The following is a 72,089-nucleotide window of genomic DNA, read 5'->3' as shown; positions in this document are numbered from 1 at the left end:
GCTGGCAAAGTGAAAGAGAAGCCTGCTGATTATAAAGACAGCAAAAGAGAGGATTTTATTTAGTTTTATTTGCATCTGTATCTTTATCTGTAGACATATTTAGGACGCATTTACTTAAAGAATCAATTTAAATAAAAATATATGAATGCAAATAATGAGTATCTTCACTCATCTTGCATTGAATCGTTGCTACAGGGAAAATTTTCAATCACCATTTGGATGGATAACACACGGTTACTAGTTTTTTAAATTATATTCATTTTAACACTAAGATCCATTTCTCTAATTAAAATTTTAAGTAGAACTGCAATATATAAAACACTCAAAAGTAGTGTGATTCTACTTAAAGAAGGTAAGGAACTCTCTCCCCTAAGGCAGCCCAAATGTCTCCAGGAAACCCTAAGCTCCCAGACAGTTTGAAAATCACTGAGAAAGTTGCTTGACCTGGAAATCATGCTCTAGATCTTGTTCAGTCACCAGAGCTGTACAACTTTGGAAAAGTGATTTTGCCCATTTAGGCCTCAGTTTCCCCACTTATAGAATGAATGATCGCTAAGAATCCTTCTAGTGCTAACATTTTATTCCAATTTATAAACATAACCATTCATTTTAAAATCTTTGGTAGTAAAATATGAAGAAAGGCACCCATGATTTATATTAGTGTTAAAAGCATGTTGTTTTAAAATATGATACACTTATTTACTCCTAAAAAAATACAATAAAAAAAACCCAAACTCTCAGATTCACATATCTTGATTTACAATCATTATATTCCATCTCCAATATAAACCATAGTACATCACTATGTATCAGGGGAAGTATTTGTTACCTCACATGCCTGTAGTCCTCTGTTTTAAAACATTTAAGATTACATATGTGATATTTTCAATCTCACATTAACAAATTGGCAGGTGTCTCATTTTCACCTGGAAAAGTTGCCATTATTATTCCACATGAACAGTATATGATTTGGTCAGTGACATTTGCTTGGTTAGGTTACAATATAGTTAAATTAAAAAGTGTACACTCACCTTACAACTGTTCTTCCCAAGTTGATTTTTTGCTTCCCTGCACAGCTGTCCTGTATTATGTATCTGTGTTATGCAGCATTTGCCATATAAATAAATGTAAAAGTGCACCTGGAATAATTAAGAAATGCTGTGGATGTTGAGGAAGTTTAAGGGCAATGCTGAAGTGATTGGCCAGGCTGGGCAAAAGGTGAATATAGTTGAAAGGAATTGGTGGAGTAGATAGGGAGGAAGGAAGGTGTCTGGGGATTTTTACATCATAATGTCGTTCAAGAGCAATAAGAAGGATGGAAGGGATGGTCAAAGGGAAGAAGATCAGAAGCAGATAGGAGCTGAGCTGAGTTCCAGGTATAGACACGCAGGTCAGTGTTGAGAGAGTGAAGAGATGTCTGAAGTCAAGAGAAGGTGAGTGCTACACGCTGAATATCTGTGTCCCCCAAATTTCATATGCTGAAATCCTAATGACTTCAGATGGTGAGTAGGTCAAAGGGTGTTATGTATTTTGTAGTGAATGAGATCAGTGCCTTTATAAAAGAGACCTGAGAGAGATCCCTTCCCTTCTACCACATGAAAATACAGTGAAGACACTAGTTATGACTCAGGAAGAGAGCTCCCCTCAGGCTGTGACCTTGCTGATGTTTGATCTTGGACTTCCCAGCCTCCATAACTGTGAGAAATAAACTTCTGCTGTTAGAAGCCACCTGTCAGTGATATTTTATTTTAGCAGCCTGAATATGGAGACTTCATGCATCATCAAGAAATGTCTAAAATGGCTGAGGCAGAACTTCAGAGTCCACACACAAACACTTTGCTTCAGGTAGTTACTATCACATCGTCTAAAGTGTTCAAGCACAGATCAGATGGCTACCAATAGGATGGGGATTCCCAAATCAGGTGGGAGGTTGATGGAATAATTTTCATAGTTCCTTCTTATTTCTAAAATTCTGTTATGTCCCCAAGAAGAAAAACATTAAGTTAATTTGACCTTGCACAAGGCATAAACATTAGGAGTCAAAATGATTCAGAGTATATGGCAGTGAACTACAGATATGAATAAACTTTAAAATGATGTAATTCTAAAGATCTTAAAGTCCTGTTTCTCCATTATTCAGAAGAGAAGACTGAGGTCCAGAAACAGCATGTGATTTGCTTAAGGTCATGAGAAAAGTCTGACAGCTCTGGGTTCGGATTAACCTCTTTTTTCCACTATACTGTGCCACTTTTAAGCCATTTATATTTTGTGCTGATTTGTGAATTGAAGATAATAGATGCCATTAGCTTTCTAGATCCGTGTGAACAAAGAGAATTACAGATTTGAGATGAAAGTGCAGATGCTAAAAATGTTTTAATAAAAATATCCAGATAATTGAAACCTATTTTATTTTTTAAGTATTAAAAAAATAATGATCTTATTCTCCATTTTACTTTACTGAACACTCAATAAATGGAGATACTGGTCTTATTTCTGTGAGGTTCCCATAATAAATGATTCTCTTGAGAAGTATACAAAAATAAAGAGAGAGAGAAAAGTGATCAAACTGAACATAACCGATAATGCAACAACCTTCTCATGTTCTGCACTGAAAAGATAACATCTTTTTTTTTAATATACCTGCTAAAAATGCTTAACCTGAATCCAATCATATGCAACAATCGGATATATGTTGTGGGGCATTTTACAAAATGATAGGTTTGGATTCTTCAGAAATATTAATATCGTGAGAGTTTTTTTTAAAAGTGGACCAACTGTTTTAGATAAAAGAAGGCTAAAGAGGCATAACAACTAAATGCAATGCATGATTCTGGGTAAGATCCAGGTGAGAAAAAGCTAAATCAGATTGGGGACTATTAGGGAAATTTGCATATGGACTATACAGTAGATAATTTTATTGATGCTAAATTCCTTGAGTATAACAACAACATTGTGGCTGTGTAGAAGAATGTCCTTACTCTTAGGAGATACTTGTTGAAGGATGAAGGGGTGAAGTGATGATGTTTGCAATTTATTTTCAGACTGTTCAGATATAAAAAAAAATAGTGTAGTGTGTGTGTTCATGTTGGGGAAAAGTAGAGGAGAGGAAAAGAGAAAAAGCTTATATAGAAAAATATTAATAACTGGTGATTCTAGGTGAAGGGTATGATGAGTTTTCATTGTACTTGAAATTTTTCAAAATATAAAGTTAGAGGAAAAATTTGAAATCTTTGTGAATTGTTTTTCTCTATGCTAAATATACAGTAGTAGATAAATAAAATGGGAACCTTTATACCTTGCCCAATAAATTATTACTTGCCCTAGGAAATTATCTATTAACAAGGCTATTACGAAGCACTTCATAGGTAGTGAATTAAATGGTAAATAAATGACAGATCTAGTTGTGTTTCCTAACGTAATCTCTTTCTAGTTACTTAGGAGGTCAACTTTAGGAACCACACATATTAGAAATGATGTATATGAGATAATTAAATCTTTAGAATTGCAGAACACTAAGCTTTCTTAGTGACAACTAATCAGAGTCAATGTGGCCTTTTCTATCCCATCATACCCAACTAGGTCTGCATTTAGCATGTAGCACATATTTTGTCCCCTAAATGAAGGAAGGGTTTCTAATATACCTGGTATGTAGCAGGTGGTGGGGGTTGACAATGGAGGTTTTCCAGAGAATGTGCTACTTGCTGAGCTAGTGGAAGATAGAGAGGTTAAAAGGATTTTGCAAAATGTGGTGGCAGTATGAACAAATGCAGCTATAGGCTGATCAGTTTATCCAAATATAAAACGAGATGTACTATTTTCCAAACATCTGGGTGGGGGGAATGTTTTTTCTCTCTCCATCCCATAATTCCTGTTGTTTTGCCTTTGTTCAATAATCTAATGACTCTTTCCCTCATATATGAGTCAAGTATTTCTATGCAGATAACTAAATATGTCTGGGTTATTCTTTGACAAGAATTATCATGATTGGCTTAGAGCAGACAAATCAAGACTCATCCTTTGGAGCTGGGACAGAGAATGATGCCAGCTTTCCCTCAAGCACATATCTTTACAGAACATTGTGGCTACTTAAGTAAAATTGGGATTCTGTTAGCAAGGAATTGGGCAAAAAAAAAAAGTTTGTCATGCAGGTGGCCATCAGTATCTGCCTCAGAAAGTGAATAGGCTCAATAAATATTTTGGGAGACCAATAAGTATTGAGAGGTAAAGGTCAACAGACAAGAACAGTACTCATACTCTGGGCTTACATATCTGGAAATTGTGGTGCTGTAAACTGAGGTAGACAATAAAGTGAAGAAGCAAATTTGGGAGTAAGATAAATTCTGCTTTTAATAAGTTGAATTTGAGATGTCCTTGGAACATCAAGGTATTTGAAGTTCTGGGTAGGACACTAGATTAGATATATATAGACTGGAGTGTCATTAGCATATGGCAGAAATGAAAACTATGGAGTAATTAGGTCACCCAAGGAGAGTACGTAGCATGAGAAAAGCAGTGGACAGAAGAGGAACTTGTAAGGGAGATAGAGGAGTGGCTAGGAAAGTTTTAGGGAGACTGAGAAAGAATAGTTTCTCATCTTGAAATCCAGAGAGAGAGCTTTGAGAAGTAAAGTAACAGATGTAAAATGTGAAAGAGAGGTCCAGTTAGCCACAGTCTAAAGATGTCATTGGATCTGACAATATGAAATGACTGGTAACCCAGAGGTAGTAGAATGTGAAAGCAGCAAGCAGAAAAGGAAGTAGAGACAATGATATAAACTAACACTTTGAGTAGTTTGGGTAAAAAGGGAAAGATAAAGATGGAATATATTAGAGTAGAGGGTAAAAATTAGCACACTATAGGTTAAGAGTAAAGGACCAGTAGGAAGAGAACAATTGAAGAGAGAGGAAAGAGAGGGATAAAATATGGCATTAGGTCTGGAAGGCACCAATGCGGGTGAGATGGGGGTAAAGGGGCAGGGGTGAGCCTTGAACAAGGGTGTGCCATTTATTCTCTGGGCCAAAAATAAATGATACAATATAGAGAAATGTACTGGTGAAGCAAGCATCAAGGAAAGCAATTGCCCTCCATTTTATCAGTAATTAGGAGGCAACGTATATTAGTCACGATTTTTTCAATTGCAAATGATGGAAACCAATCTCAAATAGTTTAAGCAAACAAAGAAATATGTTAGTTCACATAACTTAAAAAGAATATGCAGTCATCAGGTGCAGCTAGAACAAATACTGAAAGAGATGTCATAACGATCTGTTTTTTTCATGTCTTTCTTGTCCTCTGCTTATTGTGTTTCATTTCCAGCAGGCTCTGTTCAGGTGCCCACATATCCATTTTTGGACACTATTTAGCAGTAATATTCTCAAGAGGAGAAAGTGTTCCTTTTCCAGTCATGTTTCCAAGGTCTTAGGAAAGATTTTGATTGGCTTACTTTGGGTCAAATGTCTACCCCCTGAACCAATCACCATGGTCATCCACCCAAACCATATACATAAAGTGAATAGGGGTTTTCACTATCAGAATAACAGGGGAATGGATGCTGAGCAAGTAACAAGAAATGTCTACTGCCAAGGTCACATGCTGATGGCAAGGGTTTGGAATGTTGAGCGGAAGACTTGTGAAAAATAGAGATTTGTAATAGTCCTTTCAAAATAATATGGGAACTTAACTTTGCCAAGTAACAAAATTGACAGACAGAAACATTAAGAATCTACCTGAGGTTGCCTAAGTCAGCACAGACAAGATTTTGCCCAACAGTGCTTAGCTACTCAGGGGTAAATAAAAACAATAATATATATATATATATATATATATATATATATATATATATGTGTTAGGCATTGCTCTCAGAGAGTGCATGTACAGCCTCATTCAACCCTCATAACAACTCCATGATAGTAATGTAAGGATCAAATTGTGCAGGAGCAGAGGAGGTAGATCATGCCACTGAGATTTCACTGATTGATGCAGTGAAAGTGAGAGCTATGAGGGGATCAAGACTTCATGAAAGCAAAGGATGAAAGTGGGGTTGGAAGAAGGCCAATGGATAGGGAGAGGAAGAAGTTGAGGCTCTAAAGGTCTCTCTGAGGTTGATTGGGCCTAGAAGTGAGAAAAAGACAGACTTGGAAGGACAGAAGGTTGTGGTCAGAAAGCAGACTATTAAGCTTGAGATTTTAGGGGGATTTCAGATTCACTTCTGCCTGATTTTTATTCCTATCACTACTATCCAAAAAATTCAGTCATAAAACTCATCTGGCTGAATCCAGCTTTAGATGAGTACTCAAGAGCAAGAAATTTAACTTTTCTGAGGCTCTTTTTTCTTCAGTTGTAAACTAGATATGATAAAATGCTTACATCATAGGTTGTGTGAAAATCAAGTGAATCGATGAACATAAGATGCCTACATTATACTATATCTGGTGTATAGTAGATGCTCAATCTACTATACACATTAAATTCACTTTTACAGTATTATCATCATCATTATCATTAGCTTTAAAGTTAGTGTTAAATTAGCTTTAAAGTTAATTAGTTTTAAAGTTAAGAGAAGCTTTAAAGAAATTGCGAGGGCAACATTCAGTGTTTCATTCATCATGTGTCCTTAATACTTAGCACGGAGTCTGACACACAGGAGGGATTCAATGAATGGAATTCAATGTGGAACCCAAGTTATCTGCTGCCTTCCATTTCCAGGGTCACCTACTCTAATATCTTTGGGGAAAAATATTTTTTTTTCTCATATCTGCTACTGATTCAGTTCGCCTCGAAACCTGCTTCTTTGCCTGACTCCAATGAACAAGTATTTACTGAGACCTGCTTTGTGTCTGGCCTTATGCTAGAAACTGAGGATATTAATGGTGTCCAAACAGACAAGGTCTTTGCGCTCATAGAGCTTACAACCAGAGGGGAAGCAGACTTAATGAAATAATCTTATAAATAAATATTATAACTATGATACATGCTACTCAGGAGAGGCTATCAAGAGGAGACGGACCTTGTCAGGGAGGTCAGGGAAAGTTTCTCTGTATAAATGATAATTGAGCTGAGGATGAGAAAACAATGACAAAAAAAGGAATAAAAGAGCTCCCTAAGCAAAGAGAACAGCATATGCAAAGTCTCTGTAAGAAGGAGCATATTAAGAATAAGACCTGTGTGGTTAGAGCAGAGAGATACAGAGAGTGTATTATGCTGGCTGATGCTGGAAAGGAAAGTGATGGTTGGAATACACGGGGCCCAGAATTCTATTTATTCTCCCACTGGTCACCACATAGAACTACAGGACATCATTTTTCTTGATTAAGTGCTGGTCCTAGCCAAAGAGATGAAGAAAAAGCCTTACTTTACCCTCTCCCTTAATTCTCCATTCACCACTAGCCTAAGACTGCTGTGGAGTGTAGAATTTTGATAGAAAGTTTGAGAGTAAGGCAAGGGAAAATATGGCGTAGTTCAGAAGAGGGGACAACTGAAACTTGAATAACAGACACCACTGGTCTTAAGATGTTCAAAGGCCACCTTTCACTCTAAAGCCAGCTAGGATGCTAAGCTAAGGCCATCTACTCTGGGTATCTATCCCTAGCAATGCAGTTGCAGTCATTATTCCTGCTGACGTTTGTTTGTTCTCTTTAAACTGCCCAAAGTCAGGTTCTTAAGCACAACTTCCACCACTACTGATGAAAGCAGAAAGGATATTCATGCATGAAGGCAGGTTTATTTCTCTGAGTTCATTTCTTCCATCACAATGAATGATCAAGAACTTCTAGGTTGGCTCACTGAAAACCAGTCAAATGACTTTGTACAATCAAATTTCTTTTAATTAAAAAAGAAAAACCTGCACCACTTAAAAATTCATTCATTTAACAAGTATTTATATAGCACTTAAAATGTGCCATTGGCTGTGCTGGTTCCTGACACACACACAGAGACGTGTTAAAGTATGGTCCTTGGCCTGGAAGTGCTCACAAGACAAATCAGTTCAGTAAAATATCTTGTGATGGTACTGTAACTGAGGTATAACTGTGTTTTGTGAGAACACAGAGGAGAATAATTCTCCCTGGGGAAGTGGGATGGAGGAAACTCACACAGAAGGTAACATTTGAGATGTGGTCTTGTAGAATGAATTGAAGTATTCCAGGAAGAGAAGGTACATTCCTGCTCAGAAACAACATGGGAAGACATGTTGGAAATTCCTTCTGGGAAGTTGAACCATGTGAGGCAGACAGACTTTATGGCCTTAGTAAAGCAATGATGTAACCAAATCAATTTCTTAAAATGGACTTCACAGCTCTGGAGATGCCATGTGACATCATAGCTGCTTTAAAAATTTTTTCCTGAGATGTCGTACACATTAGTCAAGAAAATTTCAGCCAGTTGTATTGGGTGTTTAGAAATGATTTTTACATTTCATCCAGCTTGGCGTTAGATAAACCAGTAATAGATTTCTAGACTTGCGGTTTGTTCACCTCCCGTTTACTGTGGTCCCAAGTCAGAGCACTGGATAGAAACCAGAAAATGACTTTCTTATACAAAATAAGGATGAGTTGGGTGGGCAGGCCCAGTAAAATGTAACCATGAAATCGATTTGGAAAGTCCAGTCAATTACTTGGTAATAATAAGAGCAACCATTTATTGAGTGACTATCATGTCGCTCACAAGTGAGCTTTGCTTATGTACATCTCTAACCTCATATCTTTTTGAGGAAAGTTTTGTCTCTAGGTTAGCCACAAGAAAACTGAATTTTATAGAAGTTAAGTAGCTTGCCCAGAGCACAGTGGTAAGGTGTAAGGATTATAATGCCACATGCCTGGGTTTGAAACTGGCTCTGCCACTCTCCTTGACCTCGGGAAATTTGCCTGACCTCTCTATGCCCAAGTTTCACCATCTTTAAAATGGGGTTACTATATCTAAGCACTTAGAAAAGTGAACATAATTTTTTTTTTTTTTTTGCTATCAGGATTATTTATGCCCAGATTAAAACCTCTCAGTAATCCATCGCTTCCAAGTATTAGTCAGTGTAAAATTCCTAGGTGAAGGCAAGTAGGAAGGGAATTGTGCCACAAAAATGACTACAATGCTTCCAAAATAACAGAGAATGATTTTAAATGAAGTCTTTATTTGCCTTCATGATTTGGGATAACGGAAGTATGACATTATTCTTAGGCTGTGTGGCTGTACTCAAAATTCAGCATGCTTGAAAATCACTTGTGAGACTTATTAAAACTTCAGATTTCTGAGCATATTCCTCCCCTCCCCATCTAAGATACTGGTTCAGGAGGTCTAAGGTGACTACTGAATTTTACTGTCATGTCTTACTTAAAGAGAGGAGGAAAAACATGTTTTTTCTCATTTTGTTTTTTCTTCTGTTAATTACATGAGCCACTAGTTAAAATCCCCTACTATTAACCTGAAGCCCATTTGTATTTCTGCAAATCCAAAGGTTAATTCTCTTGTTCTCTTGGCTCCAACACAATGCGTGGGTTCCCCAGGGTCCAGAATCCTCTATAAAACTCAGAATTATTTTGCCTTTCTCTAGGAATAGGGAAGTGGGACTGACTTCCAAACTTTTAGTCACTAAGAAATAACCACGGTGGTTCAACGTATCAAAAATACAAGTATACTCTAGCAACATGAGAGGGATGGATCACAGTCTTCGATTTGTCTCTTTTTTATAAACAGGATAAGCACAAAATAGGAGAAATAAAATAAGAGGCTCAGAATATTTTTCTTCACCTTACTCTCTCAAAGAAACTTCTGGGGCAAGGAAGTTCTAACATTTTACAGAAATTATAAAGCATCAGAACTCACTTTCAGAGGGCATTCCAGAGCCTAGACAAAGCTGACCTGGGAAGCCTGTCACCGGGTTTCTCCCCAGCCCAGTATACGGTAGACCTTTCCTCTGTGTCTTCCCATGCTGGGTCCTTGTGCACTGCACACTCCCTGGACTCAGTCCCACCCCCACCAGCACCCCAGGAGGAAACCCAGAATCTGCTCTACCCTGGTTGTCAATGTCCACTGGAAACTCTAGGCTGGGAGACAGCTCCTGGGCAGCCTGTTTTTGCTCTTTCCCAATCTGTTCAACTCAGTTTCCTGCTGGCAGGAGTGTTCTCTTCGTGCCAGCTTTAAACCACTGAGTGCCCTGGGCATGGGCCTGGTCTCTGGAGCTGCGCCGAGTGCTTGGCCCAGTGCTTGGCCTTCTGCCCAGGAGTTGTCAAGTGTCTGCACTGGGTATCTGTCCCTTTAGCTGCCTGTCCTCCAATCTTCTCCTTGGAACAGTGGGATAAGAAACATCCATCCTTGTCATTTTTCCAAGGCTACCCAAAAGATTCTTCATGCCCTTGTTAAGGGAATGGGCCCAGTGTGGTTGCAAAGACTGGCTGAATGAGAAGGGAGGGTGCTGGGACTTGTAAAGGCATTTAGGGATTCCTTCAGAACCCTCAAGTGATCACAAAACATTTTAAAGGATCTTTAGGGCCGTGGATTCTTCAGGAACCAGAACCTGAATGCAGTTTCAGCCTACAGGACTCTTCTAGAACCTCTCCAACCTTAAGATCCTTTGGCTAAATATAGACTTTCAGAAGGAAGGGGAAAAAAATCACAGCTAATTATAGTCCCTAAGAGCTTGCACGTGAAGGCCGAACCTGTCAAACTATACCACTAGGATATTATGTAGCCATTCAGCTGCTGCCTTCTGGGTGCTCCGGACAGGCCCTAGAAGGGTACACCACAGGAGGATGGTCTGAAGGGACAGGAAGAGCCAAGTGTGTGGAAGGGAGAACAAACCACCCATCCAGCTGGAGAAAAGAATGACAGGACGGGAGTCAGCGCTGGCGGCTCTTGCTAGGGTAGCCTTCTCACACTAGGTTCCCAAGCACAGAAATTTATGCCATATTTAAATCTCCAAAGTCGAATGGGTTCAGAAAATTGTAGGAAAGTAAACATACTGTTTAACCACTAGGTGGGTGGCCATCACATATGTTACATATCTGAAAATTTAAGTCAGAACAGCTTAAACCTTTCCATATCTAATTCCCAATAGTAGTTCCAAGCTGGGTTAGTATTTTTTTATTAACAAAACCAAGGCTGCTCTTTCCCCCTAAAAAAAAAGGCAGTATATAAATCTATACGTGAAAAAATAATGCTTTGTTTTCAAAATTAAAAGCCAGAGAGCCAGATTTTTTTCTAATTTAGGATTCTTTGTTTGCATATGTAAACAGAAAGAGGTGCCCAGTCTGGTTTTTAGAAAGCAAGTTTAGTGTGCAGAATAGGCAGTGAGAACAATCTCATTTGTACCTTCACATACAGCAAATTTGGAAAGAAAAGCACCAGTGGACCAAAAAACATATCGAATACTAAATGTAATTGCCATGATGCCTTTGACGACAGCCACAATCAAAAGATACTCTAAACTTTAGACCCACAGTTTAGCAAACAGCTTCTTTTTCACATCTACTCATTATATAATAAGCCATGGTCATTTAGAGCACTATTTATCAAATTCTCACATTCACAATGATCTGGAGCTACTTTCCACATTACACTTTTAACAAGTCACTAAAAATTCTTTGGGTCACAAGAGTAAAATTAAACATCCTGTCATGGATAATGGTAAATGAAATTGCAATATGTAGTCCTGGGTATAAAGATTAGCTTCACTCCAAAGCATTTCCAAATCAAATAACTTCAAATGATAAACTTTTCTTTAATATTCTTATGGTCAAAGAAATTCTATAATAACTTTAGGGAGAAAAAAACAACAAAATACACTTCTATGCAGTATAAAAATGTTAAAATTTTTTTATCCATAAAACAACAATTATTATTGGGGGTTTACTAACCTACTTAGGATTTTAGAATATTTACTGTCTAATCTTAGCATACTGCACTTTTTAGTTAAATACATAAAATTCATTATAATATCAACACAGATTTTTTTTTACAGTAGCAGCAGCACTCTTAAACATGTAAAAACATGTTATACGTTATAAAACAGCAATAGATTCCACATGCAGTCAAAGTAATCTCAGATTAAAATTGGCATCAAGTTCTAATAAACACATTCACCTACCAAATAGCACTAGAGACTGGACTGATTATTAAAAACAAAGAAGGGAAACAAGTAGGACACCAGACTATCATGTAGTATAGTGTGTGTGTGTGTAGGTGTGTGTGTGTGTGTGTGTACATAACATATATTTTTTTCTGTATCTATAATCATATATATATATTTTTCTAATAGAAAATCCCAATCAGTCCTATGGGAAGCAGAAACACTTCTCTCTTTCTCAAAACTGCTTTCATTTTGACCCAAATTTGCTGGCTTATTTGAAATGATTTTACCTTTCTCATTACAAATTCATTTGAAGTAAAACTGTAGAATCTTCAAATCTTTAGAGCATCAAAAATTATTTATCTTAAAAAAATAGATTCTGCCATTATTTAATTTTATATTCTATTTCATTCTTTTGTCATTCATTCATTTGGTGTTAAATTTTACAAATTTAGTCTAATGCCAATCAGTGATCTGCCTGGGAAACTTGCCTTAGCAGGCAGATGTCCAGATCAAAAAATAACCCATCTTCATAGAAGAAATATACACAAACATTTACACATCATACAAACTAAGGTTGAAATGGGTGGGGCCACTTGATGGACATCCATTTGTCACTTTCATTGGAAAATTTCATAGGCAGCTTCCAATACCCGCAGACAAATTTAGATGAATGGAAGCGCTGACTAACGATGCCATTATCTATATACCAAATATAAATGAAATCCTGAAAGTCCTGAGTCATTCACATGAGCTACTAAAATAACAAGGGAGGGGAACTCAGAATAATGATAACAAAATGTCTTGAGATGGAAATTAATAAAAAGAAATAGCAGTCAGATAAATAAAAAGATAATATATGCTTGGTTTCAGGAAAGAGATCTAAATCTAGTAAAGGGGCTAGTCTTATGAATTGCAAAAATTGCATTATGTACAATCCTTTTTAGCAATAAAATTATTTTAACCATTAGTAACTCAGAGTTGTTATTTTAGGAAAATGAAGTCAATACATTTGTTTTCCTGAGGCAGGCAGGGGCAGTATTGTGCTATTCATGAACTTCATTAATATTCATTAATTTTTAAAGCAGTTTGGTTAGCTTTGGCCATTATCTGTACAGATATTTTACCTTTAAATAAAAATAATTACAAGAATTTTATTATCTAAAAATGTAATAGCATGAAATTCAAAACCTATGTTTCCAGTAGAGGACAGTCTTTGTAGGAGGGTCTATGTTTTTCAGAAGGGTTTGTTTCAATCGAATTCCTGAGGTAAAAATCTAAAAATTATAGTGACTAAAATAACCTAAATGTAACCAAAAGTAAACTGAAAATACTTTTTTAAAAAATGTTCGAATTAATTTCCACTTAAAAGAATACCACAGTTGACCCAATTAGCTCTGCAAACGTATTTGGTTGTTTGACATTCTTTAGGATTTCACAGCAGACTATTTTCACTCGTCCAGCACCTTAGATCCCCAAAGATCCCAGTGCACATTTAGCGATATTTACCTTATGAAGTAACTAAATCCAGATGAGCATAGAGCTCACATCACTGTAAAAAGAAATTGTTTCCTCATGTTTACAGCTCCCATTCCGGGACTAGAAACTGAAAACTCTGAGAATGATCCTCGTGCAACCAGGAAATTGTGCACAGAAATGCAAAATAGTTTATTTGTAAATAAGCCCAGCCATAGTAACCATATGATACTGTGCTCCGCAGAAGTCCTCCAGCCTTTGTAAATCAGGCTCTCCACACTAGGACAGATTAACAACCAGGGCAAATAATTCATGCACATGGAGTTGGAAATGGAACCCTCCACATGTTCTTCTTGATTCATGTCCACACTGAGGTATAACAATGTTGAGTAGTACTTTCTGGAGAAAATAAATAAATGAAAATTAAAATACCACCCAAAGAAGTCTGAATAATTCAGGGAAATATTTGAGGCATGGCCAAAGGGAAAATTATAGCGAACAGCTAAACTTTCAAGAAAATAAGTCTCTTTGTGTGGATTTATTTATTTATTTACTTACTTACTTATTTTTTAAAGGACTGCCTGCTCTATAACTGTATTTGAATCTATTTGATTTGTGTTTGTCAAAAGTACTGTCTAGTCCCTGAGAAACACCTCAGTGGCTTTCCTTTGGATTTCGTTTTTGGCTTTTTGGTTTTGTGTGTAAAGTAAACTGGCCCCTTAAGACTAGTACAATTTTCCTGTTTAGAGTAGTTTGAAAAATAGGAGAAAGCAGCTTGCTTCTTGTTATCAAAGATACATGACTACTGAAATAATTTTTCTAAAAACATGATTACTAACAGATGACCAACAAGAAAAGTAAATTCAGTACCTGGCTCTGTAATTGGGGTAAACCTGCCTCCCCACCCTCACAATATCATAGTGAGATAATAGGTAGCAGTCTCTTCAGAGATATTTATTCACTTTGACTTATTGTTGAAGAGTAGAGAAGAATTTTGCTGCACCCACAAATGGACAGATTTCCAATTCAAGGTATCATGCTTTGGGTTGGCCACTCTAGGGGTAGTGAACTCTCTCAGCCGTCCATATCTGCCTTGACATTTCATGGGGAATACCGCAAACCTGTCTCTGATTTTCCTAGGTCTGAATGCAGTATGTGGCCTTCCAAACTAGACATAAAGTTAATGTTGGTGTTCTAGATCCTTCGTGAAAACCTGTGGCCCCCCAGTGGTATTACTTCATGAATGCCTAAGGTCACAACTCTGCAAGTCAGGCCTTGTCCTCTCTAGCAGTTTGAGCGGGACTGAACGTGTCTGGATGAAAGTACAGAATATAAAGTGTTAATCAAGAGTCCCCCAACACTGGGGGGCTGGGAGGACAGCAGGAGCATCTAAGCGCGGGGAGCAACTGGAAACCACAAACGCCCAAACTGGGTAGAGCTATTGAACTAAATCCGGAAACCCAGCTTAGGAAAGGGAGTCAGTTAAGTTTAGACCTAATGGTACAATCAAGATATCAGAACAGACCTATTAAAAACAGAAAAGGTGGTAATGACATCCCTGCCCTCAAAAGCAAGGATTTCTTTTATGTTGCAGTTGAAGCTTCGAAATACAGTTTATGACTCTAATGCCCTTTATTCCGAAAGAACCCTGAGGTTTCTGTACAAATGTCCTGCAGGAGTGTAGACAGCCTCCCCCCACTCACCACCCACCCCCCGTCGCCAGCACACGCACGCCTTCGGCTTTGCCTCGCCACTACTTCAGGTAACCTTTGATGAGGGGTCGGGGGACGCAAATCAACAACCTTCGCCCCTGTCGGTGCATCCTGCAAACCCTCCGCAGCCAACAGGCTGTGGGACCAGTTCACTGCACTTCAGCCCCAGGCCCCTCCCCCGCTCCCCTGTGCCCATCACCAACCGCCCGCATGCCCCTACACAGCCCCTTCCCCTCTTCCTGTCCAGGGGGCCATCCCTTATCTCCCCTGAAACTCATGGAGGCTTCATGCCCACCAGCAAATTCCTAACAGCCCTAGGCTTCCAGGAAAGCCGTAAAAAACTAAACTAAAAAAAAAAACCACCATGACATCACGGGCAGGTTTATTTGGGTTTGTTTGTTTGCTTGTTGGCTCGATTAAATACTCGTGGAAGGTGAACGTACCCCACACAGGAGAAGTTTGATGTTGACAAACTTCTGGTGGCAGCGAGACTGTGTCAGCACAACTTCCGGGATAATGAGAGCTGCTTTGCAGGGAGCGCGGCAGCAGCGGCGGGAGGCGGCCGCAGGACGGAACAGCAAATGCTATTCAGCCCGAGCAGTTTCAAGCCGCCCGAGCTGGGGAATTACTGTAGTCGAGCTACGGCTCTTACCACCGGCGCTGGATCTGGGCGCGCGTTAGGGGGGGAAGCTGCAGGCACAGGGCGCCGAGAGGAGAGCTTTCAAGTTACTTTGCTCCATCTCTGCACCCGGCTGAGGCTTGCAGGCTGCGTGGTAACTACAAACATCTTGTTCCTTGCTTCTTTGGGCGGCCGCCTTGGAGCCAACCAACTTTTCTCTCCCCCCAAAACTCCCTCTTTGTTTCAAATAGGACTCTCCAAAATTTATTCTTGGGAAGACTGACAGCCGGGGTCAAGAAACAGCTGTTGAAGTTAATGTTTCTTCCTCCCACTTCGTCTGATGGCTGTGCCCTGCCAAGACAAAGTGAGAGGCACTGCCTGGTGGCTTCTTTAAACAGACATGCATTGAGCCCCCCAAAAGGGGGGCGGATTTTCCTGCTTAACATACAATCTGATCAGAAATGCAACAGCATGTGCCTTTCAACTTGTGCTGATTACTTGCCGAAAAGATGCTGCAGCTTTTAGTTTTGAACACTTTGAGCATTGGGGGAGGGGATGGCGGGAGAACTGGTTGACAGTTTCTACTTTTTGGTAAAAGGGCAAAAATTTTAAACCTTCCTCTAACCCATCACTCACCTTCTAAGAATGGTAGAATGGCCTGGTGGAGGGAGAAAAGAGTTGCATTCCTTCGCCAGGTTTAATTCACATTTCAAAATTCAATCATTATGTAGAACAGGGGCTTGCCTAGAGCTAGGCACATTGTTTTTCATTTGGAGTCTAAGGCCAAACCTTGATGGTGCTGCCAACTCTTGGTGGCTCCCAGTGGCTTTCTCCAGATTAGGCCTGCCTTCTCTTCCTTTCCCCAGTCCAACTCCTTGTTTGCCCAGAGGACATACTCTGGAAGAAACTACCCTGTTCTTTCTGCTGCTTTCTCCAGGATTAAGGCTGGTTTTAACATAGTCCTTCCTCAGCTCTGCTTTTTAGAGCGCCCGGTGGGCTGCTGATGGGCCCCTTGGGGTTGTCCTTCTAAGTCTCCATCTCCTGACTGAGCCCTCCCCAGGTGTCCAGCCTCCATAGTCTGAGGTAGGCTGATGGGAACTCTGTTCTTCCATATCAGAGAGTTTAACCACCCTTCCAACAAACCCATTCTCCATTGCGAATGCTCAGCTCTCTTGGCCTCTCTCAGACACAATCACATGAAGACATAAAAGGCTCTTCTTCCACATTACCAGGTTATCTCGTCACCACATCGCAATGCGGTGCCATCACAAAGTGATATTGCATCAGGCTCAAGGATATTTTAGGAAGCTCTGGAGCTGGGTCCAGCAAGCCTTCCATGCAGGCATCAGGCCTACGCTGCCAAATGAGGGCTGCAGAGCTGCCGGACAGGTGGCAGTGATGCTCTCTCTATTCTCAGCTCCATTACCCACTTACTCCCCCAACCCCCGAACCAGTCAGATTCGCTTGGTGGCTTCCCACGCCTCTCTTTGCCTTGCTTTCAGATGCTACCACCTTTATTTTTCTTCGTGTCTCTGCAAAATATTTTGGTCCACCTTCTGATGTTTTTCTGCCTATCATAGTCACTCGCTGAGGCCTTAATTAGTATTTGTTCTTATTAACTATAAATCAGCTGAGTTACACTTGGAGTTGCAGTGTCTGCCGCACATACAGCCTCCAACTTGGTTGTCTGCAGGCCTGTTGGACTGGGTGAACTTTTCTCATTCTTCAGACTCTGGATCACCCAGCAGGTTGGCACAATGGCAGTGGCCACGAATCAGTGCACCACTCTCAGCAAGCGCCCCCTTCTCTGAGTCCTGCTAATGGAATCCAGCAGCCAATTGACTTAAATTCCTTCCGCTTTATTGTTCTCAGTCCTTAGGCCAATGCTCAGCATCTAGCAGGACTGTGAGGCAGACCTCCACTGATCCTAGAGTTGTAATTCCCCACTGCTGGCTCCTGCAGTTTTATTATGGCCTCTTTTTTTTTTTTCCCCCTAAGATTGACAGACATAAACCTCCAGTGTGGAGGTCAGCAACAGCACCCTTAAAGGCTTCTTTGTGTGGAAATGTAACCTTAGGGCGAAGTCGGCCTGGCTCCAGGAAAGGCACATTACCCTGCTACAGGGAAGTACTGTGCTGGGACAAACCTCAGGATTTCTCCTTCTGGCTGGCTACCTGGGATCCTCCCAGGGACAATGCTTTCTTCCTCTAAGAATTTTTTTGTGGAAGGACTTTGAGAGATTGGGAATACTATAAGAGGAGGCCTGTAGTGGCTGTCCAGGGAACTCTTCATATAATCAGAGCGATCGGTGTCCTTCCTTCAGTGAGTGGATCTCTAAATGCAACCACAGGTCAGGGCGTTGTCCCCGGTGGGGTGGGAGGTGGCACCATTTGCTCTTCTTGTTGCTGATGCTACTACCATGCCCAAAAGGAATGTCTTTGAAATACTTACAGGATCTATTTATGCAGGCGTTGGGTTAGACAAATTACTCTGGAAAGCGGGGTGAAAAGATACAGAATCTTAATTTATCATTCAGGATTAAAGTCAGATTTAAATCAGGTAGAATTATTAAGAGATTTAGAGCCAGTGTCTTTTTCCAAAAGAAGAAAGGACCAAAGAATCCTCTTTGTTGAAATATAATGATGTCAGGAATATAGCTTCTTGTGTTTGGAGTTTCTTTTTTTTCCTCTATTTTTTAGGTGTTCACTTATATTTCCCATCAGTCAAATAGAACAGTAATAGGAAATTTGATTACCAGATACATATGATTAGGCATATGTATCTGTTCCATATAGACAAGTACTAAAAGCAAGAGATGAAGGTATGCACTTGTCACTACAGAGGGCTCCCTGTAGGAACAGGGATTATGCCTGAATTAAGGGGCAGATGAGATATAGCTAGTTAGAGCAGATGAACTTGGAATAAGAACGAGGTAAGAAAGATACAAATCTAGGTATTTAGTCCCTTAGCCCCAGGAACTGGATTTTTTAGTATAGAGAGGTTAACACAATGCTTTTAGCCAATGTTTTTGGAAAATGTATTCTCATGGAGTCAAGAACATGGACAGTGAAGGTAATGAAAACAAAGAAATGTCTTTAGATTATATTTGAAATTATAGAATATAGACAGAAAAAAACAAAAACAAAAAAAACGTGCAATTATTTTCCCCCTTCCCTCTTCCTCCTAAATCTAGGCAGGAGTTTAATTTAGGATTAAAGGGCTCCCTGTTGCTTCTCCTCTAGCTTCTCCTCCAGGTATCCCATCCACACTCCAGTTCTGGTTTTGGGCAGAACTGCAATTGTCTTTAGTAGGGAATTCCATGAACTCCTGTGCTGGTTTTCTAGTGTGGGAAAATGTCAGTTGGGAGGCTAAGACCACCAAACTAGTTTTCATTATGACCCAAGGCACACTTAAACCCAGCCCTTCAGTGGTAGGCAACTGGCCCAGCACACTGTTCTCGCAGTGCTCATTAAGATGTTATTTATATTTTACAGTATGGTTCCAAGCCATAAGTTGGGATTTTATCTTGGCAAATAGGAAAAAAAGTACTCGTGATATCTGAACCTGCAAAGTTTTAACTTCTACTATAGAACTGGTAGTGATTTGCAAAATAAGGTCACAGCAGTGGAGAATGATCTCCCCATTTCTGTTCAGAGGAGTTGGTGGGAAAGTGAAGAACAAATGAAAAACGCATGGTCACAAAATTAAACTTATTAGTCAAATAGATTTTAACCTTTATCTTCCTCTTAAAAGTGAATTTAATATTTGCCAAAAGTACAAAATCAACAACCCCTATGAAAGCACATTTTATACATTGGCCCAGAACCTATGGAAAAGGTGGTGAGTCTTCATAACTACGCTCAATCTCCTTGCCTTGGAACTTTCATTCACGTGACTAGAATTATTCCAGATCAAAACAGTATCATTAATCTCAGTCAGTTATAGGTGAACCAAACTGTCTGGATTCTTACTTCAATAGACCAAATTAAATTAACATTTTAATGATGTGTTTCTGGCGTTGTTCATACTTCATAAAGAGTAACTCACTTTATTTGACTCAAGGCAACAAGGCTAAACAAGTGATTCAAAAAAAATGGATCTTTTCCAGGTCTGGAAATTAAGTTTTCTTGAGTTCTTCTGAGGCAGCTAAGATTCTCAGAATCTACAAGCCCAGCTCTACGATGCTACCATCTTTCCAAGACAACCATTAAAACTTGCAGCTAGAACCAGTCATGCAAATAATTTTTTGCAACAGCCTCATGAAGGCCAAATGAAAATTAGAGGCCGTCTCTCCAATGGCAATAAGCCAAACATCTAAGATCTCTGGAGATGCCTGACATCTTGCCATGTTGTCATCACATTCATATCCTGGATAAGGTATTCTCGTCTGTATTTCACTGACTACCAGTAAGGGGCATGTGCAGAATAATAAATGATTCAACTTTTAGTGCTCCCGTTAGAACCTAACATGTTTAACAACATTCCCGGGTAGAGGGTATGGGGAATGTACATCAAAGATGGCATCAGCTCTTCACCCATCAATAGCCTGATGATATCATGCTAAGGAGCCACCATAATTCTGTGGTTTATAAAATTCTAAGATTATTGTGATTACTATATGGAACGCTCAGCTGACAACAATGAGCCCTTTCTCAGCTGCAGAATGCTGAACAACGAGGTCAACTACAGAGGATTTTTTTAAAGCAAAATTTAGGGGAAAGCAACCACTTCATGGACCCAAGAGAGTTTTTGCTGCCAACTAGCAATCTCAGACCCTAGCAGTTAGTTACACAGTACATTTGATTTCAAAAAGTGCTTGCTCCTCAAAAGATTATAGTAATATAACAGTTTCTTTCTTTTTTTTTCTAACCAACAGGTGAAACTAGAAAGTGTCTTCCCATCTCTGTTCAAAGAAGTCACGTGCCAGTCTGCAAAGAAATGCTTGTCTACACAGGGAATCTTCAAATTTGCACGTATATCAACAGGCCTTCAACATCATGCATCTAATTGTAATCTAAATATAAATATAATCATGCAATTCTCTAAATATAATCATGCAAATTAATAAATGCCATCACCTTTCAATGCTACTCTAGCAGTTGACTTTCTTTCAGGGCCATTTTTCACAAAGAAACAAAGTTATTATCTCTTTGAAGTATTTTTGCAGATTTGATAGAGAACCATAGTTTAGATGTGAATATCAGGTGGATGACTGGGCCCACTTACTAATCAAGTGATTTGTTCTCAGACAATAATATTTGAAATTCTGATGCTTGCTTCAACAAAACTGCAGATTATTATTTTTCATCAACCTTTGAGGTTGTCCATAAGTCATTGCAGTGTTCAATATCAAGTCTTCACATTATTAGAGGTAGAGAGAACAATGAAGGAAAGAATTTTCCTTGTGGGATTTTCATTTTCCACAAGTTATTTTCCTATAGTTCGTGATGTTGAGAATACTTTTTAGAAATTTTTCAAGGAGATGACTCCCAGTCATTTTTCATTAAAAAACATATTTTTGCATTTCATGTACTATCCCAAGAGTGGTTGTAATAAGCTGTTTGTTTTCACTCTGCAACAAGAGAAGTGACCTACTGTCTTGTATTTCATAATAACCACAGTAGTGAACTAAAACCATTTTTCCCTATATTTGGTTTTTCTATAATACAATTTTGTGATCGAATACATATAAACTTTGCCTAAAAGATCAAATTATTTTTTTCTTTTTAAAAATGTACATTTTTAGTTTTTAACTCTTAATGAATGTGTCATAAATCCAAGCTAAATTCTAATGATAGTTAAATCATACTTTCTTTGTATTTCAAAGAGTTCTAAAGATCAAGTTGGTACAATTAAATTGTAAACATGGCGCACTACGTTATCACTGTAAATTATGCTATATAGCACATATAAAGCACTTTTACCCTAGGTATTGAATATGCCATGCATAATCCATAACTGAAGTATCTCAATGGCAAATTTAAAAAAATAAATGATTTTTGTTGCAGCAGAATTCAGAACCCAAAGCACCTCTGATTATCCACAGTTTAGGCAGAATGTAGGCAGAAGAGAACGTGTTACTCTGCCAATGTGCTTCAACTCTGCCCTAAAGGAATGATTTCCAGGAGTAGAAAGAAAGACCAAGTCTACAGAAATCTTGGCAACCTCTTATCCAGGAAGACTACAGAGATTTCATGGATATTTATTGTTCAGCAGAAGGTATTACCTTTCTCCAAATTCCATTTATGCAGCTGGTTTCCTCTTTCCTCTTGGAGTAAACTTCACAGTAAATATATACATTGATTAGTACTCTTGCTGTACACTGCAATGAGGATGGAGTAGGGTCATAAAAATTAAGAATGCAATTTCTAGAATCGCAAGTGCCAAGTTCAAATCCTGGTTCTGTCCTTAGCAGCAGTGTTACCTTGAATCGGTTTCAGTTTCTTGGTTCATAAAATGAGTCAGAAGATGAAAAAAAATACATACCCCACTGCTCGCCATCTCACTTCATTAGTATCCCCATGAAAAAAATCCCCTAAAACTCATAAGATCTGGATGAAGCTCTATCCGGCCTTTGAACCAATCTATGAATTTCCCTGCCAGTGGAAGAAAAAGGGTTATTTTTCTCTGAAGGTTAATATCTCATGCTCAGTGCTGACTCTCATCTAATGCTTGACCCAAAGAATCCTAAGTGGAGACAAAGACTGAAAAATCAACTAGTCAATTTCTCCATCTTCACACAGTTGTAGCAGACCTTGGTCACTAATGACAGGTGTTGTTGCCTACCTCATTCACTGAGGACCGTCATAACTTTTTAAACTGACTTTTTGAGTAAAAGCTTCAGCAGTCTTAAAGATCCTTGTATTCCTCTGAGCACTAAGTGCAGCACAGTACCTTGAAAATAACAGATTCTCAGCAAATATTTGTGGCTTGATTATTTTGAGGAAGAGCTCTGGGGTGTTTATAAAAAGACAGGTTTATATTGACGAATCCTAATACACCCCTTCAAAATGGGCCTATAAAAGCTCTCCTTCTAGGAGTACACTAATGTAGTGACAGCTGTTTTTCTTTTTGCACATTAATGTTTACACACTAATATAGGGACAGCCGTTTTTTCTTTTCTTTCCTCTTTCTTTCCTTTTTTTTTTTTTTTTGCTCTGGCCCTATCTTAGCTATACCAGTTAAAAATATTTTTAATTGACTTTTATCATATTTTAAAGTGTAATAAATGCTCATTAAAAATAAGGCTACCGAGATGGGGTTTCCCCATTCCACACACACCTATTAGAAATGACTGCTAATGGTTTGAAGTATATTCTTCGAGGTTGTTTTATTTATTTATATTTTTGATGCATATACTAACATTATTTCATAAAATACTATTTTATAAAATACTGTTATACTATTTATAGTCTTTTGGAACTCACTTTTTTTATTTAACAATACATTATGAACATTTTTCCACGTAACACACACATCGTTCCTTTTTAGTGCTGCATAGTACAGAAGTTTCTCATTATCTAACTATTTATTAAGATTATCTGAATCCCAGTAGCTGCTAAGTTGTGTAAGGAAGGAGAAATTGGTCATAACAGGAAAATGTCCTCTAATGAACTGGCCACTTACTAAATTAGTCCCCACTCAGATAGCCCTCCCGACTTGACACCAGCAACTTTTACCACTCAACCAGTCAATTTTGCTAATTATAGATGTTATAAACATCTGACAATACAATGTAAATAAATTGCATTTCAGTTGCCATGTAAAATTGCTAATCTTGCAAAAGATGAGGGATTTTATGAAGTCATTGAAAGTGATTTTGTAAAACTGTTCCATAAGCAAATGAGTAACTGGCAGTGTTAGGCCAGTTAACAATTAAAGATGAGAAAAACAACAAGGATGATAAGAGGATAAGTTCTTCAAAAGGAGAATTATTTGAATATCAAAGGATTAAGAGAGGCTCTCAGGAAAATTGATGAAGCCCTCACATCTTTTTTCAAAATGACCTTTGTATGATTCTGCTATGAAAGTCAGTGTGAAATGAAGGGTGTCAAAATTTGCTATCAAATAATGTTGTTAGAAAATTATCCCCCTCACCAAATCAACACTTGATTAATCTTTTGTTTATTCTAAAAATTAGAGCATTGTTGCAATTAGAGTTGTTATATGAATATCTTCAAAGATAAATCATATTTAAAGATAAAAAGAGTCTTTACTTTTATTTTTTCAAAATAAAGTCTCAATCAAACCTTTCTTTATTAGTCTTTATTTTACAATACTAGACTCTATTTATTACTTTTGCAGCTTTCAACAGATATTATGGCAAACAAAAGCAACAGACGCTGGAAATAAAGCTCCTAATAGACTAATCAGATTCCCTAGTTCTCTCTCCATGAGGAGTTTAAAAGCTGGACAGGCCACTTTACAAGAAGTAAAGCCCCAGGGTGTTTGGGTAATTCAGGAGAGGGAAGAGGCCATAAGAAAGGAGACAGGCAGTGGACTTCCTCTGGCACTAATCCGGCACATAGATGTTTGGGCCTAATGTAATTTGAAAAAATAAAAACGATGTAACCTTATTTGTGTCCAACCTGGTAAAGCAAGTTATACCAGTTAAATGTGGGTATATCAGGATTTATTTTTAGCAGTTATCTACTAACTGATATTTGGGTTGTTTCCAATTTTTTGCTACCACAAGCCATGTGGCAATGAAAAATAGTGTACAAATATCTTGGTGCATTCATACAAGCATCTCTGAAAGAAAAATTCCTAGAAGTGAAATTCCCAGGGTTGGAAAAAGGTTTGTTAAAAATATTAACAGGCATTAGCAAATCATCTTACCATTTAATGCCACCTACAACATCTGAGAATGTCTGTTTCTCCACAGCCTTCACAACGAAACTTTTATCATTTTTTTTTGCCAATCTGATTGTAAAAATATGCTATATACATTGTTGTTTTTATTTTCAATAATATAAATTCTTGACCTGCAAGATAAAGTTTGCTCACTGCTTGCTTTATTTTTTTTTTATTTTTTAAAGTAAACCACTATTTATTTTTTTATGGCGACATTGGTTAACGAAATTCAGTAAATTTCAGCTGTACATTTTAACAATAAGGCACATATATATTTACACTGTGTTCACCTCCCATAGTTAGATTTCTTTCTGTCGCCACATATTTGACTGCTTGCTTTAGAGAGAGACTCATTATAGACTCTGGGAAATCTGCATGATAGATGCAGGGGGAGATTATCTCATCCTTGGTAATGGGTAGGAGCTAAAAAATTGAGCTTAACGTGTATTTTTCTGTTTAAAAATCCCTCTTTGAAACTATTGTAGTCATTGCTTACACAAGGTAAAGTATTTATTTTTAGTGGTCAGTAGTGGAAGATAGAGAATTATTTTTGCAAATTCCTGATTTCAGGACTCTGAGATGCTTTACAGATTTCAAAGTATGTGAATAGATAAGGTCAGTAGATCCTGAAACTGGATGCCTTGCATCCTCCAAGCCCATATTCTTTCCAGCTGGATTTTGGTCACAAGAAGTATCAACATTCTAACTAAAACTTTCTTACATATATCGAGGACTTAAAAAAGGAACAAAATATCCATTGAGTATGCATTTGTCACAACCCACCAAATGGTAGATTAAGATGTGTACATTTCACTGCGTATAAATTTTACATGAAAAAGAAACCAGAGAGTGCTCAAAAAACTAAACATAGAATTACCACATGATCCAGCAATTCCACTTCTGGGACTATACCCAAAAGAACTGAAAGCAGAGACTTAAACAGATTCTTGTACACGCATGTTCATAGCATCATTATCCACAACAGGCAAAAGGTGGAAGCAACTCAAGTGTCCATCGATGGATGAATGGATAAACAAAATGTGCTATGTATATATAATGGAATATTATTCAGCCTGAAAAAAGAAGGAAATTCTGACACATGCTAAAACATGGATGAACCTTGAAGACATTATGCTAAATGAAAGAAGCCAGTCACAAAAAGACAAATATCGTATGATACCACTTAAATGAGTATGTCAAGTAGTCAGATACATAGATACAGAGAGTAGAATGGTGGTTGCTGTGGGCTGGGGAGAGGAGAAGTTAAGGATTTAGTGTCTAAGGGGTACAAAGTTTCAGTTGAGAAAAATGGAAAGGTCTGGAGATGGATGGTGATGATGGTTTGCACAACAATGTGAATGTACAGAACTGTATACTTAGAAATGATTCAAAATAGCAAATTTTATGTTATGCATATTTTGCCACACTAAAAAAAAATTTTAAAAACCCATAAAAAAATATCAAACTCTAATGATATACATGCTAAAGTGTTTGGGGGTAAAACATACTGATGTCTTCAACTTTTAAAATTTATCAAGAAATAAAGATAAATTGATAGATTGATGGAGGAATGAAGGAGATATGTGATATAGTAAATATAGCAAATGTCAATTTTAGTATCTAGATAATAAATGTATGGGTGTTTACTGTGCCATTCTTCCAACTTTTCTGTATGTTTAAAATTTTTCTTAATAAGATGTTGGAGGGAAATGACTTAGACTAAAAAAATAACTAGCAAATGAAAGACTCTCTTTACCACAAATTCATATTTTGGTTTTCTTAATTATGGAGAATAATTTTGCCATGGAGAGATCTTCAAGCAGAGTTAAGAAAATAGGCCTGATTTTTTATTTGTTTGATTTTAATAATAGTCAGACAGGAACATTTATGAGACAAGCGTTGGACAAGTATTGATTCACAAGTGACTCCATGATATTAAAAATGAACTCAATATCACCAAAGTTGATAAGTATCTCTCTATACAGATCAAAGGCAAGGGTCATAGTTCAGAGTTTTCTTCCTTTGTAGAATTCGAGCATGTGTAGAAGGAAAGAATCCCAGCCAACTTAGTCAAAAGGAAAAGATGACACAAATAGGTTGATGTCACACAACTTTAGAGCATTCGAGAGAAACTAGAGGTCCTTCTGATATATATTATTAGCTCATTGTAGAAGTGTAGTAGATTATAAACAGCAGCTCTTCATTTCCTCATAGAAACATGTGGAGAGCTCCACATTTCTTTCCCTTGGTTTGTTAAAAAGTAAACAGAGAGAGACGGCCTCCATTTCTGGGACCTACATTGCAGGCATGCTTAAGCAGTTTTTATAATTCTAGAAGCATGTGATCATCCTATCCCAAAAATACTATTATTGCACTATAGCAAACATACAAAGTTTCAGAGATGCAAACTCAGTGCCTACAGGGGCAAGAAGGTAACCCTAATGAGTAACTCAGGCCAGTGCAAATGGGAATTATGGCCTCCTGAAGACCCTTATCCTGACTAAAGGAGGAATCCATGACTCCATCTTAGCTGACTGGTCCAAGATAGCAAGATATGTCAGTTTTTCAAGAGCAGTCTGAAATTGTATTTTCCAAGTTTAAATGTGGCCAATAAGTTTAAATGTTTTTCAATAACATTGTGTCGGTCAAACAAAACACTTTTGTTGACATTCTGAGGTCTGTAGGCTCCCTGTCTGTATATGACCTCTAATATATGTGTACGGGATGGGATAGTCCAACTGTCTTTGGTACTACCATCCAGGAGAGTTCAGATCTAGCATTGTTTTAACTCTTTGGGATTATATGCTCATCTCCACTGTCCCTAGTTTCTCCCTTGTAACTGTGGAATATGAACTGTTTAGGTCTTTATCACTTTAAATAAAAAAAAAAAACAAATATTTGGCCACTGTGAAAATTGCAATGTTCATGCGGTAAATGTGTCTTGAAAATCTAATTGTGTCATAAACCTTTTGTATCCCCCCAAAAAGATGAATCAACAAAACTATAAGATCATGGAGCCCTCAATTTATTTAAATGTAATAATCTGAAAATCTCTATTGCTGGAACTAGGGACATATTTTTACATAGGATAACCACCATTTAATGAGTGCTGCTTCCGGATCATTCACTATCTGAGGCCCTTTATAGATTTAGCTTCTTTAATTTTCATATCATTATCCCAACTTTACAGATGAAGAAACAGGCACAGAACAATTGCACGACTTGCCGAGCTGGTAAGTATTAGATCCAGGAATCGAGCGCCTGTGAGAGTCGGGCTTTGAGGCCTATTGTCCTTTAAATTCTTCATCACCACAGTGCCTAGAATTCAGTGTTTTACTTGCTGTTAGGGCCATCAGGACAGACTATAAAATACCACTGTATCCATGAGAACTATATTCTTAATATGCTACTTCCAATAGAACCTAGATCTAGGTACGATTATGTTTCTTTTTTTACTTCCCTCACTTTTATGTGGAAAAATGTGTTTCATTACCTAGGTGATGCAAAGATACATGCTCAGTGTGAAATATCCAACAACACAGTTGTCTACAAAACAAGAAGGAAAATTCCCCTCGGCTTCCTCCCCCACCCTGATCCCACTCTCTCTCTTGGCTCTGATTCTTCCATTAATAGTATGGCATGTTTCTTCTAGACTTTTCCTATCCATTTACATATATCCATGTACATATATAAACATGCACGGAGCAGTATTTCTATGGTAAATACATTCAGAATTCTACCTCAGGAAGTCAGAACACTTTTCCGTTGCAGCCCTGGCAACTTCCGCGGCTCCAAGTCCATGTGGGAAGTCCTTGGTGGTGGCGTGGAGATGAAGATAGCTTTCTTAGCTATCTATTTCTACATAACAAACTACCCCACAATTTATCAGCATAAAACAATGGACATTTATTATCTCACCCAGTTTTTTGAGGGTCAGGAATCTGGGTGCAACTTAACAGGATGTCTCCACAGTCTCTCATGAGGTGGCATTCAAGATGTCAGCTGGAGCTGTCGTCATTTTGAGGATTGACTGGGTCTGCAAGATTCACTCCCGATTTGGCTCACTCAATGGTTATTTGCTGGAAGGCCTCAGTTCTTTGTTGTTTGTTGGCAGGACTTCACAGTTCCTTGCTCTCTCTATAGGGCTGCTTGAGATGTTATTCTGACATAGCAGCTAGATTCCCCCAGAGCAAGCAAGCCACAATTCAGAAGACAGAACAAAGAGAAGGCTGCAATGTGTTTAATTGCCTGGTCTGGGAAGTCTGAGACCACCACTCCCATCAAATTCCATTCATCAGAAGAGAGTTATTATACCTAGCCACACTCAAGGGGAGGAGACTTAGGCTCCACCTTTTGAAGAGAGGAGTGACAAAGAATTTGTGGACATATTCTAAAGCCACTGCAAGGGCTATTTTGTGTGGGAAGCAAAAAAGGAGCATGGCAGGTTCTAAGATCTGGGCAGAATAGTCTGAGTAACAGGGAAGACAGGAGAGGTATAGAAATACTGAGGTAAAGAGATCATGAGAGGTTGAACGGCACCTGGGGAAATTTAAAAAGCCCTCCTGCCCTGAGCCCCACTACAGATCAATTAAATCGGTATTTCTGGAATTCAGGCCCCAGTATCAATATTGTATACTAGCTCCCCAAGTAATTTTAATGTGCAGCCTGAGTTGCGAACCATGTAAGAGCAGAGGTGCTGGAGTCTGACTGTGTCTGGGCTCAAGTCTCAACTATTCCAATTAAATAGCTGTGTGATCGTAGGCAAGTTAATTAGCATTTCTGTGCCTCATCTGTAAAATGGGGATATTAATAGTACCTCCTCATGGGGTTATTGTGAGAATCACTTGGGTTAATAACCTATGTAAATTGCTTTGAACAGTTCCTTGAACACTAAGTGCTGTATAGATGTTACTATTGTGATAGCAGTATTCAGTGGACTTTTCCTCCTTCCTGCTCCCCTTTTCCAAGTGCTTATGACCAGAGAGAGGTGTAGCTTCCTGTGCCCCACCTCCCTTCTCTTCCCTTGAAGGGAAAGGACATGGACCCTTCAGCTTCCTGCTGTCTCTGCAAGTACTTCCTGGCCCTCAGGCAGGCTCTAGGTGAACTGAGAAGCTGAGCTACTACCACTGAAATGGTGCGTGTAGTTGCAGAAGGATCTCCTGCATCTTGGAAGATGGGAAGAGAAAGTAATATCCAAGGGGTAGTGAAAGGAGGGAAAAAATTCCCTCTCAGATTCATAGACAATTGAGATATAGCTTATTATATGTTACAGGAGTAAGATCAGCACATACACCTTGTGATTCCTTCAAGAAGTCTTTCCTGATCTCAATCTTTTTGAACTCCTACAATATCGATATGGTCCCTAAATTACCTGCCACCTTTTACATTTATTCATTTATTCATTTGCCTTCTGTGTTTTCTCACCTTCAGACAGTAATTTCTTTTAGAACTATACCTTCTAGAAGTATCAGTGAAAGATGAAGAAGGAAAAAGGGATTTCTTATTTGGATTATAGATTCCTCTTTAATCTTCAAAAACATGTATGTGTAGTGGGAAATGTACTCTGCTTCGTCAACTTCCTCTCCTTCCCCTCCCCTCCCCCCGCCTCCCTCCCCCACCCCACTATATCTCTAAAACACAGCTTTCCCTAACCACCATTTCCATGGGAAAATAGCCTGGGTGTTCTTTCTCCTGCTTTTATATAGCAGAGGTTAATAAATTGCCACTATTACAAGGTATTCCAGCTGATATTGATGAGGCAGGTACAGAAATAAGCTAATGGGTTAGTTCCTATAAAGAAATGTATTTTTCAAGCATAAAAGCATCACTCTGTAGGAAAGCAGATTTTATATTTTCACCGCTTTTAGGATAGATGGAAGGGGGGAAAAGAATAAAGAATAAAATAATTAAGCTATAAAATAATTGTTGACAAAATTCCTACACAAATTTTCCCTGTTCTCCAACATTAAAATAATAATGATTTGAATAGATTATATCTTCGTTCTCTGTTTTTTTTTAACCCCTCTGTTCTACAAGTTTGTGATTCGGATCCTAAAAGTTAAAGATCTTTCTAGTAAAATGTATTAAGGAAAAACATATTTAAAGCCCCTGCTGTTGATTAAGTGTGCTTTTACTGTAAATGTGGATGACAAAAGAGGACATTGTATTAAGAGTTAAAACTGTGACAATAAGATGCCTCATAGCACTTGTGCTTAGTTTTAAAATATAGAAATGAACATCCTGTCTAAAAATTCTGGGTAGGTGCGGCCTGATCTCATGTATATCATTGGTGTCAAGACATAAAGCTATCTTGTTAGTAAGCATATAGATGCTTAAAGACAGGTCACTTCAGGTTTTGATTTCTCCTAGCTGAGTTCCTTCATTTCGGCCAATGCAGGGAATCCTGGATTTTAAGCCTTATAAGCTAGAAATAAAATTAGCCCTAAACCTAATAATTATTCTAAAAAAAATATGGGCTTGATGGTTGTGGTTATAATAACTGTTACTTACATAAATAGCTGACTTTATTGGTCTGGTTAAATGATTCCCATGTGTCCTTCTGAAACTTTCTGCAGTCATTCTTCATTGACTGCCCTCTCAGCCATTAGAGAAGAAAAAAAATGATGAACTCAAGCCTCCTTTATCAATGAGCTCAGCCAGTAAGCCAACACAGAGTTCAGTGGGCACCACTGACCTTCCCAGGAAAGCTACCAGCTTGAAAACTGAAGAAACATGGCATAGAGACACAGCAGTAAAATTCGAGATACTAAAATAAACTCAGTGAGCCTGCCTTGGTCTCTGAACACTGAATACATTTTAAGTGCTAGTTTGACAAGAAAGCATGGCAGCTTTTTAAGAATTTCATTTTTAAAACTCTGGTATAATTTTGTTTTTCTAATAGCATCATCCTGTGTCTGTGTTTGTTCCCAGTGAGGTCATTATTAAGTGAATTGAATTATTGTTTTGTTCAAATGACCTGTGCATTCAACAATGTGTGCGGAGCTCCAGCAAGAAATGTTTTATGTATTATTGGGAGATGGCCATCTGTGGCACAAACCGGGCCTCCCAACATGTAGAAATGTTGGGAGATAGTTTATGTTCAGTTTTATCTATGATCAGAATTCCATTTATAAGCTTTCTTCATCCACTTGTCAACACTGTTCACTATAGCAACACTGAAAATGGCCAGAAATGAGCAGATTTATCAGAGCAATGTGAGGTCAGACTGTATGTTTCAATTACTATATATTGGATTTTTATCATACATTTAAAATTTGGTCCATAAAAATGGTAACTACGTAATAAAAATGAAAGTAGTTTTCTTTGATCAACTTCAAGTTATTACAAGTTACAAAGTGAACACGCTTGATTTCATGATTTTTATTAGATAATGGGTCTCACATTATATATGTATATTTTAAATATAACATTGGTTGTCCACGCCAAGAAACATGGATTAATTTTTTCACGTCTGAAGAATACTGTTCTTCCCTTTCCTGCATATATAATGGAACACATGGTGATATGTAAAATTAAATTTTAAAATTGTGGATTATATTTAAACCACACCCTCCCAGCCTTTTCATATCTTTTTCAAGTAAACTATTGATAGTGCCAGGGGCACGTTGGACCGAATGAATGATTTCACAAAGGTAAATATACCCAGATATTCTGTATTACAGAATGAAATGATTTTTGGTATCTTTTCCTGTTTGCTGTTGTTGTTGTACTAATACCTCAATTATAATAGGAATCTCTTTTATAATGAAGTATAAAGTCATAAGTGGAAAAAGACTTTTATAAGTGATTTTCTTTCCTCCTTTCTTCCTTTCTCCCTCCCTTCCTGCCATCCAGCCATATTTTCCTTCCTTCCTTCCTTCCTTCCTTCCTTCCTTCCTTCCTTCCTTCCTTCCTTCTTCAGCTTTCCTTCCTTATCCTCCCTTCCTTCCTTCCTTTTCCTTCCTTCCTTCCTTCCTTCCTTCCTTCCTTCCTTCCTTCCTTCCTTCCTTCCTTCCTTTTTTAAACAAAAACTGTCTCAACTGTATAAAGTAGTGTTCATTTTGGACATATAGGTGTACAATTTAACTATATTTGGATTTTAATTTCATTTGTAAATGAGAGATGTTACTGGGAAAATGACTGGTATAAGCAAACAGGTAAAGAGAGAAGCTTTGTTCATAAATGTATCCCTGGAGTCGCATTACATTCACTCACCTTGAAAGTATCATAATGAAAATGATGATGATAATGACGATGATGATGATATAGGGATGTTAACCAGCATTCAATGAGCACTTTATCTGTGCCTGGAGCTAGACTGTTTCACAGGCATTGTCTTATTTGCTCTTCGCAACAACCCTATGAAAGCGTATAATATCATCTTTCATAAGGAAAGAGAGGCTTCAGAAGCTAAGAAATATGGCCCAGGTCACTTACTAGGACCACCCCTCTCAGGTCTGTGTGACCCTCTCAGTCTTTTGGTGAGATGGTGGAGAGGGGAGAAGATGTGGGGCTATCCCCAATTTCCTCCAGTCAGGTAGTAGAAGTTAAGCCAAGTACATAGCCAGTGGCTTTGCTCTGGCTGTGAGAGGCCTCAAGTTCTGAGCTGAAAAGCACTAGCCCTGGTCTTGCTGCTTTTGCTTGGACCTGAAGCACTTGGCTCTGGCCCACATCACTTAGGCAAGTCCTTGCCCTATACCTCCTCCATATCCACCTCTCTGATGCTCTTTCAATTTTCTGGTGCAAATGTTTTTATTTGATGTTTGTTTGATGTTTCAGATGATGACTTTTCACTCCTGGTATTCTGGAACACATCTCTTACAATGATACAATGGAGTGTCCGCTTCATCCTAAACTCCCCAGCTTTAGTTACTGTTGTTCAGGGGGCACCCTGACAGGACTGAAGATTGTGCCTCATCCAAAGAGTGGCCACAAGTGGCTGGGAACAAAGGGTTCTGCACAGTAGGAACAGCAGTGTAATTAGCTGACCTCCTGGGATTTGGACTAGAAAGTCAGGAGAGTATTGATCAGATAAGAGAATGGAACAGACACTGAGGAGCAGAGATGACATGGAGGAGAGGGCAGGAGAGAGAGAGAGAGAGAGACCAAGAGAGTAGCTGGCCCTAAACCTGTCTCAGCTTTTTGGTGGCTTTCGGTATCCGCATGTGTTCTTGCACTTTTCTTTAGGGATACCTGAGTGACGCTCTGTTCCTTGGAGCTACAAGAGTCTGACAGTACATCCAAGCTCCCGTCACCAACACCTTTCCATGGCTTCTTTCTTCTACTTGTCCTTGATGGATTGATTACAAGAGTGATACTACTAGTCAAGATGCTTTCCTTTGCAAGTGACAGAAACACAACTAAAACCACTTTAGCAAAAACAAAACAACAACATGAACAACAACAACAACAACAAAAACAACACAGAGGTGGGGTGAAGAGATGAGAGAGGAGTGGGAGTTAGAATTATACTGATAGAGAACGCAAAATGGAAGAAATCGTTGCAAAACCCAAAGAGCTCCAAGCCCTTCGTGACTAAAAGCAGAGACTTATTGATGACACGGTTCTCTTCTGTACCTTCTCTTCAGCTTTTGTCTTTTGCACATTTTACATGGTGGAAGATATGGCTGACAGCAGCTCTTGAACCCATTCTTACAGCACTGTGACCAGAAATAAGTGAGAACGTTCTCTACCAGGAAAACGTACAAATTTCTCAGGGAAGAACTCTGGTTGGCTAGGCTTTGGTCATGTGCCATAGAAATATCTGCCAAGGAAATAAGGTCACGCAACCACTCCTGTGGCCCAGGAGCATAATGATCTGATTCTACACCCATCAAAAATGTGTGGTTGGAGTGGAGAAAGAACAGTTCCCCGAGGGAACAGGAACGCTGTTTCATGCAGACAAAACAAACTGCATCTATGACAAGAAATGTAGCTATACAACTTTACTGTGCCACTTACAAAGAGGTAGAAGAGTAAATGAAATTTCTTTGTCTAGTTTCCCAAGGTCCTCATACAGATGTATTCCACACTCCCTGCTCCCATCTTGGATTGCTGGCTAATCTCAGAGCACTAGAATCATTTTCCTGTAGACATTCACTCACTGCCACCTGTTAGTCATCCTTACCACGGGGCCCAGCAACTCAGAGGAGAATAGTGGAGGCTCTCTTTTCTTTACACTGTGGGTTCTCAATGTGTGATCCCTGGACCAGCAGCATCAATATCACCTGAGAATTTGTTTAAAATGCACATTTTTAGGCTTCATCTCAGATGTGCTGAATCAGAAACTCTGGGGATGGGGCTCAGGAACCTGTGTTTTAACAAATCCATCAGGTGACTCTGAAGTAGGATAAAGTTTAGGAATTTCTGCTTTAAGCCATCCTTTCAACAACAGCCCCTTGTTTACATAGCTTCCCCAAAACATTCCTGAGTGAAGACTATTGGGTCCAAGGTATTATCATCAGATGTCTTTCAGCAAGCCTCTGTGTCCACTATGTGGTGCCACTATGCACTATGCCACCCTTCCACTTGGGCCATCCAAACAGAGCCCAGAGAGAGTATGAAGGAAAAGGGGAGAGCCGATGAAACCATTCTATAGGTTTCTCTCTTATGGCTCATTCAAGACAAGGCACTCCTGCAATGAGAATGTGCACTTTCCTGTGCAGACACAAACACATACGTATAAAGTATACTTGGGGGCAATTCTTCATGTGGGATGCATAGGCACATTGCAGCCCCAAAGCCTTTAGGGGTGGTTTTTGGAGGAACATTGTCTCTCCATGCACCCAATTGGACTTGCTTAAGAGACTTCATGGGCTTAAAGAAGAAAACTGAGCCCGAAGCATTTTTCTGTCCTGTTTTCCTTTTTATATTGTTAGAAATCTGAGATCATGTTTTCTCATTGTGAACACCATTATGATATATTGTAAGCATTGTTCACACAGTAGGTGTGGAAGAGATAAAATCTGGTGGCCCCCACTGCTTTTGCTTCAAATCTTTAGTACTGGTTTTTGGCCCATTCGTTCAGAAATAGATTTTTCTTTGCCTATCTGAAAGTTCTAAGCATTAAAATATCCCACTTACTACTCAACAAAAAAAGTGCTCTTAAGATTTCAAAAAGCTTTATATTTAGAGTGTGAAGTCATCAATACTCACAATACAGACCCATATTTTGCGCGAGTAAAATTATTCAAAAACCAAAAATCATAAATCTTAAAAAGCAAATGAGTTTTAATTTTTGTCCCTAGAATTCTCTGGGTGCAAAGACCCTTGTATAATCATCTAATCTGCAACTTCGCCTTTAAGCCAAAACTTCTTATGCCAGGGAGGAGTTCTCATCCCAGAGTAAAAGGATTTGCAAGCAAGGATCCATAATAGCAGTGCCATCTTAGCCTTATTGGTGGGATTGCAAAGTGATAATTTAATTTAATTACATGATAATTTAATATCCCCTGTGTTTTCCTGTGAGTACTTTGAGAACAGTGTCTGGAGTGGCAGCTAGGTCTTTGACAGCATAGTTATAGTAGTGGAAGGGAAGGTTGTACTCATAATTACTGGCTAGGTTTTTTTGTTGTTGTTGTTTTGTGTTTTGTTTTGTTTTGTTTTGTTTTTTAATTTCAATCTCTGAAAAGATTTAGCTGAGCCTAAAAAAATTTTTTTACATAAAATAATAACATTCTTTTTCAAGGTCATTCATTTGCATTCTTATAAACATTCTTTTTCAAGGTCATTCATTTGCATTCTTATAAACAGAGTTGGACTTCCAGAGGATAGTTGAGTATTTATTTGCCCAACGAACGGTTCAAGATTTCTTCTCTAAAATAGGAAGAAGAGACAACCACTTCTCCATTCCTTAGTTATATTACCAGTCCCCAACCCGGGCCCTAGAAACTGCCTAGAAATCTGTTGTTTTGGCTTCTTCAATAGTTCAGGGAGTAAAAAGACAGATAGGACTCATGCCAGATTTCACTTTGTAGTGAATTATTTAAAATTGTTTAAAAGGATAAATATGCTGGAAATTAAATGTGACAGACTGTTAAAAATTGCCCAAGGCAATTTTTAGAAATCTTCAGATTTCTATCTACTACCTTGGGTAAGGAAAAATGGTAATGCTGATAACAAAGAGAGGAAAGTCAGAAGGAAAATTTAACTTGTTAAGAAGAGGCTGAATTTAGTTCCTATGTAGTGTATTTGTGGCGTTACCGAGGGTAGTGGGCTCTGTGGTGTGCCACTCACACTTATTCTCCCAGATATTAGGGTGGTACCTACAATGGCTCATAGCTGAGTCCCTCTTCAGGAACTTCCCTTAGCCAAAGGAGCTGTCTTGTCCCAAATTATATTTCTTTCATAGGGTAGCTCACATCCAATGACTAGTTGATGAGGGGTAACCAGCCCTAGCTCCCTTGCCTCAATTTGAGGAACTTTCTGTTGGGCCATCCACATTCAGCCTCCCAGTTGGATTGGCTGAGGTCTTGCTGTAACTGCACCACAGTTCAACTTCTCTTTCTGCCCAATCCTGCTGTCCACACCCACCTAGAAGTGTTGTTTTCCAAAGCACACTCTGATAAAATTCTTGTATACACATGTTCATCTCTGTCTTTTTCCTGAGGAAATAAGACCTAAGATCCCAGGAACTAAACAGAGATATTAATATGGCGGCGGTGGGAGGTTTGGGAGAGGTAAAAGGAATTACTTCTTCACTGTAAGACTATCTTAATAAAGTAAATTTCTTTTAGGTTGCAAGCTTTCAATTTGTAGCACCCCTTAAGGCTGATTTGATATATTAATATAAATAACATCAGTATAAATCAATTAGTCAAGTATTTACTAACCACCCATAAGATAACTAGTTTCTGACTGACAACTTCCATTAACAGTGCAATTGGTTTATAACATAATCCGTTGGTACTAGTCAGATGATTTTCAGATTTGACAATAACAAGCTCATTTAAGAACACTGCATAGACAATAAGATCACGTGATTTCAAGAGCTCAAATGAGTTACTGAAACCTGTCCAATAGTTTCCCATAAGCAACTAGAGTCATATACAATTAACTCCTCATGAAATCTATTTAAAAAATGTACTTTTTTTGTTTTTTAATCACCTAATGGGACAAAGTCTCAGGTCAAATTCCTCTGTGTAATGATTATATTCAGTGAGATCAAGACAAGTAGCTCGATTTTACAGGTAATACTGTGAGTACCATACTGAGGTCATTGAGAGGCAAAAGGCTGAATGTAGTATCTTTCATCTCCATGCCTCTTCCTCACTAACACTTGTACCAAGGCAACAAGAGCTGTCCTAATGTTCTACTGTTACCTCCAATAGTAAGAGCCCAAAGTGGCTGGCCCAGCTAGACTAGCGGAGACCACAGTGTTGATGCCCCAAAGCATACGACCTCCAGAAATGGCTTCCCTGAATCGCTTCATTTTTGCAAGCCCAGCTGCTCGGGTTCTGCCAGCTTCCCACTGATGTCCTGCAGGCTTGGGTTTGGGAACCCAGAAAAATAGCTAATCACCCCAATTTTTAAAGATGATGAAGAAGCACATATTTTTTAGACCTCTTCATTATTTCAATTCTGGGACCTCCAAAATTTGTGGTGTTTCCTGTGTAATGCAGTATCTCTCAACCATGACAGACTACGTGGCCTAGAATGTTGCAGAGAAATACACTGCAGAGAAGATGAATTTTAGCAGTTTTTTCTCTCTGTCTGTAATTTGATATTAAAACAGTGATTTAACATTTTAATGTTGCATAGTTGACAATGTACGTTTGTGCAATGAAAAGATAATTGCTATAACATTTTAAAATATTTCATTACAGCATTTTTAATAATAAAAACAGTTAAAATGTATTTGCATTTTAGACTCAGTCTAAACTTTAATAATTATTCTTATTCAAATGACAGGATGTGGAACACTTGAATGCTGTATATATACCCATGAATGATTTAGAGGAACTATGAAATTTTATTAAATTTGAAGAATACAGTTTAGTGTAGGGAGGGGGGAAACCTTAATGACTTCACAGGAGAAATATTTATTGGAATATCATGTTACCTTTGTTTGTAGCGTAATGGTCTCAGAGGGACCAAGGGAGATTGTTTTGATGGTAAATTTATTACATAGTTTTTAGGGGCCTGGGCCTGAGGGATCTTGTTGAAAAGGGTTTTGTGATCCAGAAGCTATAAGGATCTTTGGCCTCTCCCAGAGAGAGTCTCCGCAGAGTGAATCGATGTCCTCGGAGAACCAAAACAGATGCTGCCCAAGGGAGGAGCGAATGTTTCAAGCTGGTGTCAGCTCACTAAGGAAGGGAGGAGACAGCACATATTTTACTTCTGTCAAAATGCAGTATTTCCTTTTGGATGACGAGTCCAAAGCATTTGTTTGTTTGTTTGTTTGTTTCTTCTCATAAAAACTCAGATTCAAATATTGAACTACTTGAGCTGGAATTCTGGCTCTATCCACTGGCCATTTGACCTTAGCAAGTTACTAGACAGCACCCAAGCCTGTTTCCTCATCTGCAAAATGAGAACAATAGTAGGACTTCCCTTACAGAGTTGCTATGAGGACTAAATGAGGTAGGTAATCAATATGTGACACTCAGGTACATATGCAGTGCCTTGGCCTGTGATTCAACTCTCCAACAATGATAGTTGTTATTATTATTATTGTTGTTATTGTTATTATTGTTATTATTATAATAAATAACTCTTTTCTAAAGCCTTATTTTGTCTGTACATGTATGGAGGGATCCATGAAGATGTGACTTATGAAATAGAGTCTGTATTATGTACTTAAATGCCTCAAACTCTATTTTCACTTTGAGAATGTGCAGGCCCATGAAGAAGGCCAGCATGAGGCCAGAGGCAGGTGACCTCTCTCATAGTTTTTGTACACCTTGGAGGTTTAGAAGAGCCAGTCTCTGGCAGAGTCCTCAGGATAGCAGAGGGCCTTCCAGACTCTTCTCTCTTACTACTCATATCTTTAGCATGGGCCTCAGGGAGCCTAAAGATTCTGGACAGGCCATAGGGCGCAATGATCATGTGTCAGTTTGTCAAAAAAGAAAATGCCACTTTCCCAACTACAATTGCAAGAGTTTGCCTGTCTCCTTTCTTCTGCAGCTCTCTGCCAACCTGTGACATCTGTCTGGAACCTCTCCCCAAACCTGTGACCAGCCTTATCCTCATTCAGAGGGAACTTAAAAATAAGAATAACTGTGGTGATTCCACATAAGGACTATTCTGTAGCTTCTTCTGCTTTGATTATTTGTGTCAGTTCTGATAATAACTAACATTTTTAACACCTATTCTGTGCTACCTCTGTTCTAAGCACTTTACATATATCAATTCATTTCTTTCTCACAAAAATCCTATGAGGAAGGCACTGTTATTAAGTCTCAGTTTGTAGATGAGGAAACTGAGACACAGAGAGGCTAAGTAAATTGACCAAAGTCATACAGGTAATGAGTGACAGAACAACGATTTGAACCCAGGCAGGCTGGCTGTACAGGCTTAACTCTTTTCCCCCTTCTCCTCACCCCCACCCCCCACCATGAAAACAAGCTTCTCCTTTATTCCTCTGTCTCAGCCCCTAGCTTATTCTCCCATTCTAAAGATCAAGTCTCCAACTTGTTCTATCTACCTGAGTGCTGTGGTGATGAAGTGCCTGGAGCCTTATGTCCTCACTACAGATTCCAAGGGGCTGGCCCCTTTACCCTCAGCCCTAGGCCAGTCACGCTGATTCTTCCACCCAATTACAGGCCTCTCTGCCCTGGGTCTCTGCTTGGGAAGCTGCCTAATGCCTGTTTCCAAACATTACAGATGCTACCTTTCTGACAAGTTTCCCTCCATCACCCACAGGGACTTTGGTCTCCAAGTCTCTTGCTCACCTACATTGGATGTCCCACCCTAGGACTCCAGCAACTCCAGACATAGCTCTGACTACAATGGTCCAAGCTCCACTTCTGGTGGCGGCATACTGAGGCTTCTCTCTTCAAGGAGTGTCTTGGCTGTGGAAGAGTGTGGCCACATCATTTTCACACCGACTAACTCATCCCCCTTTTTCCACAGCTGAGTCTAAAGAGGGCAATTACAGGGAGCCAGCATTTTAGCTTTCTTAAGATACACTGAAGGAGCAGAGAGTCACCCAGAAGCTCCTCTGGACTAGGACGTGTTAGGGTTACTGGTCTGTTCAGCATGTGTAGACTGGCTTCTAACCATGTAAATAAGAAGGACAAAGGTGACTAAGCTCCTCAGAGACCAGTTAAAAATATTCAAGGTGTCCTTAAGACTCTGACATATACCTGAGTAAGAAAGGGGAACTTAGGTTTACTGTATGAAAATACTCGTCAATTGAATGCCTAAGATATCAAAATGTCAAGTATCCCATGATGCTTTGCTAGGCCAATTGAAACTGAGTAATAAAATATACCTAAAACAGCAGGAGAATAAGAGCACATATTTGATGAACAGGTAAAAAAGAAAAAAAATTTCCCCTGTCTAAAAGGCAGAATGTTAAACATTTTGAGAGGCAACAGATTCCCAACCTAAAAGGTGATAGGGCCACCACCTAAGACAATTAGCTTTCGGTCCAGAGCAGAACCACACATGTCTCAGGGTCAAGGACATCTCTGTACTGTTTGGGCTGCTGTCTACCCCACCTCCTTGGTGCTATTCTATTTTCAGAGTCCAGTTCTCTAGCTTTTTCAATGATGTGGTGATATACCAAATAGCCTTTCAAAATATTTATTTTCTATAGGAATGAGCCAGTCACTATCTATTGTACGCACCCAAGAACTTCTGACAATACAATGGTACACCAACTTGCAGCATTTTATAGGCAAAAGCAAAATATCTCCCCAAAGCAAATGGTTCTAACAAATTCAACTTAAAAAGACGCATATTTCAATAGAAAACAGGGCGAAAGACATGAACAATTTGTCAAAGACGAAATACAAATGTCCAATAAACACAGGAAAAGACATTGTCCTCACATTTCCAAGATGCAAATTTTTCAAGTACTACTTTTTTCACATAAAAGTTCTTAAGTTATTAATTCTCTCATGAAAAATCTGCTCAATCTGCACAGACAAAGTCACTGAAGATTCTTTATTCCTTCTGTCGTCCAAGCTCCACTTCACTTTTGCCAGCACCAATGTGGGCCTTTGCAGTTCCCCTAACTTTCTTCATGCTGTTCTTGTGTTCCTTTTACTGTTTTCTTAAGGTCTTTTTCTTCTCATACAGGCCATGTCTTGCAAGTCTATGTTTGAGTTCATTTTTCTTTGCATAATCCAAGGAATTGTAAATCATCCAAAGCCAGTTGTCTCGCCCTCACCAAGAGGGCTCTTGGTGATTTGGATTTGGATTCAGATGTATTTGGTGTGGTCTTGTACACTTTGGCTAGTTTTTCCTGAATTTCTGTCCTAGGTACTCTTGCCTACCCAGGGTGAAGGACGTCGATGACCATTTGTTTCCATTGAAGGAGTCTGTTGGTCATGAACTTTTTGGTCTAGATAGTTACTGTGTAGTTCATAACGGCGGCTGACCCTCAAGCAGCCAGGGAGGAAAAGTTTTTCAAATATTATTGAGAAATCATTCTTCCCATATCATATTGACAAAGATTAAGAGTGCTAATACTCAGTGTGGTAGGCTTGCACAGAGCAAGTCATTGGGGGTGTAAAATGACATAACCTTTCTGGGAGGAATTTGATATTGTGCATCAAAATTTAAAGTGTTCCTTGTGGCCCAGCAATTTTACTTGTAGGAATTTATCTTGAAGAAAGGCCATGACCCATGAAGCTCAGTTCCCAAATGGTATCCTAGAATATATAGTTCATGTAGTTCAAAGTAAATTCACAGTTCAAAGTAATTTCAAAATAACTCATGCCTGTATCTTGTTTGTGTCAGACACAATGGAAAGGATGGACTTAACAAAATTATATATTGGATCCCTTTTCATCCTCTCCCCTAATTCACCGCCCCTGTATTTTGAAGCTGATCTCCTTAAAGACTCTGCCCTAAGTATTCCTCTCGCCCTAGCCCTAGACAACTCTCCTCTCTCCCTTGGACCAAGAAGACCAAGAATGTGTCTTCCCTAAGGGCAGAAGACTAGGGGAGACCGAAACTATCTGAGAAGGTAAAGACGGGAACATTCACAAATTAATAATCTTTGTTTTAATCCCATTTAAACATAAGTAGATAAGGGTTCTAAGAGATACATCTCAGCCCCTACCAACGTTTCCCTCACTCTACTCCAGCCACCCTGACTCCTTGCTGTTCTTCAGGCCTTTGCACTTGTTGTTGCACTGGCCACACTGCAATTCAAGATAAATACACAGGGCTTGCTCCCCCCCCACCTCCATCCTATTCAGGTCTTTGCTCAAATGTCAGTAATTTATTATACCTGCTCAGGGAGATCTTCCCTGGTTATCATACTTAAAAATGCAACACGGAGCTTCTTAATACTTCCTAACCTCCTTCCTGGCTTTTTCTCTATGGCATTTACTATCAACTAACATTCTATACAGTTTTACTCATTCATTCACTGCCCACGTTCCTCCTCCCCGACTAGAATATAAACTCCATGAGAGAGGGATTTTTGCCTGTTTTCTTCACCACTTTATTCTCAGTGCCTAGAAGTAAAGCTGACACAGAGTAGATGCTCAAACATATATTTGTTAGTGCAAAAATACCCTTGTTAATGTTTGTAGTAAAAAAAACCAAAATACTCTGAGTGTTTTGTAAATTGTAGATTTGTTAAATATACCACATTCACACAATGGGTTGCTTAGCATACTGTGTGAGGCAGAATAATATTTTATTTTGATAATAAGATATCAAGTCCTAATTTCTAGAGCTTTAAAGGCAACCTTATATGGAAAAAGGATCTTGCAGGTGTGGTTAAGTTAAGAAATTTGAGAAGAAAAGACCATCCTAGGATTACCGGGCGGGCCCTAAATAGTATTATACAAAGTGTCTTTATGGGAGAGACGTTGTGGTGGGGGGAGGGAATTAATATACACACAAAAGAGAAGGTAATGTGAAGATGAAGTAGAAAACGATTTGAAAATTGGAGTGATGGGGCCACAAGCCAAGGAATGCCAGCAGCCACCAGAAACTGCCAATGCCTTGATTTCCACCCAGTGATACTGGTTTCAGACTTCTGGCCTCCAAAACTGTCAGAAAATAAACATCTGCTGCTTTGAGTTACCAAGTTTGTGGTAATTTTTTACAGTGGTGGCAGGAAACACACACTTAACTTTTGTATTATTTTGGATTATTCTCCGAATGAAATTTTCTCTCCCAATGGAGCCATCCCAAGTATCAAAAATCCCTTAGTTCATTTAATTTTTTAATTAAACTTTTTATTTTGAGATAATTGTAGCTTCATATGAGATGGTAAGAAATAATTCAGAGAGATCCTGTGTATCTTTTACCCAAGGTGCCAGGGAACATCTTGCAAAACGATAGTCCACTATTACAATGAAGTCTTGTTACCAGCTCGTGTGGAAAGGTCGTCCTGGTTCCCTACTTTGCCTTCTCTGACCCCTCCTAGCAAGGGTACTGGGGTACCTCTTTACAGCCTGGTGAGGGCAAAAGTCTCAGGTCCTATTTGGCTTTTGTTGCCGTGGGTATGGGTGGGCCAGGTTTTTCTTTGGTGTTTGGCTAGAGTAGAACAGTTATTGTCTAAGAGTTGTGTCTTTCCTGGCTGCACCTTTCCTTGTCCTTTGGCTAGACTAGAGAGAAGGCTTTCGTTAGAGCTTTTTTCATCTGTGCTCATGGGTGTTTTTGGGTTCCTGGTTTCTTCAGTTCCAAGCCTGGAAAAATGAGCAAAAGAAACCCAGGACACTCACTGCCACATGGTTCCTCAAATCCTGATGTCCTTATTCAGTTCCTATTCTTTCCTTTGCCTTTCAGAGTCTCCTTATGTCTGTTTTATATATTCTGTTCAGAGATTTTAATTGTATTTAGTGGGAGGAATAGGGAAAGTATGTCTACTCCATCTTCCCAGAAGTGAACAGATTCTGTTTTATTTGGGATTTTTCACTTATAGGAAAAAAGAAGAAACAGAATATTTGGAAAGCTCTGAAAAGTGGAGAAAGCTACTCCTCTTTAAGTTTTCCAGTTCTACAGCCATGGTGATCCTCTCTTAATACTCAGACATATAGTTTCCTTGTATAATATTACATTTGCACATGTAATAAGCTCAGTTCTATTGTAAAGTCTTTGGCAAAGACCACATCTTAGACTATTTTCCCCCCACAGAGGAGGTATCTAATAATCGTTGAGTGAATTCATAAAAGAAAAAAAAAAATCTACCACAGACCAAGCAATATGGGAGCCTTAGATAGATGTGCAGGGAAAAAAAACTCACCATGTCCTCAAGGGTCTTAAGTCTAGAACAGAATGAAATTACCCCTGGCATTCCTTTTACACTAAATCCACCAACTCGATTTTATATAACAGAAATTAAAAGTTTGCTCACTATGGGATGTGGAATCCAACCCCTAATCATAACATGTGGTATTCAAGACCGTTTCATAAGTCGACTGGTGCTTGGAAGCAATGAAGACCGACAGAGTCTATAGGTTCATTTGCTCACACATTTCTTTTTATATTTTTCTCTGGAAAAGTCTCAGATACTCTGTGATATCTGAGATAAGCAACTCTTGCAAAGTAAGGTTTTTGCAACACAGTGAAACATGTAGGCTAACCTATATCTTAGTCCCATAAAGTACTTCTGACTGGGCCTCAAGAAGATCAGGGCAGATTAAACTATATGCAAGCCATGTACTTATATCTTATTTTGCAGATTGAATTCTTTCAAGCAGTGGCTAACATCTTCAACAGGCATTCAGTAGTGGACAGAGATGGTCACAGGTCTGTGAAAGCACCATTTCTCCTGAAACACAGCAGTGACTACGGCCTTCAAAATTCTTTCTGAATACCAAAAAGCATGGATAAGAACAATTTTCTGTTTCTGAGTTTTTAAGGCTGAAATGTCTGATCTGCCGTAGGCTATAACATGAATGGACAGAGAGACAAAATTATCTTTGCATTTAGAATGCAGATAATCCCAAGACTGAGGCCATATTTTTCTAATTTTGACCCATTCTTGATTTTCTATAAATTGTTTAATCTCTTTATATCTCCTCATTGGGATATCATAAAGATTACCTCCTCACTTGAAAGTTGTAAATGAGACATATATCAGCAGAGATTTATTTGATGTGAGGTACACTCTCAAGAAAAAGTGTCGTCCTTGGGTTTCTAAACTATAAAGTTTAATTTTCAGTCCCCACTGTCTGAACTCTTGGCTGATTAATTCATATAAAATCTTCACAGTTTTCTCCTTTTCGTTCCCAATCCAAATCTCAAGGACAATACACAGAAATTAATTTTTGAGTTAGAATGGGAGAAATTGTGTTAAATTTCTTCAGAGAATTAATGTGGAGTTAAATGTAATTTGTCGAGGGTACAATGTTTTTGCTAGCAGTTGTCCTTGCCATTTTATTTTAATATTTTTATGTCTGCCTTTACAGCAACTATTTTAATTTAGATTTTTTAGTATTTTATAATAATGTTTGGTAGAGGGGGAAAAAATGGCTGGTGCACAGAGACAGTTTGACAGTTGACCATTGCTGAGTGGACTGGATTCTCATTCTTGCTACCTGGAATGTGGAGCTACTATCTGGCTGGTATTAAGGGACACTTTTTGTAATGGCTAATTCATGATCCTAGAAAAATAATGTAGTTAACTGTTCTTTTTAATAGCGAAATGTTTGTTTCCTCAGACACTTAAGAACACATTTAAAGTTGTGATGAATCTGAAATGGTTTAGAACCTTATATCTGACATTGCACCCCCTAACCTTCAAGCCCCACACCCATGCCAGTTCTGATAATGACAGTTTTTAAAAATACATTCAGTTGGTGAATTCTGATGATCTGTTTACCATCTCCATGTACCCCTGGGGCACTCACTATGGGGAGAATAAGTGAAAGGATGAATGTGAAAGTAATTTGTAAACTGTAAGCTTAGTTTAATGCTATACTCTTCATAATCTTTGAAGCCATTGTCATCACCATCATCATTCACCCTTCATCAAGCTATGCCTCAACTATTGCAGACTCATTTTCCTTCTTCTCTTTGCTTCAGTCAGTTCGAAATCCTCTCCAAGCAATCTTTCTCTCCCATTGCTCCAGTCTTATTCTCCTCCTTCAAACCCCTCCTCTCTCTTCTGGATTAAACAATCTCACATCTTTCCAAAAGATTCATTTTCTCCTCTAAGACTTTTTCCTTGACCATCACAACAATCTCGGAAATGCTCAGTGTCAGCGACGACTGATGATAGAAACTAATCTCTCTCTCTGCTATCTGTTGGCTCTGCCTTTCGCACATTCCATTCTTTTCAGTGCAAATGCTTTCTATTTGAATTGAGAGCTAGCAAGGAGGACTGGCCACCGTCATTTAATATGTTATCAGTACCATCATTGCAATTTATGGGTGAGGTACATTACATATTATTAACATGCCATGTTCTTGCGCTAGAAAGATTGCATCGGGGTCCAACTTTCCTAGGCTGCCCACTGGATTTTTTTTCTGAGTTAAAGGGGTACGGTAAAGAGTCATAATCCATGCACTATCTCCTCTTGCCCTTAGGTATATGTTTGAGAAACAGATATTGTAGGGTCCCTTTGTCACATCAGAATAGTGTTTTCCTTTGTCTTCTTTCCATATCCCTTTCTGTACCTCTCAGCTCTTGTTATGCCTGTTACTAAGTACCCCATTTTCAGAAAGTAGCTGGCTCCAACTTTGACACCTGAATGATATTCTAACTGGAGGTGCTTAAATTAAAAGCTATTAATGGAGTCGAAGCTTATTTTCATGTATATTCAGAGTATTCCCCTCAAGTCTTTTTGGCTACCGTTTCTTGCTGTCTGAATTATAACTACTATTTATTGCACAGTTACTATGTATCAGGATCTATGCCAGGTGCTTTACATATGTCTTTACAACAATCTTGCAATTTATACAATCCCTATTTTATGGCAGAGGAAATTTGGCATCTGAGAGGTATAGAAATTTACACTAGGAAGCAAAACTAGCAAAGCCCCAATTCACCTCCAGGCTGCCTTTCCTACCAAACCACTCTAGAGATCTGTCCACCTATCCAAATTTGGGGCTCAATACTACAAAAAAAATTTCCCTCCTCTCTAATTAATTTTTCTATTCTTTAAGTTTTTGTTGTAAGGAAGAAAGCAAGACAATTGCCTAGCTAAATGAATTTATGCTAAAGTATTGATGACTCTTACCCTCAGAAGATTTGTCGAGTCAATTTAATCATTACTTTGTGGAACGTGAGAAAACTCTCTTGGTGGGAAAACTCTCTGTTTTTCCTTACTTAGCTCAAGTCACCAAATACACCCCCACCAACACATGTGCGCACACACACACACACACACACACACACCTGGAGAATAAGAGGTTTACAATTTGACGCTTACTTTGTGCTGACCCCAGATTTAACCAATTGAGCTAAGTGGTTCAGTAAGTATTGACAAACTAAGGCCTGAGCCCTGGCTTATATATGGGATTCAAAGTTCATTTTAATATTAGTCTACTCAAAAAGCTACTGGCATTTCCAATTAACCAGAGAATATTAGACATTTTATGTTCAATACTTCAAGTTTAGCCACTGGAGAGAAATTATTTGAAAAGAGAATTGCTAAGGGACCTGGCAAAGGAGGTACTACATCAATACAGTCTTTTTCTATCTCTCAGACTCGCGCGCTCTCTCGCTCTCTCTCTCTCTCTCTCTCTCTCTCTCTCTCTCTCTCTCTCTCTCTCTCTCTCTCTCTCTCTCTCGTCTCCAATGCTTGCCAGATCCCTCTGAAGTCCACTACTGAAAAATGTTAATCATATATGTTAAGGCTATATAATTAAATATCTAAGCCTATGCCTAAATCTCTTCGAAAAATGTTTTATTTTAAATTATACTAGGAATACATAATTACAGGCTCACAGTTAATAAAAACTAAAACAATACAGAAATACAGAGAATAAAAAATAAAAGTTCCTTATTATTTTCATTCATATTTTATTCCCTTCTCCCAAACCAATAAGTATGCATAGTTTGGTGCATAGCTATCTGGACTTTTTTCTATCATTTACATACAGTTAATTTATACACAGATGTACTTTTTTATATGACTGAGTTTATACTAAATATAATCAGAAATTTCCCTTGTTTAGTGTACCAGGGATATATTTGTTCTTGTATGTTCTCAGTCAAGTTCTTTAACCTCTTAAGCTTCAGTTTCTTTCTTTTGCTTTTAAAAAAAGAGGCTCACAATGGCACTGGCTCTTGAAAGCCAAATGTGTACATCTCTTCCCAACTCCCTATTTAAACATCAGGTTGGTAGCTTGAAGTTGGCTATCATGGGAATATTTGTACCATGGAAATCAGGGCTCCCCTAGTCCAGCATGCTAACCCTAACCTTCCACCCGCGCCCCCCCCACCCCCCGACCTCCATCTTCATGGGCATGGCTAACTCTAATCCCTCTCCTTCAATTCTGGTTCACCCTACATCACTATTCTTTCCTTCTGCTGCATCTCTTCCCCCATCTCCACTTGTCCTTATCTCCCCAGAAACCTGCCCCTTCCTTCACCCCACCCACATGTCCTAGGGTGAAGAAATAGGCAGCCCAGAAACAGAAACCACTAGTTTAATGCCAACCACACTTTACTGAATATATTTTATAGCATACATTAAGCAAAAAATTCTATTAATTAAATAATGGGGTTTATGGGAAAAGTAGGTTCCTGGAATAGTATCTCATTGCCAAATCACATTCTTCATTGGAAAGAAGTAATCAGGGTGTGCTGTGCATTGGTCCCCATAGGCAGTAGATAAAACTGGTATATGTCATTCTGGGGCTTGATGTCCCATTCTGCAATATAAGTCACATTCACATGAACATCTTGAACCAATTCCTCCCCAGATATTAAGCATTCACCAACATAAAACTACTTACATTGTAGGTTCTCATGAAGATTTAATTAAATGATATATACTCTGTGCCTGGTGTATAGAAGGGCAATTTGTTAATTTCTTTCCTTGTTTAGATGAGGAAGTTGCAGTCCAGAATGCTTCGGTGACTTGCCCAAGGTGGCACAGCTAGTTACCGACAGAGCAGAGACCAGAACCTGGGGCCTCAAAGGAAAAGGTAGGTAGCTCTATAAAACTAGTGGTTCTCAAAAGTGTGGTTTAAGGAGTTCTGGGCAAGTCTTTCCTTTTCCAGAAACCTCTTTGTGTAAAACTCAGTGTTATTCATATACTTTAACCAAAACAAAATAGCAGAAAAGGTTAAATGGAGAAGCAGATATGAGAATTCTTCTATCTTCTATTAAGCCAGGCATTAAAGAGATTTGCAAAAATGCGAAAGTGACATACTTCTCACAAATTATTTTTGTTTCAGAAAACAGTTATTTTTCATAAGAATACATTATCTGTATTTATTAGTATTATTTTGAAAGAAATTCACAAACATTTATAATGTCTCATTTTTCATTTCTAACATGATATATATGTTTCTCTACAGCTTAGTATCTAGAGCTAAGACTCATTTAAATAAAAGCTCTTTTATATTCTTAAATTTTAGAGTAAAAGAGTCCTGAAAGCAAAAAATTTGAGAACAACTGTATGAAACCATCCTCTACCCCAATACATTATGATGCTTCTGTATGTCAAATAAGTAGATGGAATTACAACCATGAAAAATCTTTAAATTCTTTAATAACTTAGAATGTGCTAGAATATAATAGTTTGAATCTGGGCATTTTTAAAGAGTGCTAGAATTAGAGAGAAAAAAAACAGTTGGATTAAGGTTGGTGTGTTGGGGAAGGCTCACTCTGATTTTAGCAGTCGTGATGGTTAATTTTATGTCAACATGGTTGAACTGTAGGGTACCCAGATATTTGGTCAAATATTATTCTAGATGTTTCTGTGAGGGAGTCTGGATGAGATTTACATTTAAACTGGTGGACTTTGAGTAAAGCAGATTGCCCTCCATAATGTGACTGGGACTCACCCAATCATAGTTTTCTTGATTTTAAATGAGTATCGAGGGACCACCACATAGTTCGTACGCCAAGGAGCTCAATGTGACCCTGACTGCTCCTTGGGATACAGACTATGTATCATCTGTGGGTACTTGGGTACATTCTTAATTTTAAATGAGTATCAAGGAACCACCACGACCAGCCCAGGCAGAAAGGGGAGGGAGGAGGAGGTGTCTGCTCAAGTCTAGAAGTCTGTTTTCAGTTTAGAAAGCCGGAAGGATCAGAGGCCTCCGGAAGGAGCCTCTGATGAGAAAGGACCATGATGAATTCTGGCTCTGGAACCTCCAGTGTCCACATTCCGGGGAGGCGGATGTGCTTGGAACGGCCTGACTTCTCTAAAAGATCTACGGGCAACACAGCCTTTTCTTATAAAAACCACCATATATATATATACATATATATATAAGGGGGCTCTGGCATGACACACTCAATTCATGTGCATTGTGAGCTAAAAGTGCAGACTTCTGAGAAATTTTTCACTTGCAGCAAACGCACAAGCAAATGCACTTGCAGCAAATTTCTGGAGAAACCTGACCAGTACAGCAGTAAAGTGGGGGACGAGGGCACAATGACCTGGGGTTGGGAGGGTTGAAGACTTTCAGTTCCCATTAAGCAGGCAAGTTTCTGCCTCTCTCAGTTGCTTCAGGGCCAGGGGAGAGGGTCTTCAACTGGGGAGGCCTGCCCTGTGAGCAGGCCAGACTGTGAGCCCCCTTTCCCTTCTACCCCACTCCTCACCTGCTGTGCCACACTAAGGAACCTAATTAAGGTTCCTTTAGGCCTTTTGATCCTATTGGAAATTTCTTGAAGAAAAAATTGTGTGTCTGTATGTGTGTGTGTGTGTGTGTGTGTGTGTGTGTGTGTGTGTGTATAATATATATAGTATATACTATATATACTAAATATAGTATAGGAACACTTCAGTGAGAATGGGTTTTGTTAAAGTATCAATTATTTTACATGCTATCAGAATGTAAAGAGTGGTGGGGGTTGGGTTGCAAAAGGAGCATGAGGGCAACCACATCTCAATGAGAGGATTGTCACCAGACTCTGGGGGATTCATAAGTTGAGGTATGTTAGACCCTTGGCCATGAGCCATAAAATGCACTTGACCTATGGTATAAATATCTCTACTTCGTTGATGTATTGATTTGTTTTCACTTAGTGGTGTCTATGTACTATACACATCCATATCCCAGCCTAAGTTCCCAGAGCACAAGGGCTGGCTAGAAAAATTCTTTGAGTAATATCAAAGCCCAAAGAAAGAAAGGCTTCGTATTTATCCAGTAGCAAAAATGCAGCAGGCATTTAAATATTAAGCTTATCTGATCTTCAGCACATTTGACAAATAAGTAAACCAAGTCTCAGATCTTTAGCACATTTAACAAATAAAGAAACTGAGTCTCAGATAAGTTATATATGTAGTTATTTTAAAAAGCATTTCCTGCTGTCTTTCCCTTTTGTGGTCAGCTAAGAGTTTGTCTCCTCAAAGTTCTAATACCATTAAGATCCAGCACTGAAACTGAGGCTGACTAGTCTAATGAAGGGAGGAGAAACATGAGGAAGAGCAGGAAGTAAAAGGGGAGGGAGAGAATGGACATAAAAACTACCAGAATAGACAATTTGAAACTGAAATATGCTGAGTAGTATTGAATGTACTATTTGAACCTTCTTTCCTACTTCTGAGTGGGAATGGGAGCTAGAAACTAAGTTATTAGTATTTTTCAAACTTCTTTGATAACTACCTAACTACAATAAACAACGCCTTTGACATTATGACCAGTAAACACTCTTGTGTGTGTGTGTGTGTGTGTGTGTGTGTGTGTGTACACACATATCTGAAACAAGTTTCATGGAACAATACTTAACTCTTAAGTTATGCAAAGAACTCTATTATTTTCTATTCTTTTTTTAAAAAAATATGAATAGTCGAGCCTATAAATTGATTTCACTACCATTAAAGATTGCCAATCTTAGAAAAACACAGAGTTATAGAAAAGTTATTTTCACCTAAGTAACTTGTGCAAGGTCATGTTGCTTAAATGGTAGATCTGGGATTTTCCTCACATTTCTTGTGCTGAGTGTGAATGAGCCCCAGGGAGAAGTCCCACCCAATATACAGCCAGTCCATCTCACAGACTGTCCTAGTTCACAGGGGATACACACTTCTTCCTGCTACTACAAGGATCCCATCCGCTTTCAGCTACAAAGTGTTTCTTCCTAGACAAGTTATGGGACTACTAAACTACAGGAAAAATCTGAAGAATTTTAATCAGGAATTATCAAAGAGAATAAAAGAAGAGAACATTCTCCCCACTGTAAGGGAAACTTCCTATGTACACGCACCTTCGTTCAGAAGAAAAATATAACATATACCAAGTTCAAGCAGGATAAGCGGTTAAAAAAGCTCTCTTCCCTCTGGGCCATCTAATGCCATATGCAGTCAGTGCCATCTCCATTAAGATGAGGATGATGGGGAGCATTGAGCTGGGGGCAAAAAAAGAGGACAATTCTCCATTGACTGATTCGCTTTTCCACCTCCCCGTGCTCTGCATCTTCTTGGCAACATTTCCCCCTTCTTGTTTATCTTCCACATTTTTCTCTTTGTCAATTTTATTTTGGGGTGGCCTATAATGTTGACGAAAAATGAAAAACTGAACACCCTCTTTTTCCATGGGTCAGGTGAGTGATATTTCTCCCAGGTTGAAAGGCTGGTTGCTCAACTCTAACCAAGCTAAAGTCTTCATCTTCAATATCTACATCCCTTTCCCTTTTGGAGTATTTCTAGTCTGTGGTGATCCATTTGGGGAAGGCCTAGAATAAACCTGGTCTGAAATTCTCATACTTCCTATTGCTTGTCTCTTCTGCTACCTCTCTTAGATTACTATCATTCCTCCTGCGGGAACAGGGAAAAGGGTTGGCTGAACGAAGCCATTGATTCCTGGTCTCCCAGCCCTGAGTGATCTGGCCCCCACATCTGCTATTTTCTCGTTCAGGTTTTGAGTTCAAGTCTCTCTGGTCTTCTTCCAGTTTGGAGAACAAAATGAGCTCTTGCCTGCCTCAGAGTCTTTGCATAAGTTATTCCTCTTCATGTAAAACTCTTCCTTTGGTTCTTCACATAGTTCCTTCTCCCCTTTTGGGGCTCAGCTTAAATATCACATTCTCAGGGAGCTTTTCCTCAATTATATCCTCCAAAATCAGTCTCTTTTGTAATTCACTATCTTGGCTCTTCGTTTCTTTCATGATACCAATCACAATTTGTTAATAGTTTGCCTAATTGTTTTTGTTTCTTCCTCCTCCACTATAACGAAAACATCCAAAAGGTATAATCAATCCTACAAAGTATACAGTGTTACCTACCCCCTCTTAAACATTAAGAAACCCCATTTTTTCTTGTGATGAAGATACTGTTGGCAACATTTAACAAAGTGAGCTCTTGCCAGGCTCTTCTTTCTCCCCAACTAAAACTATCCATTTGATTATTTGTTCATTCGCTCATCCATTCAACAGATATTTACTGAGCACCTACTTAGTTTTTTTGCTTCAGACACTGCGCTGCTATGACGAACAAAGCAGTTCTTACTCAATTCACTCCGTGTTTCAGACAGCCAGAATGATCATTCTCAAGTGCATTTCTCTGTTAAAAACCTTCATCAGCTTCCAAAAGCCTTCTGGATGAAATCTGAGCTCCTCAGTGTAGAGAACAGTGCAGGTGCTCTGTGGCCAGGACCCTCCCTCTGCCCTAATTGCATCTTTTGGACTCCTCTCCTGCCCTGGGCTCTGCTGCGTAGCTAACTACGCAGGAGCTCCTCTGGAAGGAAGGCAGGGGGCAGCAACATAGGTCCCTTGGGCTTGCTTCTTTTGTTCTTTCTCTTGCTCTCTCTCTGTTTCTCTCCACACCACTCCCGCCCCCACCCCCATGCACATACACTCTCTGCCTGGGACAATCACTTACAATAATGGCTCTTGGGTTGCTCAGGGAAAAAATCTCAGCAGGTATATTTCTCTGCTGGTTGGTAAGATAGCCTTTTGCTCCTACCTGCTGGGCTGTGGGCTTTTTCTAATTGAGATCTCAGTCCCAATGCAGCAGGTCAAGGGTTGAGCTGGCCCTATAACTCAAGGGCAGGCCTTCGTAAAGGAACCCCACTTTGCCAGGTCACATTGTGGCGGGTGGTGTCAACAAAGGCATGAACTTTGCTCTCTTCATGGTTGCTAAATGTCTACGAAGTGCTAAAGAAGAAGATGTCAGGAGCTACAAACCTAAGAGCTTTATGTCAGGAAGCTTTTCCTCTGTATGAGGCAACACGTTGAGTCCATGCCTTGTTAGAAGGGCCAGAGAGAAAGAAATTTAAGTCTTTGACATTTTTAGGTATTTATTTCTTACTTCCAGTTCTACATCTCTTCTGGATTGCTGTTCTATACACTTATAAAACGTCTCCCTTTTCATTTTGTGCTACTTGGGGCTTGCTTTTAATTTTTTTCCCCTTAGGGGAATAACATGAACAAAGGACTGAGAAGGAAGGAATTCCTTCAGCTGTTCTGGAAACTTGTAGTGACTTGTTTTCTAAAAGCTTTATGCTTCAGTTTCTTCATCCATAAAATGGTGAATTAGCAAAATTAATGAACCTTTGTCTTTCATAAAATGTCCTATAGGATAGGTGCTGTGCAAGTAATATGCTATGGGATGATAACATTTTGTTAATGTTTATAAACATAATTTGAAATTTCCATTAATTGGAATTAATCCTATTTATAAGGAAAGACTTTTCCAATTAAATTACTGATGTGCGACTTGGGTGGCTGAAGTCTTCATTTTGCTTTATTTCTAATAAAATGGGTTCCTACCCTATTTTAGGTACATTCTTAGTTTGTATCTTCCTTTGGCCAGTTTTAATAAAGCAGTCTCACCTTTTATGTAGTCTTTATAAAAATTTTTATTTGTATGAGAATTTTCTTTGATATTATGCCTCTTCTCAGTATTGAAAATCACTTTACAGCTGAAGGTTAATAGCAATGTTTATTTAAGGTAATGCTACAACATGCTTTAAGATTTTAAAATAAAAACAAGTAACCTTTCATTAAACCACTATTTTAGTAAATCATATTTTATTTTACCCTAGATTCATGATGTCCCTTCTCCTTAAGACTTAAAATTATTTTGAACACTATTAGCCCCAAATGGCAATGATTTACAAAGCTATTTCTATTTTTAGTTTTCTCTTAACATCTACCTGGTTCTAACACTGACCTATGTTTTATTGTTGTCTCCCCAACTTACAAACCTTTTAAACTTTCTATAATCTTTTTTTGAAAAGTAAAAGATTTTTCAGCTTTTCTAGATATGCTTTGAATCTAAGTGTCAGTTACTTTCAATTAGTCATTGAAAGCATATACATAATATGACACAAGTTTGAGTATCAATTTGTCCCTTTCTAAGTGATGCCAATAAAATGAGCAGCCACAGAGGGCCAGAGGATGACCTCCTATGACCTATTTACTAACTGGATGGCTTTGGTATACTTTGAATTTGAACCCATCTGGCTTTGGATCCCGACAATTCATTGCAGTCAGAAATCACCCAAGCTGATTTTTTCTGACTAAAGAAGATACTTAAACATAAAAAGGGGAATTCTAGATTATCCTTCCGCATCCTAAAACAAGATGTTCCAAATAACTCAGGGACAGGTGCTAGCTCTCTTCTCTAAGCCTCTTCCTGTTCTCCAGGTACCATACTAAATTGATTAAAGTCCTGGGGACAGATCTCAAGATGATATTTAAGGTATATAATCTATAACTGTCAATTAAGAAGTTTTTAATAAATAATAGCTCACCTCCCTTGAATCTCTGGGACTGGTAACACTTGAATTAGTTCCTCTAGGATGTCTCTAAATCAAGATAGTAGTTTAAATGTACTCTAAGCAAAATCAGTCTTCATACCTCAAATAATCTGCCTACATATATTTATGGCTGGGATGCTGTAGACTCAGGCAATGGTTCAAATAGCTCATAATCAGGTAAGATTCCTTAGCCCACTGTCTCCTTGGTAAACACCTGTGGAAATATGTGGGCCCGAAGTGAACTCATAGTAAATGATTAGTATGATAGCTGGCTCATAAATGCTTAACACATATTAGTGTTTACTTCCTTCTGGAGAGGATTTGGAGAATGAGAAAGCTAGGGAAAATATGGCAGGAACATGGCCAATAGACTCCAGGTCAGGCAAAAGATATTTGGCTTCATTTTCCCCTCAGAGAGCAGAAGAGTCCCAGCATATACATCTCGTGTGCCTCAAGGGACTCCAGCATCCCAGCTGGGCTAGCTGCCCCGTAGCTGCTCTGTACTAGACGTGGGAGGACAACCAATACCGATTCTGGAACTACCTCAGAGCAAAGGAAAAGTTGAAAAGTGGGGAATTTTGAGCAGTAATTTTCTGCAATCTGAGAAACAAAATGGATTGTGGGGAAAATAAATAAATAAATAATGTTAAAATTGCCCCTTCACAAAGCTTTCTGTGTTGTCCTTATGGTCACCCTCAAGTCACTTATAAACACTGATTATGTGAGACATAATCCAGTCAGACCAAAAACATTAGTCAAGTCATGTAAAATTTATTAAGTTTTTGAAAGGGAGATCAAGGAAGGTTTGACATTGCACCCTGCTTGAGATACGCTCTTGCATACTCTCTCTCTGTTCAACAGGGCCTGTCTGCCCAAGTCTCTCTGGCACGCTGCAAGGCCCACACTAGAGCAGACTTCCTTTTCCTTTGCACCCCACTATCTTATTGTAATGTAATGTTCAGCTTTCCAAACCTACCTTTCCTCTCACAATCTTCTACTACAACTGCTTTATGCACAAGCCGTTTCACCAAACTTGTCCAGTTTCTCCAAACTTGCCTAGCCACATGCAGTGCTCAGCACAAAGTAACTCTTCAAAGTAACCCTGAGTTATGTATGGTTGTATGACAGGCTGGAATGGGTTTATATCCTCAAGATATAACCAAGTGAGCCAATTGATCCTGGCTGAATCTTGTCTCCCAAGGAAGGAGGATAGATCCACATGATCTGGAGATGACTGCAGAGTCCCTGTACCTTCACATTATAGGTCTTAGGAGCCTAAATTACTTGGAAGTCCACAGAGAGACTCAACATCTGGTTATTACACATTTTTAAGTATACATCTTTGAGCATCCTTGTCCTCTTTGAGCTTCCTAAATCACAGAACTTTTTAGACAAAAGTATTATTAAAGTAAATCTCCTGAAGATTTAATAGGATGGATGGAAGAAAGAGTTCCCATCACATGCCACATAGGAAATAACTTAATAAAGCCCCCATTATCCATTTTCCCCAAAGTCCCTTCACAGGTGGGCTCTTAGCGAGAAGCTTCTGTTCTTTGACTCTTCCTCCAAGAAGCCCTTGGCCTTGCACCTGCCTGCTCTCTCTCCTCTATTAGGCAGAATCTTCTTCATCTGTACAAAGCCTGGACCCCAGCTGAAGGAGCCTTGCTTCTACCCCATAGCAGGTTTATCAGAGTGTTTATGGCAAAGCAAGCCTCTTCCTACAAAGGAATTCTCACACCAGCTAGCAAGAAGATAGTGTTTTCTCCATATGTTAAATATCCTTTATTATTTGAAAGGTAATAGTATGTTTGTTGAATTTAAGTATGTAGAATCAGGTTCATCTTTTCAACAGGTAATTACTAAGGGTCTTTTATTTGCCAGGCAATGTGCTAGAAGCTGGGACGATAGCAGTGAGCAAGACCAAGTACCTGCCCTCAATGAGCAAGACCAAGTACCTGCCCTCAATGAGCTTACTGTCTGGTAGGGAAGATGGGTAAGAAAACATGCATTTCAACTCAGAGTGCTAAGTGTGATGCTGGGGGTTTATACTGGTTGTGATGAGAATACTTTCAAAAGTCACATCACTCCTTGAGGGAGGAAGGTCTAGAAAGTGACAATAGCAGGCAGCAGCCATCTGAGAAAGGTAGGGTGGGGGCAGCATTCCAGTAAGGAAACAACAGATCTTAGACCCAGGGGGGAGAAGGAACATAGACTTCCCAGGCTGTGACAGTTCTTGGTGGCAGCATACAAAGACCAAGGACTGGAAGAGTGGAAAAAGATAAAGCACCAAAATGGCCTGTAATGCCACCTTTGAAGAGTTCGGGGTGTTTTGTTTGTTTCAAATAGGTTTTGTATTTGTCTGAAGTCAGTGGGAGAGATCTTGAGCAGACAGGCAGCATATTTCTATTTAAATTCTTTTTTTTTCTTTTATTATGGCGACATTGGTTAAAGAAATCCAGTAAGTTTCAGGTGTACAATGCAACAGGAAGGCATATATGCCCATAGTGAGATTTCTTCTGTCACCACATATTTGACCCCTTTTTCTATTTCAATTCTTTAGGAAAAAACTCATTGGATAAAATAAAAGCCAAATCAAACCAAACCAAACCAAAACAAAACAGGGTATATATGTGGTAACTGCTATGTCTGAAATGTGTGCAAAGTGCTGTGAGGGGCTGGGTGACTCAAGTGGCTGAGGCAGGAGGGTGAGCCTTCTAGAGCAGGTGATCCAGATAATCAGAGGGGCGCTTCGGCAGTGCAAACACCCCACCTCCTAAATGTATTGGTTTTATTCTGATGTGTATCCTTTAATTCTTGAGGACTTTGAAAACAGTATTACTCAAGGATCTTCTAGAGCCACGGTCCCATTTGTTATTTATCTGAAGCTCCTGATAGCTTTCTTTCTTGGCAGCGATATGAATCTGAAAGAATTCTGCAGCTCAGATGATAATTTCGTTGAATAAATTATTATAAAAATTTTAACTTTGAAGAAAACCATCAACTACAATAACATTAGAAGCCTTAATCTAATTTGGGTCTTATTTCCTGAATGATCTACAAAAACCAAAAATTCTACAAAAAGGTCGAAGAGTAAAGTTTGCAGGATCATTACTTTATCTCTTTTTCAGGAGAAAATAGCTTCTCTCTTCCGATGACAGTAATATAATTAAAAAATTACAACCAGTAAGAGAGATTTGGGCATGCAGAAAAGGAAAATAATTTTAATAGAAATAGATGTCAAATTTTAATTTGTCAACCGAGAACTATAAAAAATAACAATTAAATAATGTTGAATACTTACTACATGCCAAGTGTGACTTTTGTAGTTTGTCATTTAATATTTAAAATAGTCCAATGAACTATATACTAGTAGTACCATCATCCTCATTTACTAAAAAGGAAGCAGAAGTTGGGAAAGGCTCTGTAACTTGCCCGAAGTGCAGTTACTAAGTAGGAGAGCTGGGATTTGAACTGTCTGACTCCAGAGATAGTTTTATTTCTTGCTGCTGCAATCCCTCTTCTTAGAGATGTTGGGGCCCTTAGCCCCTTCTTTTTGGGCTAGATATTAGATATCAGCTTGGCAAAAGGCTAAAGTACAGACATAAAAGTAGAAGACTAATACAGAAAGAATAACTTGTATTTAATAATCTTATTATTCCATCGGTGATTCAATAACTTAATTTTAATATTAACCTCTGTATCCTTCTTTTCTATCAGACCATCATCTTTATTGAAGGTTATGGGTATGGCCCTAAATTATTTGTTTTTTCCTAGATTTTTACAATTCTATTTTTTTGTATTATTTTCCATTCTCATGGATCTATGGGGCCATGATTGATTGAGAGGACTAGATCCTTCTCCCAATGTGGTTTTCAGTTGTTGAGAAGGTAGTTTTCTGTGGTGCAAAGTGGATAGTGTAATAGTGAAGAGCAGCTCTGGCTTCAAATTCTAGTCTATCATTTCCTAGCTCTATGTGCTTAGAGAAATTAAATTTCCCACAGCACGTTTCTTCATCTATAGATTTGATTAGTTGACATCTGCAGGCACCTGTCAAGCATTTGAAAAAGAATAGCTTTATTTATAGTGAAATCTGCTTTCTCTAATGCTACTGCAGGTTAAACTGTTGCAATAAGTTTCTTAGTTCTGGCATGGGTTTATTCACAAATACTCTCTTTTCCTTACATGGCGTTGTATGTATAACCTTTCTGAATAAATATTTGATTAAAAGTTGGTCATTGATTCTGGTGGTCATGATTAGAGGATAGGGTTCACTGGCTCAAATTGCCATCTATAAAATATGGCTCTGTTTCATGCTCAGAATGAGGTTATTTTTTAGGAATACGCCATTTGCTGGAAGCCTAGAGTCTTTGGTCAGCTCACCCTCCTATTCACAGTGCTGACTGTTGCTTTGAACCTGTGCCACAGACTCAAAGGTTGTACTTTCCTTCACAGATCAGGAAACAGGTTGGTTTTTAGGCACTGTGCCAAGGGTCTGAGAATAACATACACTTAAACTCAAATGACAAGTGTATCCTCTTGTTTGTTGGTTTATTGACTGACTGATTTTCAGAACACAAGACTTCTCTCAGGATCAGCCAGAGCTCCTTTCCTAGCAACCTGTGGAACTGGTGACTATTTCTGCCCACGCAGTGTGGGACCCAGATGTAAAAGGCTTGGTGACACCTTCCCCCTTTTTAGATCCAATTCACCTATCACAAAATTAATTTTTTGAAAGTATACAATTCAGTGGCTATTATTATATTCTCAAGATTGTGCAACCATCACTACTAGACCTAGTGATTCTCACTTATCCAAATACATACGCCCGACGGAAAAACAAAATTTTTGCTTAGTGTCTATTTACTATTACCTAAATTGCTGGTGTAAAAAATCCAGAATTCTGATTGCAATGCTTTGCTTTTCAGGTCACTTTAGTTCACACATTAGTGCAAATTACAAGCATATTCCTTTTTATTTAGGTGTCTTCTCTACTTGGAACCATGAAAGAAACGATTGTGAAATACACAGAGTCTACACATGTTTAATTCTTTTCTTCTCATACATTAAATTATTTTTCTTCATGAGTATGTACAGCATATACTCAGAAAAACATCTTTCCAGAGGTAACAGTAATGTCCCCCAATTCCATTACCTTCTAATATTGCCTTTTCTTATCAAGTAGAGGTAGAAGTGCTAATACACATATTGCTTCCTTATTTCAGTGATCTCACTCGCATTTGGTAAAAATTAAATAGTTTTTGATTTCCTTATTTATCTTTTCAAATTTAAAATGTTTTATTTTCAACGTTGGCACTATGGCAACTATCATTCTAAAATGTCGATTTTCAAAAGATTAGATAAATATGTGCCATGATTTGTATATAAAAATAGCACTGTGGACCAACAGTATCCACATAGAATTGTTTTCCACCAGCAATGGAGAATTTATATCAGGGCACAGTTACAAATGTAAGGAAACATAAACGTCCCAGGCAGATGAATACCAGTCAGTTAATGACACTGCAGTCAGCATCACCTTGGCACAAATAGCCCTTCTATTATTGGTTGATATTAAGCTGGTTGCTTTTTGAAGGAGGCATCAGGGATGAACATAAGAGTCTAGAAGATTTCACATGACAGGCTGCAGTTTCATACTTAATTCTTTCCAACAGAAATAGAAACGATGATGAAGAACGAAGGCCATGCTAATTGCAGCTCAACAATTTCAGCCATGCCATCGCTATCCGCTAGGGAAACTAGCTCCCATTTCACACTCAATTCTGCTATAAATCATGCACTCATTCCAGAGTTTGTTAGGCATCTACTATGTATAAAACTTTGCGTCGGGGACTATTTTGTTAAGGATCTTATGATCCAATGGAAGAGCCCATGTACTTTCATACAACCAAGTTGTAGTTATGAGTTCAAATTCCATTACAATGGAATTAAAGGAATATATAAATTATTTTATTTTCCTAGAATTTTGTTGTATTAAATATGCTGGAAATAAGTTATTTGCTGGGGCTAGGAAACCTTTTTTAAAATAGTGATGGTATTTATTATTAGGGGATCTAAACTGTAATATAATACAATTACGATCATAAATATAATTATGACTGTAAGTGCTGAGGGAATACAGTAGAGGAGATTAATTAGAGACAGGTGGTTCTAGGACTCCTCCAAGGGTTTTTGATTGATTCAGGGGGAGATCTTGGTTCTCTCTAGACTTCTCTGTGCTCCTGAGGGACTCTCTTCCACCGAGGGCTTATGATGAAGAAGGTAAGGGTCTTTGCATCTGCACCCAAGTCAGAGGATCTTTTGGCTCCAGCTTTTAAGTCTTACCTTCTTTCCTTAAAGTAACAAATATTACTAGAAAATACTCTACTTCCATTAAAGAACTTATCTTTGAGACCTCTGATGATGGAAGTTTTCCCCGATTTTGAAAAATATCCTTTTAAAATGAGTGACATGCAAAGAACTGGGGTCCACCCTTCAAACTCTGTTGTGGAGAGGTATGCTTAATGATGGACCTCATAAGTTATGAAACATTCATGGATCCTGACATGGCCCTTACTGGGGTACTGTGGTCATTCTCATCTTCCTGGTCATGCATGAGGTCTTATAGAGCAGGGATATAACCACTCCACATCCTTTTTGTCTTTCCATACTCCTACTCATTTCACAGCCTTGAATATTTGATAAGTAACTTTCTTAACACTGAGCAATAGCTGAACCACTGTGTGTAAGGTTTGTTTTGCTGTAAGTTATTTGGTTGGATAGAAACATTTTGACCATCGCAGACACTAAAGTTAATTTAACAACTAACTCCTGGAAATAAAGATAGCTCCAGGTTTGGCTGGGTACTCTTAGCACTCTAAGCTTCAGGGTGCTTATGCACAGAAAGCAGCAACTAGAAGTTCCTGCATTACCTTACCTGAACTGTCCTTAGTCTTGGAGTTATTTTAATGTATAAATACATGTTTAATAACCATCAATAAGAAGCTGAAACAAAACTAGTCAAAGCCCAAATTAAACCAGGAAGGAGAATTTTGTGGAGCTCTACCTCTAAAGGTAATATAACCAGGTGTACTGTGCTGCCCATCAACTGTCAGAAACACTGAGTCCCTACTTCAACTTGGTGATGACACTCTACAATCCTAGGTAAGTCACTTAAACCTGCTCCTCTGTTTCTCCTACTTGTCGCCTTTTGATACATATGTGAAGACTTCACAGCAGAAGACTTTTTAAAAATGGCCTGTTTTTAAGCATCTGAGTGGAAAATCATTTTACAAGAATAAAGAAAAAAAAATTTTTTTTAAAAGCAAACTCCTAGCCTGGGTTGATTTTACTTCAGTACCAAATTACAGTCTGTTGCCTTATAGGGTTAGAAATCAGCAGTCAAGCAAAAGTGAAGTTCCAAGAATCTGCATTGTTAAAGTGCCAGCAAGTGAAAGGTAGCTCGTCATGTTTCTAAACCACTGGCAGGATGGGAACAGGCTGAGGCAGGCAGCTAGGAAAACTGTAGACAGGATGTAACAGAGCCCCAGGGCTCAGAAAGAGAAGGCAGGGGTGAAGTGGGATCTATGGCTTAACAAAGTGGTTAATTGTCATCACATGATTCAAATATGTTTATTTCTTAAACATTCACCCCGGACTGAGGTGGACAAGGGGCCTCTTTTTAGCTACAGCTGACCATTAACAACAAACGGAGGAAAGGAAGAAAAAGAATGAATGAAAAGAAAGGACTGTGATTATTTGCATTACTCAAGAGATCAACAACCAATTCTTTAAAGGCTGGGAGAACACATTTCACTATTTATTTTCCAGCCACAGATATCGGCAGAAACTCCCTATAAAAAGCGGCTAATAGCTACGCAGAAAACAGAGAAGGAAGCTGCTTGCTGTAGCCAGCATCTTAGGGACGACAGACAGCTGACAGGGCATTTCACCCTGAAGGTGTATGTGTGATTACACAAAACCTTCGCTTGGTCATTTTTTTTAGGTGTTTTAATAATGCTGATGCAAAATAGGAGTAAAATTACAGGTGCCAGTTCCCAGTGTAGAATGCTGATAAACAACTTACCATTTTGCAGTGGCTGGTCACATCTGGAGCCTTTTGGGATGCAAAAGTACTGGAAGGATTATTGCAAAACTTAAAGACACTTTTGCTGCCATTACTTTGTTTTTAACCTAAATTAGTGAGGGTTTTTTTGGGGGGGGGGCAGAGAGGGAGGGCTTTTTTAGAGAGTCATAATCCTCATATCATAAACTTATTTAGTTAAACACTAATCAAATAGCAAAATGGAAAAAAAGGTTAGGTTTAGAGTAGTTGCTTGAAAACTTTTCTAAATTGACCTTAAATAGACAGAGGCTGGTATAAAACTATGGATCAGTGGATTTGGTTTATTAATTGTGGTATGCTATCAAATTTCCCCATTTAAATGTCCTGCTTAAACTTCATTTGTCATTGTTGATACCTCTCTTTACAATGTTCGATTAGCATGCAATGTGCACGTAGAATAATAATATAAATAGAAGTGCATTGTTCTTATTCCTTATGGAGTTATGGTTTTCCATAACCACAAAAGAACATAAGGATACAATGTATTAGAGTACAGTTGATATTTTTCTCATTTTTATTAAAGCTCTTCCTTGAGAATATAAATATTTCTTTATATTCTATCTCCACTTTAAGGTTATTTAGGCTTGGCACCAGGACTAGACATGGATTGAGGGAGTCAGGGTCTTAGCCTTTCTTGATTCTTACACATTTTCCATCAGGTTGCTTGAGGAATAATTATTCATGCATGTAGCTAGTAGTACGTGATCCTCCTGTTCTCTTTTTCTTTTTGTACCCCTGCGTTGAAAACATGTAATCCAAATCTTTGGCTGCGAACTGGTCATAGCCCCTGAAGTCTGATTTTCAGTAGATTATTTGCTATATCCATCACATAGGAAATCAGACATTTTAATGAATGCACACGCGTTTCTATAGAGTTACATGGGCTGACGGGGCTGGAGATGTCTGAAATGATTTGGTTAGACTCATCACAGTCCTCCAGAAATCATTTCCTGTGATATTATGTAGTACATTTCTCATAGGGCTTCCTTGTCAAGAATAGTCCTCTTTTACGCTAAATAACAACTTATGAAGCTTAATAGATTTTATTACTCAACACGGAAGCAGTGTACCCAGTCTGTGAAACATTCTAGCTTTCTTCATGCAAATGAGCAGATACACAGGTCAGTTTTGAATTTATGAGATTAAAAAAAGCCACGCTGTCGGCCATGCCCTGTTTGTACATGTAGACACAAGCACATGCTGGTTTGGACACGTATTAGCATCAGATGTTACTGCAATAAAAAAGTAATTTGTTGACTGAAATGTGTGTATCAGAATTAAAGGGGGCCTCTGTAGAGTCCTCCATTCTGCCTGAATTCTGATTTTGAGCCCTATGTATTTCCTCCTTTTGACAATAATGTCAACTTTCGAGCTGACTAGAACAAGCAGTCAAGAAGAGTTTTTTTTTCTTATTCTTCTAATTTCCGCACCCTGCTTACTAATTTGGAGTAATATTGTGTGGTTTGTTGTTTAAAAAAAATAGGACTCACCTGGTAAATGAGGAGAAGGAGGAGATGAACATTTGCTGGGTACCTGATATATGTTAAGCTCTGTCCATTAATTATCTCATTTAGTCCTTATAACAAGCTAAAAGGGAAATACTATTATTTTCATTGTAGAAATGAGGAAACTGAGGTTAATAAAGATTAAATAACCAAATCCACAGAGCTCATCTTTAGAGGAGCTAGAACTTCCTGCTAGGCCTAATTAAAATTTATGTTATTTCCATTATACTGTGCTGCCTTCTATGGACTCTGAAACTTTGTATAGGGAGGACCAGAGAGAGAGAGAATTTATTTGCAGGGTAACATCTCATACTGCTTGAAGTGTATTTTCAAACCTAGTTAGTAACTCTATGTGCAGCAAATTGGGCCTGTTCTTGAATCTTCTATGGTCCAGTTTGCATATTACAATTGGAAAAACATATCTGGAAAGAGTTTTATCTTGGTAGCTATAAAAAGCAGTTGGAAACTTCTGCTTTGGTACAACAAAATCTACAGTGTTCTTGGTAATGACCTTTTCAATTGTGGTATTAATATTTTAGCCAAAGCTCTATTCATTGCCAGGAAGAGAAAGCCACTCAAGGGGAGTTTGTTGTGAGGTTAAAAAAGACCATCTTTTGGTCATCCTAGGGAAAAAAATCATCAGTGTACACAATGAACTGGATTAAGAGCTAGACCTAGAACCTAGCTACTTCCTCTGTCTCTCCTGTCACTTCATGATTTATTGTTTTGGCTTCTCTCTGTGCATCTACTCCATTCTCCAGCATTCTCTGTTCACTCATCAGCATGCTCATAATTGAAAATGGCCATTGTACATCTCAAGTTCTCATGAACACAGGATTGCCATCTGAGGACACTCTTGGTTCTCTTTAATTTCAAGAAAAGATCTGATTCCACACTGTCACTGGGTGTCTTTGGTCAGGTGTCCACCAGTGTCACCAGGGAAGGTGGCACAACATGATTGCTATGCCTACCTCTTAATAAGGGTTACAGGTATGGGCAGTTCCTAGAGAAAGGGGCTCTGAGGGAAGCAGGCACTCCAAATACATCTCCGACCATAAAAAAGTATGTAAATATGACTCTATAGTTTTTGGAATGTTTTCATATAGTCTTCTTTGATCTGGAATTATGTATCCTCATTTTACACTTAATGACACTTATGACCAAAAGGTCATTTGGCAAAGTAAGTGGAGGACCCACAACTAGAGACCAAAGCTTGGGTCTTTCCATCCTATTAGGCTGCCTCTTTGTCCATGGAAATGGAAACAGTTTCTGGAAGAAAGTTGTGGTAGTGGTCTTAAGTCTAGTTTTATTTACAATTAGCATTCATAAATGAATTTGCTAATTTGAATCCACAGTGGGTTTTAGCTTCCTTCATGGTACCACATTTTTGTGCTTTACCTAAAGATTAGTACTGCACTCCACTAGAAGCTTGTGGATGCGTTTTCTTATATTGGTAAGGTATGAATTTGTAGGAATTTTGGATACCGTGAAAAAAAATTACAGCGAATAGATTGTTTGGAGTAATTATAGTTCAATTTTGTACAGGTAATAGAATATGCCTTTAAAATGTCATGTGACAGTTTTGTGGAGCTGGAATGTTTTACAGAAGCACAGGCTCCATGAAGGTAGGAATATCTTAAAGGAATGTTTTTAAAGGAATGTTTTTAAAATGCATGGAAAAATGAATCCTTAGTCAGGTCCACAACCAGGCACACTTGTTCCAATGACTCCTTAACTTCAAACCAAAAATCAAGAAAAAATTTGAATGAAAATGCTTCGAGTTATCTTCTTTGCCCAGAGATTATGCAATTTCCCTGTGCTGAATTCTGTTAACTTTTCCAAAATGTAAAGAAGTGATAACATTTTAAAGATGAAAGGAATCTATTTCTATCCTTAAGAAAAGAACATTATAGTATAATGGACAAATTGAAATGCATCGAAATATAAAACATTTCTTTATTTCATCCCTAATGGACGTTTCTGCTGGCAATGACCACCATGGCAAGAAATGGATTGCAATTTTTCATACAAGAGCATTACAAATAAATTCCTATAGTGCTTTCAATGTCTGTAAAAGTCTCTAGAAACGAATCTTAAATGGTTACACAGTTAACATGCATATATCAAAGAATTCAGCAAAATAGAAATTGTTTAAATTAAACATCAAATTTTCCTTCTTTCAAAGGACTAATAACTTAGCATCTGAGCAAAGAGGAGTGAATTAGTAGCCAGCCCCAAACTCACCTTGACCGGACAACAGTCCACCTCCTTTGCAGTGCAAGCTCCTCCTCTGTGGAGCTGCCTGCAAAGCAAAAGCACCAAGGATCGATGCTGTCAGGGAAATGCATCTGCACAGTGGCAAGGCACTAATCAAGTTCTCTGCAGCTGCTGACCTAGCCCTCAACACTAAAAGAAGAAACATGTAGCCAAGAAAGAGAAACAGATGGTAGACATGAAATTAGAGGAAAGAAAACAATAAAGGAAGAATCCCTGGGCTTGAAAACAATGGAGAACCCCAAGAATAAAAATCTCTTTGTCCATAGTGATGAGGAAATATTTCATTAAGATGTTCTCAAAGAGACTCGCCCACGTGGAGAGAAAGGCAAAGGGTAAGATGACTCGATAAAGCTGTTCCTGGGGATGAACTAGAATCTGAGTATCAGTTCTCAAGTGGCAAAAAGAGGGGAGCTAGGGCCCAGTCAAAAGTAACTGAAGGAGGAGTGGAGAGTTAGGGAACATCAACATGTTTTTTTTTGTATTGAGTCCTCCTGAAAAATATGGATTCTATTGGTTCTCAAGAACATTTATAGGGAAAGAATTAAAACATCATTGAATCTTGAAGCTGACAATAACCTCAGACTTTCTAGTCTAACCATGTATAGACAAGGAAAAAGAGATTCAGGAATATCCAAGAGCTTCCTTAAAGTCACACACACACATCAGGGACAGAGAGCCAGAAAAAAACCAGAGTCCTTTTCTCCTCCATCTCAGGACAGTAATTTTGGAGTTCCAGTAAATTTTCTACACTTCTGAAGTCCTTTTAGCTAGGGGCTCGTAGTGGAACACTTCATTTCAATAAGTAGGTTAAAAATGAAACACTATGGGATAGTTGATAATAAAACTGGTTTTTATAAATAATGACTTCTATAGGAAATATGACCCCTACCAACTTTGTTTTTGCCAGTGATGAGACCGTTGTATCCCTGTTGGATGTCAGGGATCCTTTCCCAGATATTGTCACCAGGTGGGTTATGTGTCATATAACATAGATTGACATTCAAACTAGTAAATTTCTACAGTGAAAACAAGGAATCTAGAGAATCTGAGTAGCATTGTGAGTAATACTGTTGCTTCCAAAGCACTCACTTTATTTGCTTCCTTTATTTGATTAATACATACAAAAACTATAAGAGCTGTAAGGAATCAGGAGAGGGGTGATTTGGCTGGAGTAGTTTGCACATTGAAAACCTCTGCTCTGGAGGTTTTTAGGCAAGTGTCTCACGTTTTCATGTTCATTCTAAAAGAAAGAGCAGATGACTGTAGAAGCAACCACCTCTTTTTTTGACACATGGGAGATCTCATTTAATATATTAATTAGTAAGGAAACCACTAAGATGTTACAACAGATTTAAAGAATTCACAATACTACACATATGGTGTCAAATAAGGTAAGTTGAAATAATTTTAAAATAGATGCAAAAACAGAAAAAATGTGCTAATATCCACAGACAAATAATTTATTGCATTCCACCAGACACAATTTGGGCTTTTTTTCATCAAGAATTACATTTTTATCAATTTTCTACAATTAACAGAATTGGAAAGCAGTTCAAAGACAACGGAAGGTGAGAGATGCCATAGAATCAGAAAACCTAGAAGGATATGCTACACATACATATATGTCTTGTTTTCAACTGAAGACACGCAGTAATCTTTTGGTCCATTAAAATTCTTTCACAATTTTTCCTACAATTCACATTTTACAGATTAAAGAAACTCAATATAGAGAGAGGGACAATAGCCTAACCTGGATCCCTCAGTGATAGAGCTTGAATGGGAACCAGGATCTGTCTGATTCCTGGGACCCTGCTCTTAACCTAAAGGGCAGCAGTTCTTACCTGGGTGTGATCAATTGTGTGTCTCAGGGATGTGCTGGAAATGTCTGGAGTCACAGTTTGGGGTGCTTCTAGCTTCTAGTGAGTAGAAGCCAGGGATGCTGCTGAACAGCATACAATGCACAGGACAGCCCTCCACGACAACAACAACAACAACAAAACGCTTCTTTTTGAAAAGTATATGCTTTAAAAGGTGATATTTCTTTTGCATCTGTGTAGTTTATAAATGACTCAGAACCTACATGCCAAGGCCACTATAAAAAGCAAAAAGCACATTTTTTAGAGGATCATCTACTTAAGAATCTTCCATTAGCGTGTAAACCATTAAAGAATTGAAAGGACTAAGAGCAACCGGTAAAATTCAATGAGAACTTGTGGTAATTGGCACAGTACAAACATTGGTTAATAGCATCACAGTAGTATTTATTTAACTTTACCACAGGCACAGCTTAAGGGGTCATGCCACATTATTATAAAAATTACCTGCATTTGGAAATAAAGGTAAATGAGAAGTATAAATTTCAGTATTATATGCAGAGTAAGTTAGATTCTAGCAAACACTTAAATTTTATTTTAATATCTACTGTACGCTAGATGTAATACTAGGTACAAGGGATATATAAAGACAGAAGATTATGAGTTAGTGAGGAAGATGAATATATATATAAAAGATTGTAATGCAGCATGACCATTCCAGGATTCTAAGGGAAAGCAAGCTTAGGATTGCAAAGAAGAGTGAGAGAAGGCAGTTGGAAGAACTCAGGCTGATCCTGGGAGGATGGACTAGGAGAACAGGAATAGAGGGATGGAGAATTCTGGGCAGATGGAATTGCACGGTTGAGAGGCATGAAATGAGAAAGATTGGTGTGTTCTGAGAGCATAAGTGAAAGAGTGGGATAGTCAAGGGGATGCATGTAAAATGACGAAGGACGGGTAGCTAGAAGTCTGACCAGAAAGAGCCTCCTACCTGGTTTGTTTCCAGTTTCTTTCTTTCTTTCTCTCTTTTTATCTTTTTTTTTTTTGATACAATAAATAAAGCGGCTATGAGTATAGCACAAGTCTTATGTGAATATATTTTTAAAAAATTTCTCTTGGGTAAATGCTTAGGAGCAAATTTGCTGGATCATAAAGTAGATATATATTTAGCTTTATAAGAAATACCAAACCATTTTTCAGAGTGGCTGTACTATTCTATACTTTCACCAGCAATTATGAGGATTCCTGTTATTTCACATCCATGCCAATACTGAGTGTTGTCAATCTTTTAAATTTTAAGACATTTCGGTGGATTCATAGTGGTATATCAATGATTTTAATTGGCATTTCCCTGATGATTAATGATGTTGAACATATTTTAATATACTTATTGGCTATTTATAAGTCTTCCGTCATGACGTGTCCAATTCTTTTGCTCATTTTAAAAGTGTTTTCTGCCTTTTTATTAAGTTGCGATGTGCTTTGAATATAAATCTTTTGCCAAATATATCTATTGTGAATATTTTCCCCCACTCTGTAGACTATGTATTTTCATAACAGTTTTCTTTTGATAAGCAGAAATTTGTTGACTTTGATAAAGTCCAATTTATCAGTATTTCCCTTTTATGATCAGTGCTTTCTCTGTCTGATCTAAGAAATCTTTGCCTATGTCTCATCATGAATAGTTTATCCTATAT

The 72,089-nt window shown here is 38.5% G+C and overlaps 1 long non-coding RNA gene and 1 pseudogene across 1 annotated transcript; one reads left to right on the top strand and one right to left on the bottom strand.

Annotated features, from left to right (window-relative positions):
* Positions 1-15,791: 15,791 nt before the first annotated feature.
* Positions 15,792-20,952, top strand: LOC120612495 (uncharacterized). The gene is made up of 2 exons (XR_005655452.1): positions 15,792-16,016; positions 20,739-20,952. It is a non-coding gene; the product is annotated as an uncharacterized LOC120612495 (long non-coding RNA).
* Positions 20,953-41,824: 20,872 nt separating this feature from the next.
* LOC120612586 (40S ribosomal protein S24-like) lies at positions 41,825-42,248 on the bottom strand (annotated as a pseudogene).
* Between the last annotated feature and the right edge of the window lie 29,841 nt (positions 42,249-72,089).

This window comes from Pteropus medius, unplaced genomic scaffold (genome assembly GCF_902729225.1).
Source record: "Pteropus medius unplaced genomic scaffold, Ma_sr-lr_union100, whole genome shotgun sequence".
NCBI classification, from domain to species: Eukaryota; Metazoa; Chordata; class Mammalia; order Chiroptera; family Pteropodidae; genus Pteropus; species Pteropus medius.
Note: the sequence above shows the minus strand (reverse complement) of the source record. Positions and strands in the feature narration are given on the sequence as shown.